General features: G+C 42.6%; 3 long non-coding RNA genes across 6 annotated transcripts; 1 reads left to right on the plus strand and 2 right to left on the minus strand.

Moving 5' to 3' along the window:
• Positions 1-1,291: 1,291 nt before the first annotated feature.
• On the plus strand, positions 1,292-43,441 carry LOC310763039. Of its 4 annotated transcripts, none has more exons than XR_014548413.1 (7): positions 1,292-1,489; positions 2,456-2,556; positions 6,357-6,385; positions 40,082-40,460; positions 40,890-40,977; positions 42,617-42,860; positions 43,334-43,441. It is a non-coding gene; the product is annotated as an uncharacterized lncRNA (long non-coding RNA). The 4 variants fall into 4 exon arrangements; XR_014548414.1 differs by having other exon boundaries at positions 42,651-42,860; XR_014548415.1 differs by lacking the exon at positions 42,617-42,860.
• On the minus strand, positions 42,586-52,182 carry LOC310763064. Its single transcript, XR_014548445.1, has 2 exons — positions 51,299-52,182; positions 42,586-42,736 (listed from the first exon to the last, which is right to left on the minus strand). It is a non-coding gene; the product is annotated as an uncharacterized lncRNA (long non-coding RNA).
• A 430-nt stretch (positions 52,183-52,612) lies between these two features.
• LOC310763032 lies at positions 52,613-56,783 on the minus strand. Its single transcript, XR_014548401.1, has 2 exons — positions 54,877-56,783; positions 52,613-54,213 (listed from the first exon to the last, which is right to left on the minus strand). It is a non-coding gene; the product is annotated as an uncharacterized lncRNA (long non-coding RNA).
• Between the last annotated feature and the right edge of the window lie 4,165 nt (positions 56,784-60,948).

The raw sequence follows: 60,948 nt of genomic DNA on the forward strand, positions 1-60,948 counted from the left end.
AAGCAGTTTCATTTCAGCTCTATATTTTACCATCGAATGCTCAGCTACCGTCTTTGGCTCATTCTTGCCTATTTATACACAGATCAGGCTTGCAATACGCCAGGCCTAATCACTGTATATATGCTGTTCGACATTTTGCCTGTCCCAATAAAATGTGCCCAATTTTTCAATGCATAATAGCCTAGGGGGGTTGTGAAAAAAAGCTCTGAAGTTATTTTCCAGGTTATGATGTTCTTTGATGTTACGGTAACACTTCTGAATAAGTAAATATTTGCACGAGAACCAAGTTACAGTGAAAACCTCACTCTCCAAAAGATAAATCCAGAGTTGGTTTCAAGGCAGCCAGTATCGCTGCCATCATTTATCCATCAAAATTAAATCCACGTGTGGGTGAAAAACCAAGCTTTACGGGAAAGATTTTACCTCCTCCAGATACATTTTATGGATATGCTAAATGTTCAATGTAGCTCGTATACCCCGGACGTAGCCTCGCGGAATGATCTTAATTCCACATGGCAGATGACTCTGCTCTACAGTTTCATAGGCCCCTTTGGAGACTTCTAACAAACCATCAAGTACCTTTCTAGACCTCTGCCTGATAGAAGCCACATCCATATTACTCAAAGTGGATGATGCAACAGAAGCAATGGAAGCACTGGCTTTGTGCAGCCACCCAGAACAAGAAGAGGGCTCCTACAGAAGCAGTCAGAGGAGCTACCTTCCCAGAGGTGGGTTGCTGTTGCTTACTGGGCGGTAGCAAGGAGGTTGGTGAGTTGCAAATGCACCAACAGGAGTGCTAAATAAGCTCTGCCAATGCATTCCCAGTGCACTGAACTCCCTGCCACCAACCTCTCCACTTCCAGGTAAGCAACAGTGACCCACCTGCTGGGAAGCTAATGGAGCAGGTCATTACCCAGCCAGCCTCTTCTAGAAGTGATAGTACTGCTGCCCAGTCAGTTCTTACCATTGTTCCCAGTTACTGTCTTGGCAAATGCCAAGAGAAATGGAACCAGAATGGGGCCGCAAAGGAAGAGATGCTCCTGCGCCCTTGGGGAATCCTGTAGTAAAAACAGTGTTGGAAAAAAACCCCTATGTTATGACCTTCCCCCTGAATCAGGCTCCTCCAACTCCCTCATCTCTTCCCACCTTCTCATCTGACCACCCACTACATTCCATCTCCATGGGACTCATGTGGAGCCTCTGTGCTCTGTGACATCACTTCAGATCAGCCAATCAGTGCCAGATTCTTCAGCAAGTGCAGAGTGTGATACAGATTGCCTTTCAGCTTATATCACAGGGACCCAACACCTCCCCCCGAGAGTAGTAGCTCTTCAGCCCCCTTACTGTGAAACCAGTTGAGAAGCTCCACTTTCCTTAGATCTATCAGGATTTTGTAACTGGCAATTCACAGGTGTCCTGTGCTTTTGGGGCTGCCACCGGGAGAGGAGAAGGATTTGGTACAACCCACTTGTTTATGTCTCTCCTAAAGGTAAAGGTAAAGGGACCCCTGACCATTAGGTCCAGTCGTGACCGACTCTGGGGTTGTGGCGCTCATCTTGCTTTATCGGCCGAGGGAGCCGGTGTACAGCTTCCGGGTCATTTGGCCAGCACGACTAAGCCGCTTCTGGCGAACCAGAGCAGTGCACGGAAATGCCGTTCACCTTCCCACTGGAGCGGTACCTATTGATCTACTTGCACTTTGACATGCTTTCGAACTGCTAGGTTGGCAGGAGCTGGGACCAAGCAACGGGAGCTCACCCCGCTGCGGGGATTCAAACTGCCGACCTTCTGATCGGCAAGTCCTAGACTCTGTGGTTTAACCCACAGCGCCACCCACGTCCCTTGCTATGTCTCTCCTAAGGTCACATCTATTTCCAGACACATCCTTTGTTCCGGGATTAATGATTTTTTTTCTTTAAAAATATTTTTATACAGTCGTACCTTGGATCCCGAACTCCTTGGTACTCAGACGTTTTGGCTCCCGAACGCTGCATACCCGGAAGTGATTGTTCCAGCTTGTGAACGTTTTTTGGAAGCTGCACATCTGACGGGGCTTTTGTGGCTTCTGATTGGCTGCAGGAGCTTCCTGCACCCAATCAGAAGCTGCTCTTTGGTTTCCCAATGTTTTGGAAGTCAAATGGACTTCTGGAGCGGATTCCGTTTGACTTCCAACGTACAACTGTATACTGCTATTCATTTAAAAAGTCAAAATGGTTTATGATAGCACATAAAACTATACAATTCAAACCATATAAGAAGTTAAAAAGAGAGACCAGTGAACTATTGTGAAATATGTATTCTTAATTGCCTGCATAGGCCTGAAGGAAGAGAGAAGTTTTCAACAAGCATTTAAAAGCTGAAACAGAAAGCACCTGCTGAATCTCTATTGGCAGAGTGTCCCACGATATTGGACAAATGAAACTAAAGTCTCTGCTTTGCTTCCTGTTGTTATCAGATGAGTCTCGCCAGGTTGGGGAATGACCAGTGCTACTCCTGCAGATGTTATCAGTGATTGAGCTGGGATGTAAGGCTTCAGGTCGCTAGGGCAGCTTGGACGTAAGTTGTTCAGGGCTTTGTAAATTAACCCTATAAGATGTAATTCACTAGCACTTGAATGGTGACAGGTTCCTTGTCCATCATTTAGAAAGCATCAACGTTTCCCATTGCTTCAGCATCAAAGAACCTGGACAGTTGTAGTTCTCCAATGAAGTTAAGGTTCTCAAATGGACCATTTTTAGAGACCCCCTGCCCTACCCACCTGCCCCATACACCGAAGAGTCCCAGAGTTAGTTATGGGAAGCATTACGCAAACCCAGTTTAAAATTTGTACTGTAGGTGTTTCAAAGGGGATTAATAAGAAATAAAAAAAACTTGCCAGCAACAGCTCGCAAAAGATTTACAATGGAAATTGAAGCACCTGAATCCTTGACCCCTGGATTATTTATATTACTATGTTCTCTATGATCAAGACCTGCTGATTATTGCTATCTATATCAAAATGACATCATAAAACCTTTTCTGATTCAAATGAGATTTGGGTGGATTTAAATCAAAGCTCCTCACTTCAAACCCTTCTCAAGTGCAAAAAGGAGTTATTGATTCCCATAAACCAGGGCATCACTTCTACATCCCTTAAATTCTGGTGGCATAGGGAGACTGTGCGCGGGCTGCTTCTCCAGTCTGAGTCACTGCCAGGAAATCTTTGAAATAACACTGTTTTCGCAAAGGGGGAAATCTATTTCAAAATAATAGCAAGACAAAATATTAGTGATCCACTCCTTGGAGTTTTGGAGATTAGAAAACCTCTTGCCCTTTAAATTCCAGCTTTCAAAGAACACTATGGAGAATTGCTTGAGCTCTTAGCTCCTCTATCTGTTTGGCTTTGCTCTAGTGGCGAGAGCATCGAGTGCGCGGCTGAGTGCCAGGCTGAATGCCTTTAAATAGAAGAAGCCAGACAGACATTTTGGGCTGGCTCCAAGATTTTGAAGGCCCACAAGCAAGACCCAACAGCAAGTGGGCAGGACGTGTTAAGCAAAGGACTGCTTTTATGACTGTCCACTGTCTCCTTCTCCCGCTCTCCCTCATACATTCAGTCCCTGCACCCTTCCCTAGGAATGGGCAGATCCTCAAGGTACAGCCTGGAGACAGCAGCTATTTCTGATACTGGGTTACTGATTAAATGTTGAACGTTACAGATAGGTAGCCGTGTTGGTCTGCCATAGTCAAAACAAAAAAAATTTTTTTCTTTCCAGTAGCACCTTAAAGACCAACTAAGTTAGTTCTTGGTATGAGCTTTCGTGTGCATGCACACTTCTGCACACGTATCTGACGAAGTGTGCATGCACACGAAAGCTCATACCAAGAACTAACTTAGTTGGTCTTTAAGGTGCTACTGGAAAGAAAAAAATTTTTTTTGTTTTAAATGTTGAACAAAATGGTTCCTTTGGTGGTAACAGCTAGAAGCTGAATGTTACCAGAATGTTTGCTTTAACTTCTTTCATGCTACTCCTCTTCTAAGATGTTGAGTAGTTTCCCCTGGGGAAGAACAGAAAATGTATTCAGAATGTGTCAGTAAATCTGACAACTTTGTAAACAAATCCTCTTGCAGAAATTGGTTTGGCCATTTGTTTGTTTTTCTTCCACGTGGTACAGCCCTCCTTCTGTGTGCACCAAAACACAATAGACACAAGCCCATCTCAAGTTAGCACACACAAAAATGCCAGGCTGCCTTAATAGCATTGCTTCCACAAACCCTTTCAGTTCACATATGTATGCTAAATGGGGCTGGGTGAATTTAATGATAGAAAGTGCTGCCCAGAACAGGACAGGAACATATGGAACTGCCTTCTGATAGGCTAATTCATTGGCCCACCCACCCAAGAATTGTCTATAATTGGCATTTGGTCTCCATTTTTTGTGTGCAGGAATCTCTTAACTGGAGAGGTCAGGTGGGTGAGCCTGGGATCTTATGTATGCAAATAATGTGCTCTGCTCCTGAGCTATGGTCCCCTTTCCTTCTTGAACATGGGGAATGTTCTTCTGATGTTCAGGAAGAGGAAAGGACAGACCCTATAACCTGACTTATAGGGTGACATAGAGGGTGAAACTTCTAGCAAAGGGTTTAGTCTTGAACGTGGGGTGGATGAACTGGAAACAACAGCTGATTGGGATGTGGGGAGTGCGGTCCATATAAAGGCATTGTTGCCCCATCCAACAGAGGTAAATGCTAATACAACAGGTGATCTATACATGTCCCAAGAGCTGAAAAGCCTTGAGCCTGGATATAATAATGCCTCAATAGCTCAGTTGGTTAGAGTGTGGCACTGATAATACCAAGATTGTAGGTTCAATCCCCATATGGGACAGCTACATATTCCTGCATTGCTGGGGGTTGGACAGATGATCCTCAGGATCCCTTGCAACTCCACAATTCTATGATTCTATGAGCCAAGGCTAGACTAGACTTCTGAGTCCATGACACAGATACACAGCATGTGTGTACCTATTTGCACATGTATTTATTTGTATTGGGTTGGAGCCCATGTTTGTGGTTAGAAGGCTTCTGAGTGACTTATCAAGCTACCATGTGAGATGATTGGCTAGACATCACGCACTAGGGAACCAAAAGTTCTAAGAAGGAATTATTCAGGGAGCCAAGACACATGGGCCATTCTAGACTACTGAGCCCCAAACTACATATTACATTTATTCATTCGTGGTTATATTTCCTTAGAAGAAAAAGCACCTGTGGGACCTCAATCCAGATCAAGGCCCACACCAGCTTTCTGCCAACCCTTTCTCCACCATCCTGAAGGCATGCATTAATGCAGACAGCAACTTCAGATTCAAACAGCAGACAGGGAAGAAGTGATTTTCAGCAGTAAATTGGTGCAGGGCCCTGATCCATATTGGAAACCCATTCTGGATTAGGACCCAGCCCATATGCCGGCCAGGGTGGATGGGAGTTGTGGTCCAAAACATCTGGAGGGGACAAGTTTGGCAAAAACTGATAGCGAATCAAACTTTAAAAGGTGGGTTCTGTTCCAGTTCAGGTTCATGAGTATATAACTCTCCAGTCTGGTTCTGGTTTAGACATATGTACCAGCTTTAAGAAACTGGACTTGTGTGGATGGTGTCTTTATGTAACTTAGTTGCTAGGTGGCATTGGACTTATTTTATCTGGCTGGAGGCACAAGATTTCTATTCCATTCCATTCTGCTAAGGGAAACGAAGAAATTTCCATCTAGCTTCCTGACTAGTGTGTCCTCTAAGCCTTCCGTGACAAATTTGGAACCAATTTGAACTGTAAATAGAATCATTAAATAAATAAAAACTTTTCCAGTCACAGTATAACTCCTAGAAAATGAATGCATGGTAAATATTTAATTTGAGAAATAGAGTGGTACCTCAGGTTAAGAACTTAATTTGTTCTGGAGGTCCGTTCTTAGCCTGAAAATGTTCTTAACCTGAGGTACCACTTTAGCTAATGGGGCCTCCTGCTGCCTTCGCTGTACCGCTGCCACGCAATTTCTGTTCTCATCCTGAAGCAAAGTTCCTAACCCGAGGTACTCTTTCTGAGTTAGCGGAGTTTGTAACCTGAAGCATCTGTAACCTGAAGCGTCTGTAACCCGAGGTACCACTGTAGGTATTTTTATTTTTATTTACCTGCAATTTACATGCACTACTGTTATATCCTCCTGAACTTTCTCAGTTGTATTTGACAACTTAGTAGATTGAATGAATTTCAGTCCCAAATTGTTCCTTTCTATATCAACTAGCAACATAGTTTTAGCTCATAAATGCCATTATATAAATCTGTGCAGGCAATTCTTATGTTCTTATTTTCACTTTTACAGACATGAAGCTCATTGATAAAGTAATCCAGGTAAGGACCAATACATTTATGGGCCTCTCTTTGTTATTCTCAGCCCGCTGGGGATTAGTTTGAAGTAGTAATCTGAAAAATCAATCGCACCCCATACATCATTTGAAATATAAGCTTCGAGAATTTTCAAACTATTGTTTCGTTAGATTAGCTTATTCTTTGTCTTCAGCTGAGCAAAGCAATTTGTATTTGGGATCAAAGTAAATGCCGGAGTCATGAAAATTACCAAGCTCTCTGGCTCCTGTCTGACTCTGCTGCTGCAATGATTACCTATGAAATGCAGCATCTTTGGCCTGCCTTTCTACAACTGAAGTATTTGGGGGGAGGGGACAAGCTCCTTCTACTCACGCTTAAAAGAATCTCTTGGATTTCTTCTCAGAGAAAGTGGTTATATTGTTTGATATTTATGGGTGCAGATCAGTTTCAAGGCAGTCAAGAAATTTTACAACTGGGTTTGTCCTGTTTTGATGATTTTGGTCAAGTCCCCTCCCCCACCCCAATTCCCCAAAAATTGTGAAATTTCTGAAAATTGGGGACAGGCAGGAGAAATTTGGTGAAATGTTCAGGAATATATTGGCAGCTTACATCACATTCAGAACAGCAAAATTCATTGCAGTACCTTTGAAAAAGCTCTCAACATTGAATGGATCTAGGTAAGGGTGTTCATATCCAGCTAGGGATGTTCATTCTGCACCATCTGAGCTTGAGCAGGTGTAAACCAGACTGATGCATCCTCTATATTTTACTTATTCTTATTATCTGAATTAATGCTTCATGTGGAACTAAATTGTTACAGCTGGGGTGGCCAATATGGTGCCCTCCAGTGGTACTACATTGCTGGATTACAACTCCCATCATTCTTGATCTTTGCTGGAGCTGATGAGAGTTGGAATCCAACATCCAACTGGGCAGGGTGGGGACAATACATGGGCTACGCTTGAGGTAGAGAACTTCCTTCACTGAAATTGCATACCACAAAATAGTCCCACTTAAAAAAAATTAATCTGTTTGGCTACTTCAGTTTTACTGTGCCAGGATGGAGGTCTGACCTTTTTAACTAGTTTTTGGATTTCCCAACCCAACCCACCCCAACCCACAGATTTGATCAGCACAAGACAGGAAGTTGTCTTCAACAGCCTCTGTTACACAGCATCCTGAATGGTTAGATTTTACAGTGATTCTCAACCTGTGGGTCTCCAGATGTTGTTGGACTACAACTCCCACTATCCCTGAGCTCTGGCCTTCCTAGCTAGGGGTGATGGAAGTTGTTCAACAACATCTGGGGACCCACAGGTTGAGAAAGGCTGGGTTAGAAGTACTAACGGAAGAGCTAAACTAGCAGGATTCAATCCGTTCTTGTGAGTTTTGCTGTAATTTTATTGCAGTTTTGAAAGTGTTAGCAGCCTTGAGTTTGCTTTCAGAACAAAAGGTGGGTTGTAAATTGAATGAATAAATAATGAAAACTAAGCAAGGCAGACATCACGTCGTCTCAAATATATCAGTAAATAATCATCACCTTAAACATTGCACCAGACCTTATTCTCAAAAGAAAGCTGAACTAAATATCTAGGCCACTTGACAAGGTGGTGCCTGAGTTTCAGGTCAACAAAACTGTACCTCAACCAGGAATAAAGAGTAAGGGCATAGGTACTGGGTTAACTGAGGGCCACAACTTTTATTTTTATTTTTTATTTACTTTTATGAAAGTTGTGTAGCAACAGGATAGTCTTTCTACCTCCTTGCAACCAGAATATTCTGGATAAGGCATCCTGACCCAAACACAAGCTCTTGCCCTGACATCATTGCATTTACTAGATTGTTTTTGTTTAGTCGTTTAGTCGTGTCCGACTCTTCATGACCCCAAGGACCAGAGCACGCCAGGCACTCCTGTCTTCCACTGCCTCCCAGAGTTTCATCAAATTTATGTTGGTCGCTTCTATAACACTGTCCAACCATCTTGTCCTCTGTCATTCCCTTCTCCTTGTGCCCTCAATCTTTCCCAACACCAGAGGTTTTTTTCCAGAGAGTCTTCTCTTCTCATTAGGTGGCCAAACTATTTGAGCCTCAGCTTCAGGGTCTGTCTTTCCAGTGAGCACTCAGGGCTGATTTCCTTCAGAATGGATAGGTTTGGTCTTTTTGCAGTCCATGTCGACAAGGTGATGTTTCTGCTTTCTGAGATGCTGTCTAGGTTTATCATCGCTTTTCTCCCAAGAAGCAGGAGTCTTTTAATTTTGTGACTGCTGTCACCATCTGCCGTGATCATGGAGCCCAGGAAGGTAAAATATGTTTACTAGATAGGGAAAGGGTATTTGTGCAAGATATCAGCACCCCTTTTTGATGTAATGTCATTGGCTAGAGTAACCAACCAGTCAGCACTTTGCTGGTCTATCCAACAGGTTTGGAGAACTGGATCCTTATTCTTCTCTCATCCTCCCTTCCTGAACCATGTTTGACATGGGTGGGCAGCCACCTGTCAATCACTTGACATCACAATGATGCCATTGTTGCCCATGCAGTTTGAAATCAAGTTGTGTAAGTAATGGCACAGCACTTTGCAAGCCCTGATGATCAGCTGATAGTCACTGCTTACAAAGCACCCTGCAGAGGGCTTTTTGGGTGCTGGTGATTGGCAGCGCCATAAACCACCTTTCGGCCCAGCCATTTTTACCTGCCCTACATCTGATGCCATATATGATGTTTGGTGTAGGGCAGATTGGCCCAAACAGCCTCATGGGACAAATGGAGAGGCTGGCAGGCCTAATTAGTACTCTAGCATAGCTAAGATTGTGTTCTAACATATATCCACAATTGAGATCTGAAAAACCAGTAAGCTCAATCTTCTGACAAACCAGATTCATCTGGCTCCCCTGACCTGCCAGATCCCCTCTGGTTCTGGCAGGTTCTGACATGGATTCAGTGCCCTGGACTCTACTTCCTTGTTCCTCCTGGCAGGAGGAGGTACGTTTTGAAATCACAAGTTGACAAATGTTTAAAAATGCCTTATGAATTTGTAATCTACCACGGCATGATGTGACTTCACTCATGAACTGATTCCTCTGTGGAAGTCAGTTGCCTCCAAACTGTCACACAGACTTCATGTAAAGGATATAAAAAGGAAGTTACTGTCCTAGCCTTCTGCACAATAGCCGCACTCAGCAGAATTAGAGCACATTAAGGTTTCATTAATAACATGGCTTGCTGAAGTCAAGAAGCTGGCTGCATTAAAGAAATATAATTAGCTCTAAAAGCATAATAGCGTAAAAGTCATCAGTAGGCTCCTTGGCCCTCAGTGTACAAACAAATGTGTTGTTTTCTTAAAGAGCTATTTAAGAGGCTATTGGCTCTACAAATGATACCATTAGTTGGGAGTGTCTGCAAGATGCCAAACCAAAACACAACTGCAAGAACAGCCAGAAAAGTTATTTATCGTTCTTTGGTTACTTAGTGGAAACATGGTCTTGCATACAAAGAGCTGCATTAAAAGCTCATTGGGGGGTCCCAACAAAAGTGCTGAAAGCTGGCCTCAGTTCTTCCCTCATGATGTACCTCCATGGCCTTCTCTTGCAGTGTTGAGGAAAAGGATCCATGCCACAAGACATGTGTGGCCCCAGTCTTGTGACCCTACATTAGAACAAAGATGACTACCATGATTGTAACAACTATTGTGGAATCTCCTTGCTGACTACAGTGGGGAAAATCTTTGCCTGTGTATATCTCAAAAGATTACAGTTCCTCATTAGCAGAATCTCTCCCAAGCTTTAGAGCTCAGAGGTCAACATGACATGATTTTCTTTCATATGATATTTTGTTTGCCACTCCCTCCCGGCTTGCTGGTAGCTCTTCCCTGGCCTGTGGTTCAAGTGGAGGTGGCCAACCTCTATATATCTGGTATCATTATGGAACATGTGCCACATTTGTTCTCTTTTGAAAGAGGGAGAAAACTCAGCAACTGTGGCAGGAAGTGGGCTATATGTTAAAGCAATAATAATAAGCCAGGGGTAATGTTCTGGAACTCAGTTCACTGAAGGATAAATGAAACTTTGGAGACACCAGAGAAAGCTTTGGGGCTTTTGAGCAAAAATGAAGTCTTCTAATGTTCTCCATGGTATTTCTGGGTGGTAAAACGGTGCAGGGTGAAGGTGGGATGATGTAAAATCCACTATAATTGTTCCTCAGAAATGTCTCCACTGATGAAATTTCGGCTCATTTGATGTTGAATGGAACTCAATTATTCAGCGGAGGAAGGAAGCTACGGGCTAAGAGAGAAGAACTGGGTTGGGAAGGAGCCAAGCTTCCTTCAACAACACTGAAATAAAATCCAAATAATATTAGAATTGGATCCACAGTTGCATCCGAAACATATAGATGGTGAAACTGGGGTGGCTATTTTGCTGAATATTCTTCAGGAATGACTCAAGATCTCCAAGAGTTCGGGAACAGCTCAAAAGAGAGCTATTTTTCCGCTATTGTTCAGACTGGTGGTTACACATGGGGACTAGTGGTATGCTATGCCTGCATCTTGTCTTGCATGCCACCTATGTTCTTGTGGCACACAGGCCCTGTGGGTTTTGGTTGGAGCATGCCTCCAATGTGTCCAAAAAGGTGGATTCAAGAGTGACAAAAGTTGAGAGTAAGGAAGGGTCCTGTAATAGGATCTCTATTGAGGTTTAGCTGATGTTGAAATCAGCTCCAGTGGAAGCTAATGTTATCTAAGCAGGTTATCTATCAGTAAAAGAAGCACCTAGCAGAACCATCAGAAGCTCGGGCATTCGGAACCATCAGAAGGGGGGCAGCACAGACCCATAAATCCATTGGGTGAAAATCATCATAAATAAAACTTCCACTGCTTCCATTGTTGTGGGTAGGAGGAGGTGGGTTTGGTGGAGTGGAAGCTAACCCTCTAAGCTTCTGTAATGACAGCTTTCTGCCTCCAGCCACACCTTTCCATTTTTGAATTGGTCCAAAATTCTTCACAGTGTAACATTTAAAAAGCAATAATAATCGTATCATCAGAGAATGTTTTTGATTATTATTATATTTTGCCAAGCCTGGACAAAAGAAATGGTAGTTTAAGTAGACAGTAAAAACACAGTATGCTCTTGCAGAAGTGACAAAAATATCATAAAGGCAATTTATTCCTCTTCTACAGTTTTACAAAGAATGCCAAAGGTAATTAGCAGTAGAATTCAGATAAAGTATTCAAACTTTGGGATCCAAACAGCCTAATCTCTGGGCCCCAACTATGTTGAATAGCTCATTCAGATCTCTATCTGTTCCATATAAGACACACGTCTCCTCTTACCTTGTAAATACCTCCCTGAAAACTTTGCTCAGGCATTCGGGACAGCAGGTGATCTCCAATACATGCTGTTCATCTGAAGCGGGAATCTATTCCCTTTATGTGCTATCTCAAGAGAGGCAAATGAGAAAGCCCACTGGAAAAGTATTCTCACTAATAAAATGTTATCTCAAAAAGCACCGTCAAATAATGCAGACAGAGCATTAATGCATAAACAAAGCTGTCACCCTTGGTGGATCGGCTATGATTTAGCATTGCAAAAACAGAACAATCACAGCTGAGTGATGGGGTGGGGAGGGAGGAAATGAATTTGTATTTTATCACAGCAATTTCCTACAGATATTATCAAGCCAATTCAGCAAAAGGAGTGAATAGGTAGATATTGCTGGATTAGGGGAGCTCATTTGCAAACCTTCTGATCAAATCAACAGCTGTGGAAAAGTTTGTTAAAAGTCAATATGCTATACACCATAGAAATGTTACACACCATAGTTTAGGCCATGAATGGCCACTTAACAGCTTGGGGTCCAAATCAATACCCTAAAACAATATGGCGTCCCTTCAGGAACCTCCCCTGTTTTAAGGGAGGTGTGGTCAAACTCCCCCCCACACATACAATTAGGACATCTTTCCAAAAGTTTGTTACTGCTTCAGCCCATCTCTGATGATGACCTCATACCACTTGAGCATATCACCAGGACATTTTCTGAAGATGTTAAACCAATTGTGTAAAGGACCATGCAGATTTTAAATTTTATTTTCCCTAAAGGGGGGAGACAACTGGTGGAATCTGCCCTTTAAAAAAGCAATAGAAAAATTGTTGAGCAGATCTGTTACAGATCTGAAATTCGGGAAGATGGCAATATAGCTTCACTGGAAGTCCTCCAGAATAGATTTTCAAATGAAAATTCTAACACTATGCACCAGGATTTCTGCTAAGATCAGAAACAAGCCTGTCTACTACTGAAAGGATGGGGAATCTGTATCCCTCAAGATGTTGTTAGATTCCAACTCGCATCAGTCCCAGCAAGCATGACCTGTGGTTAGGTATGGTCGGAGCTGCAATTCAACAACCTAACAGAGGGGTGCAGATTCACACACCCCTTGCTCTGCTGAATCCATTTTAACAGTGTCAACACAAGCAGATGAGCTGATGAAACACTGGTCACACATCACATCTGTGCAACAGCAAAGGCTATGCTTGGGCACAGCAGTTTTCCTGAAAAACCAAATTCAATTTTGAATAGACAGGCTTCTAGCCCACACTGCTGCCAGCTCAATACAACTTGAAAACATGAATGAAATGTGTTTTCAGCGATCAAAATTCAAAGGAGAGAGAGCCCCCCCCCCATTTTTCCAAGATCAGTCAGTGATCAGCTTTCCTGTACTAGGCACTGACCTTGATATCATTCAGACAATATAATATTTCAATCACACAGATCGCAATAAAACGAGAGAGAGAGAAATTCAGTACAATTAATCTCCAGTTTAGACTAAACTAAGATCTATTATCTGCTTAGGAGTCCCCTACATTAACTATCCTGATTTTTTTTTTCTATTTCCTTCACCCTGAGTTTTCTTACAGCTAAAGCATAGTGTGCTGTTCTATAGGTCAGGGTGTTTCCAAGACAGCCGCTGAATGAATAACTGAAACCTAACAAATCAATTAAATCCCTCAAACTGATGTCACATTAATTCAATATTTGAGAAGGAATCAACTTCCAGAATTAAATAATATATGCCTCTGTGAGTAAATACTGGGTGGGGGGGGGGTCACATTAATTTCTCAGTCTCAGCAGTAAATACGGTTACTGCAGAATACAATTTATGACTTATTCATGTAGCTAGCAATATTTTATAGACTGAATTCCTTTTGCTCTTAAAAGTTCAAGTCAATATGTCTGCAGACGCTGCTGTGATTTACATATTGTTGTAAACGTGCTCCTTGAGAATGAAGGATTGCATTTTCCTCTAGGGATTTTCTTTAGCCTAGCACTTGATGGAGGATGATAGGAAGGTCCTCATTTGTGATGTCTGAGGGTACATCAACTGCTGGACATTGTGTTCTCCCTCACCTGCTTGGATGGGGGTGGGTGGGAGCTGAACCATTTTTGGTTGTCTGACATCTGTCAACATTTAATATGAGTTTTGAGCTTGCTGCAGTGGCTGGATGCATCTGTAAGCCACTACACCATGTGACTTAATCTTGTTTATGCATGTATGTATAGTGGTACCTCAGGTTAAGTATTTAATTCATTCCGGAGGTCTGTTCTTAACCTGAAACTGTTCTTAACCTGAAGTACCACTTTAGCTAATGGGGCCTACTGCTGCTACTGTGCCGCTGGAGCACGATTTCTGTTCTCATCCTGAAGCAAAGTTCTTAACCTGAAGCACTACTTCTGGGTTAGCAGAGTCTGTAACCTGAAGCGTATGTAACCCAAGGTAACACTGTTGTGGCCTAGGAAGCTGATGGGCACCCAGAGTGGTAAGCATTATGTGCACCTGGGGGCGGGCCGATCTGCCCAGGGGCGGGTCAGTCAGCCCACTGGGGTGCGCTGATCTTCCCGGGGCTGCCATCGGCATCTTGCTGATCTGCCCACGGGGGTGCGCCAAATGTCATCCCCTTCGCTGGGATGACACCTGTCCTTTCCCCTGCCTGTCTCCTCTAGCCAGGAGTATGGGCGGCGGGGTTAACCACACGCCCCCCTGCCCATGACTCCCAAGCCTGCAGCTACAGTGAGCTGGGAGAAGTGGTGCAGCATCGGCTTTGCCGGTGGCCCCAACGGACCGCCGGGGGCACCGCTCACTGTAGCCTTGGGAGTCACGGGGGGCATGCCAAATGTCACCCCCCTTCAGGATCACACCCAGGGCGTGCCGCACCCCCCTTCCTACACTCCTCCATGTATGGCATATCTGATTTTAAAATAGTTTACTATTTCAGAACAGTTTCCTCTCCAGGCCTGAAACAGAGTGAATACGTGTATCTAGTATTTGCCCTGCACACATCTGATCAAGTAGACTTTCACCTACAAGAATACAGGCCTCAATAAAGTTGTTAGGTTGAAAGGTGCAAGCTTTTGCATTCCTATTCTTATTTGGATGCTTTGGGGGCTGTGACTTAACACTCCCTTGAAGTACCCCTCCCTTCCTTTGTAATGTTAACAAGAGAAATCTGCCTGAAAGAATCCACCAATCACATTGCTATTTAAATCTTTGAGAACTAATCTCAGTAAATTAGCTTATTACTTACAATATGTAGTTATATGGGCTTTAGGTTTCATTTTTTAAAAAAAATAATCACTCCCCTTCAGCACCCCTCACTGATAAGAGTATTTTGATACAGAAAAACCCACATATCTGAAACGTTGCAGAAGTTACTGTCCCTGTGAGGATACCAATAAACTACCACTCTAAGCACCCCTGACCGTCTGTGGTGTGACCTTCTCCACCACACTTTACTTTTAAAACAAAAAGGTCCCAAGATTTATTTTACAATCAGCTTCTTTCAGGTCACACAATAGACGGGATCGTTCAGTTACTACCACCCAGGCTAGCTGCTAGCTGGAGACGACAAGATGAATATCTGTAAGATTGCATTACCAGTTCTTGGAACCATTGTGCAGCTCATCTGAATGGTGCTATCAAATGATGCCCTAGATAAACTCTCTTCATTGCATATTAAATTGGACACATAGAGAGAATGATTTCCCCTATTATTGCTTGCCAAGCCATTTTACTTAACACAACATTAGTCCTATCCATGCATTTCCTTAATAAACTGATTACTCTTAGCATTAGAGGGAATAAGGTTATTTCCCCCTTTATTTTTATAGCTTGATTCCACTCCTACACAGAACAATGCTTTCCCTCCCCCCCCCCCTCTCTCACACACACATTTGGGATTACTAAAATCTCTGATAGACAGATTAACCTCTTGTGCTCATCTATCTCATCCTTATTCAATGATACATGACTACAATGACTTTTGCAGAAGAGAGTGTTACTATTAAAGTGTCCCAGACTGCTAGTATAATTCTAAAGCAGAAGACACATACCGCATTCTAGAAGCCTCTGTCTCCATAATGTCATTCTGGGCTGGGTATCCTGTGGCCCTGCAGATGTTGCGGAATTATAATTCCCATCAACCTCAGTCAGCAAGGCCAATAGTCAGGAAAGATGGGAGTTATCTCAACATCTGGAAGACATTGTTTACTGCCTGCTTCAGAGGTTCTGCTGTTGAGATTTGTTCAGGATGTCATGGGGAATTTGGACCGGGATCTTACTAGTGTTTCTTAAGCTTCTTGTTGCTAAAGTATTCCAGAGGTTAAAAACTGGTTTCTTGTACCTGTCACACCGATGGGGGCATGTCACTTTTTTATATCAAGTTATCTGCAGTTGAATTTCTCTTATAATTCATGGTGCAGAGTTATAGTATTTGGGGGAAACTACAGACAAGTCTATGTATTTGAAAACGCTTCTGCAGATATCGACATTTTTGATACTGTATAAATATAATAGTTTGTGTTGAATGGATAATGGATTTTCTTTTTGATTCAACTCAGTGTGCAGTGGCTGCGAAATAAGGCAAATTCCATGCCTTAAAATGTAAAAGTTTCATTTAACAAAAAAGTGCAGAGATGTTATTAAGCTGGTCAATGTGAAGCACCTGCATGTATCTTTTTAAACAGTGCATGCAAGACTACGCACCCTATGACTGCACTTCAATATTGGAAGGCAAGAGCAAGAGACAAACCCCCCATCCCCACTCAAAAATTGCTCCATAGTTCTCACATCAACCTCTTCTTTCATCAGGTGGTTTCTTTCTGCCCGTCACCCACCCCCACCCCCCAAAAATGTTGAAAATATTGGCACAGCTGTCAGAAAGACGCTGCTTCCCTGGGAAATATGTGACTCCAGCCTCAGAAACATAAAGCGATGTCTCGCATCAACAGCAGGCCTCCACTGAAAGATTTGGGAAGGAACCCTGAATAGCAGAACAGCTGGAACTATCTGACTTTGGATGTGCCGCTGGGACAATTTTAGAGATGTCTGAGAGTTTGCTCTGACATGTCGCCAGCCCAAGACTTAAAGCTGCCCTCCAAAGTCTTCAGAAGCAGTAGCACCTGGAAGGCTCGGCAGGGTGAGGAGACATGACTTGCCTGGCTTCCTAACATGGTTGCTGTCACTGATCGAGAGGAGGAGGGGCAAGGCTGCAGGGCAGTTGGCACAGAATGGGCAGAGCAGTGGGAGAGTAAGATGTTGTGCCCACACTACACTGACCTCTCCACTGCCTCGTCCTTCCCCCTTTCAGTTATTGGCAGAAACCTTCATGTTGGAAAGTCAGGTGAGCAACACTTCCCCACCTCATTCTGCCCTGCTGGCCACTAAACCAAGATTCAAAACTGGTTTTTCTCAATAAACCACGGGTAAAATTAACCACAGTTCCACTGGTAAGAATAACGTGGCTAATTGAAAGCAGTGTGGCAGCGTCTGATGGGGAAAGAGAGTGCATGGACCCTAGGTTCATTAATGTAATGCTAAACCATAGTCAATCACAACACTTCAACACAGCCATTGTAAATCATTTGGTTTCCCGTGATGACAAAATGCCAAACTTCATTTTTTTAAAAATGAAATTTCAGTAGCATTCTAGTCTCCATTTAAAAGGGAGAGATATGTTTGGAGAGCAGATACAGCCCATCATAATTTTCCACCAGTTTTAACAATGTCCTACTGCAATTGTAGCTATCAAATTGTCATCATAGATTTGTAGTGATGCTAAAGTTTGGGATTTTGGCATTTGTAATGGCAAACGTAAGGATCCCCTCCTGCCCCTGAGATCATTGTGAGCCAGAGCCCATATACAACAAAGTTCCCAGCACCCCAAACAACCCCCTTCTCTTTTCAAAGAAAAAAAAGGGAAACAATAATGTCCACAAAACTCCCCTCCCCCAAGTTTAGTTCTATTTCCCCCCCCCCTTTGGGGACAGGGAGAGATGAATAATTCTAGCTTTCAGATAGCGTTTGTGTGTTGTTTTGTTTTAGTTGTTGAGCAGATAGAACATCGATTCTTACTTTCATAAGCTCTTAACATTTCTTGAATTATCCACTGCAATTGCTCACCTGGGAAACCAATAAAAGGGAGGTAATACCATTTTAATTGCCTTTTAATACTATTTATCCCTTTGGTTAGAAAGGCGCAAAGTACCACATCACCCCAGAGCTCACTTTGCCAGAAGCAAGTGCTAGTTCATGGATCAATGTCAGACAGGGAAGAGATAAAGAGTGGTGCTCCACTCCAGTGATGCTCAACATCCTCATAAATGATGTGGATCGTTGATGTGTCCATCAAAATGTGCGGATGATACAGATTTTGAAAGAAATGCATGGATTCTGGAGATGAAATGCCAGTGTTAATCTGGAGCACTGAACGGTAGCCAAATTATATCTAACAAATATAAATTAGAATATATGCGGAAAAGAATCTAAAGAACAGGTTCCAGGGTTTCCAGGTTATAATCTGAATATGAAACAGCAATATGACTTTGCTTCACAAAAAGAGTATGCAAACTTGTGTCTTGCTGGGTATGTTGAAATTTCCTTCTTATCCCCTTTACTCAAATGCTTGTATCGGGCACATTCTCTGTTTTCTTGTACCTGCTAATTTATTGGCTCTATTTTGTATTTTGGAGGGATTGGGGATTTAAAAATAAAATAAAATATGCCACTAGTCTAAACTGGTGGAGTTGCTAGTCTTCGGGATTCTAATCTCCCTGAGAAATCTCCAGAACCTCAATCTCTACATTGGATCCATTTTGATTCTAGTGTGTATATGTATGTAAATGTGTGCTCATGAACACAAAAACCCAGAAATGAATGAATAAATCCACTCCCTTGGTTTTAGAGACTAGCTGATCGCTGGAGGCAGTTACTCCCCAAAGATGACTAGGTGAGTGCTTAGAATCATAGAATCAAAGAATTGCAGAGCTGGAAGGGACCCCAACAGTCCAAACCCCTGCAATACAAGAATCTGAACTAAAAATTGCAAGACGGTTGTTGTGCTTAATTGCAAACCGATTGCTGTAGTTTTCAAAATGGAGCTCAAGTTGCTTCAGAAGCCTATGGAAGACAAGCCACTGGAGAATAAATACATATAGATTACATCCTGTGCATAGCTCAGTTGGTAGAGCATGAGACTCTTAGTCTCAGAGTCATGGGTTCAAGCCCCATGTTGAGCAAAAGATTTCTGCATGGCTGGGAGTTGGACTAGATCAGGCTTCCTCAACCTCGGCCCTCCAGATGTTTTGGTACTACAATTCCCATTTAATGCACACAGTGACATGCAATCTTGATCACACACAGTCTGTAGTCCGCTGGCAGGAGGAGTAAAATATGGGCATGTCTTTAAGTTAACATCTTACATTAAAAGCCTGGCAGTACCAAACTATCGAAGGCTTTTCACCAAAGCCAGTCTAAACGTCTTTCCTTCTGCAGTGTTGGATAGCAGGTTGAGAGGAGTTCCCTACCAGGACAGACTTTGCTCGTGTGCTCAAGACATCGATTCCATAAAACATATTTTGTTGCCCTGTGCAAAATATGAGCAAGCCAGGGCTGAACTGATACTACCCTTGCTGGTACCTTTCCCAGGAAAATCAGAGGCTCACTATGTCAGGTTCCTATTGGAAGACCAGACAAATGCTAGAACATTAGCAGTGGCAAAGTTTTTATCGGTGGTTGCAAGAACCAATGATCCCTATATTCTGAACAAAATGCTTGTTTAACCTGAAGGTAGGCTGTATGAATTGTGTATTGCTTTGTAACAATTTATTGGGTCTCTGGGCCGTAATAAAGATTGATGATGATGATGATGGCGGCAATTCCCATCATCCCTGACCACTGGTCCTGCTAGCTAGGGATCATGGGAGTTGTAGGCCAAAAACATCTGGACGACCGAGTTTGAGGAAGCCTGGACTAGATGATCCTCAGGGTTCCTTTCAACTCTACAATTCAATTATTTTATTATCTGTGAATGTAATGTCTAATCATGGAATATGTGGCTTGAGTAGTGATCGTTGGCATGGCAGTCCAGTGTATTAGCAGTCCACAAGAGCGTCCCATTTTGGCTGCTGTTGTTTCTTGCTGCTGATGATGTTATGTTACTTTTATGCATTGATTACAAAAAACAAATAGCATAAGACATGCATTTTATACTTATATTTGTGAACCATTCTGTGATATGTAAACAGAAATAATAAATAATATTTTCATGTTTGACATTTGAAGGGCATGTTAGCTGAAATAGATTTACTAGAAGCGAGCCCCATCAATTTCAATGGGAGCTTAATCTCAAGAAAGCATTCTTAGGCTCACAACCCAATTTTGCTTCATTCCCCTTTCCAAAACATTGTACCTCTAAAAGTAATTTATGAAATGCCTAGCGATCTCTTCACTGGGATGACCTAGGAAAGGTGTCCTATTTCACAGTCTAATAGAATTCATTTAAGGTACCGGGTGAGTTACTGTTAGTGCTCCTTCCACTTCTAATACCTTGTGAGAGTGAATTCCCCACTTATCAGAGACTTCTATCTTGACTTTTATGCAATGGCTTTCTATAGGAGCTGACAGAACGGTGCGCTGAGCTGTGTGCTTTTCCTTTTTTAATTAGATTAAAATTTATGTTTTATTGTTTGGAAGTTCTCTGTCCCAGTTATGTAAAGAAGAAGGGGGGGAATAAATGTGCCAATAATATATGTACATAGCTTCAAATCACACTTCCTGTTGGTTAAGGAAGTGTGGTCTATTATGACAACAACAATTTGAAGGAGTTCTTTCCAGAAATGCTGGCAATATCTCTAGGACTCAGGTGAAAATGGTGGTGGTGCTGGGACTCCTAATGCTTGCTCAAACAAGCAAGCATTAGCAACCCTGAATTCAGATTAGAATATAAGCCATTGAATAATAGGGTTTTTTTTATTAATTGAAAAATCATGGCTCTAAATCGCACTGGAGCCACTCTAATTTGCCTTTCAACTCACAGAGCGCTCCCAACAAGGGTGTGATGGCCTGGGACTCGGGCTCAGACTCGGAACCAGAGGAGACTCGGTCTGCACCAGATCCTTTGCCTCAGGCATCATCTGAACCAAGTCTGGGGCCTGATCCTGAAGAGTCCCAGTCTGCACAGGTTCCCCCGCAACAAACACCAGCTGGGCCGAGTCAGGGGCCTAAACCTGCCCTGGCTCCAGATGCAGGGATTACCTCGTTGCCTTCAGCTGGGCCATCACTTACAGCTGCTCCACTACCGGTTGGGTCAGGGGAGGCTGAGGAGGCCCCTGGGTCTAGTAACCCACCGATGTCTCCCGAGCTGCAGAGACTAAGATCTGAGAGAAGGAGAGACCTGAATACTCGCAGGAGGAGTGCTCGCCTTCGGGCAAAACAGGGAGGTGAGTCACTAGGGGATCAGGACTGGCCACTACCCCGACAAAGATAAAAGGCTGTTGGACCCCGCCCCAGGTTGCAGGAGCAACACTGCTGTATGCTAGAACCTGCCTGAGATCCTGTACCTGTCCTTGCCTGGTTTCCTGCCTTGGCCCTGTTGGACTGACTCCTAGCAGAACCTTCAGATTCTGGACCGCTCCTGGACTGCATTTCACGGGTTACCCCTGGGCCCAGCACAAAGGGGAAGATGGCACATTTGGCTGGGAGCAGGGCTTGCCAACATGCCCCACTTTCTCTCATATGATTTTTCATGTTGCAATTTTCCTAAAGGCAGGAGAATCGTAGACCAATCAAATTTAGCTCTATTTGCTGGGGAAATAAAATGATACTTTTATTGGGGGTGCGCCAGGAAAACTCACGTTTAAATTTTTTAATTATGCCTTAATAGCAAAGTTGTGAATCAAAGAAACCTCAAAAACATCCAGGAAGATGACATTTCACTGGTGAGACATTACATGTAGTGTAATGCTGTGCTGTCACCTTAAAAGATGTACACTCCTCTTTCAGAATTACATTGGTATAGGAGCCTAGAAATTATAGGAAACTAAACTCACCCACTGCTTCCAAACTGTGCAATTTTTGAGGCTAATACTATTTTAAAGACCCTGGATGCCACGTTTGATTCCCCCCGCCAACCTCACCTGATATCAGCCAAGTATATTTTAAATTGTTCCTGGGTACCATACTCAATACTTCAAAGCAGATTCTTATGACTGGCTAATATATAAACCCTGCCTTCCATCTGCTTGTGCACACTAAACACACACACACACAAACCCACAAAAGAGATTCAAAATTGAGTTCTTTGCATGATCTACTACAACACAAATGATTGCATTTGCTTTGATCAAAGATGATTTTGACAAGAGTTATATTGCATTTGTTAACCAGCAAAATGCTCTTAACATGTTATTAAAACAAGGTTATTGAATCTGATGGAGGAAGACTGATTTCTCTTTACTTAAAAAGCCAAACAACCAATCCGACATGGTCAAATGCAGCTTTTGGAAAGAGCATGTCATCTCCATGTGTTCTTTTGTTTTGTTCATGGCATGCCCTTTCAGGAATACACAAGTTAGCCCTACTTCCACCACCTCACAGGAAGAAACTTCAGACCTCCATGCACAGAGATCTGTCTTAGTCAGGCTCCCTGTTGCAGGGAAGATTCTAAGCATTGTCAGCTGAACGTTCTTAGAATCCTACTTCAGCCCTTCAAAGGAACCTGTGAACATCAGAACTGGAGCATTGGGCACAGGGTACAAATATCCACCCTCTCCTCCCCAGTTTGCCCTCACAGTTCTATGAAATGCCTGAATAAGGCTTGAATATCCTCCCGTTTTGATCTTTCAAAGTAGTGCTTTCAGACAGAAATACTTCCTGAAACCCTGTTAATTTTTAAAAGCCAATTAACGGTGAGGAGGTTTCATCTTTTTACAATCCTGCTCACTACCGTTATTTCATCTGTCTTCAGCTGCAGGGATGCCCCCCCCTTTTAATTCCTGATTTTGCCACATTCTGAATTATCTAAATTGCTGAAATCACACATGTCACTATCACATAGTGAATATGATTGATTGATTGATTGATTGATTGAAGGATTGAATGAATGAATTTGTATACTGCCCTACCCCCGCAGGTCATAGGATATGACAAAATGTCATATATAGCCATATTTGGCTATGTGATTATATCATTAAAGGCAAATGAAGTCAATTAAGAGTGAGGACAATACAAACACTTTCCGAACAATCATTGAAAAGTCGCCAAAAGAAAGTTGATGTTTGAGTCTGCCCAAAGTGATCATTAAACACACACACACACACACACACACACAGAGAGAGAGAGAGAGAGAGAGAGAGAGAGAGAGAGAATATACTACCATGTTTGCCCAAGTTTTATTCCATTTATAAATTTGAAACCTGTGGTTATCACAAAAGAGATATAATGTGTCTTACAGGGGTTAATTCAATGGCTGGATACAAATGTTTCTCAAATTTTCCAAGCTTCACTGACATATAGAGCAACACTGTGTGTCAGAAACATATCCTTATTCAGTCAGTAGCAGTAACGCCTGGTTACATCCCGTCAAGAACTGGCATGCGAAGTTTTCTCTGGAAACTTCACAGTGCGCAATTACCTACTTATAAACCCTTTGTAAACATCCCTTTCAAGTAAGCCTATGGCTGCATACACACTATACTTTGAAAGCACATTATTTCCTTCAAAGAATTCTGGGCAGTGTAGTTTATCCCTTCCAGATTTACAATCCCCGGCAACCCTTAAACTACAGTGCCCAGGATTCTTTGAGGGGGAAATGTTTGTTCTTTGAGTGAGCTTTAAAGGTACAGTGTCTATGCAGCCAAAGATATTGTCTAAAAGGCCAGTGGAGCAAAATGTAATAGCAAAACAGAGCAGCTTTCTGAACATGATGTGCAATTTTAGAAAACAAAGACAGTACCACAACACCCTCAGTATCTCCTTTCTTGTAATTTGAATCCACTGGTTCAAGTCCTCGCCTCCAGAGTGGGAGGAAACAAGCTTGCTACATCTTCCATGTGACAGCCCATTAGATATCTGAAGATGGGTATCATATCTTCTCTCAGTCTCCTCTTATCCAAGATAAGAGAATGGGAAAGCAATAAATGGAGTGGCTTGAAAAGAGTCATAAAGAGCCATGCCAACTATCTTGTGGTCCCTGTGGCAAAACTATGCCATTCTCGATTCAAACATCAGTTTTATTTCTAACCATACTAACCCTGATATACCATACCCAACATTTCACTGCAATCAAATCATGCAAGCAGCAATTCCACAACGTGCTGTCAAGCAAAACAGTCTGCAAACCCACAGGATAATTTGTTTTAATGAGCAGACCCTTAACATTCAAATGCAAATTGCTAATCAAAACAAACTTGCCAAAGGAAGGCAGGGGTAAATTCGCACAACAAGAAACCTAACGCTAAGCTCTCTAGCAGGTGTTGGGAACTTGTAGTCCTCTAATTGTGGATGAACTACAACTGCCATCATCCCCGGCCACTGGCCATTCTTGCTGGAGCTGATGGGACTTGCAATTCAACAACATCTGGAAGGCCAACATCTGTAGTATGACTGGTAACAATAAAATCTCATCACTCACTAAGAGAAAATAAAATGCTAAATAATAATAAAATAATACTTATTATTATCCAAAAAAAGCTCAACAAATCTGGGCAATCCTCCCCCCCCCAAAAAAAGCTTCACAACTTTGGCAATCCTCCCCCCAAAAATCTCAACAACTCTGGGCCATCTCCCCCCCCCCCTCCAAGTTTCTTAAATTGGAGTCTCCAAAAGTAGGGGGCGTCTTATACACTGAAAAATACGGTAATTCATTGATCAACAGAAATTTCTTTCATTAAATTATGGGTAAAAGAATTTTGTGAAAATAGGAGCATGGGGCGGGATTGTTGTTGGTCATAGGTAGTAAGAATTTCTATACATTATATCTGTGTCTTTCTAATAATATCCAGAAGAAAACTCCCAGTGATGTTTTTCAATCTCAAGCTGATTTACAAATGTAAAGAACTGAATTTAAGATTGGTAAAAACTGAGAAACCGAGAGGAACCAAAATTTACAGACTCACTCACACCTAGTCTTGACAATGACTTCAAAGTACAACAGCCCTGGTTATGCATTTGTTGTCTACAGCAATATTTGAAGGGATAATAGGAAAGCATTGCATCACACCCAAGAGTTTGGACCAATTAGATCAATCCGAAATAGCACTAGACAAGCAGTTTAGCTACATTTAATGGGTTGGAGACACTTGAATTCTTTCAAAGGGTTGTTTTGGCCCTGAAGCAATCAGAGAAAGGCGCAGAAAGACTCTGGCTGTTCCAATCTGTATGATACTAACTGACAACAGCATACAACCAAAATAGCTGAAAGCAAGGCAGAAAGAAGCCTTTAATAATTCCAAGAGTTTGGAACCAGTTGCTGCTGCTTTTAATGGCAAAAGCTCTCTGGTTAGAACAGCTGCACGGTGGGTTGAAATTGAACAGGTGCTGCTTTCATCGGGTAAGAAGATGCTCACTGTGAGCATTGCACCTGCTGAATCCCTACCACCAACTGCAATGTATGTGTTAAAAACACAGAGCCACTGTCCAAAAAGAAAGGACTGCAAGTCTAATAATCATATCCTTTTCAGGCTAAGGGGATGAGGTGGAAATCACCATTTACTTGTGCTGTATTGATTTTTCTATTACAATGGGAAGTGTGACCATAAATCGAACAGGGGATCTTTGACAAGCAGGGTCTTTCTTTATAGGCTCCAGAAAGTAACCAATTCTGGTTGCCCAAGTAGGTGGCATTATTGTCGCTGGTCTGAAATAATTCACACCCTGAAGCGATCAGCTTCATTTAATGGGCTTTAATCTAAGGCAGGATTGCCAGCTTCCACATTCTTGGGGGAGAATCCTCCTCCAACCAGTGGTCCCTGAGCCAAAAATGTGTTTTGCCACTGAAACTGACCTCATTGTTGGTCAAGTCCCATAGCATGCGTGGTCAAATGCTATATAACCTGAAAGATCATCTCACCCTCTATATACTCATCAATCCCTTGCTCTGCAGGTGAGCCTCTACTACAGAAACCATCTGATGAGAAAGTCCATTCTGCACAATGTAGCAATCAGCCCTTTAGCACTGTGGCACCTCTCTATATAATTGCCTCTCTTAAAATATTAGACAGGCATCACCTCTGTTGTCTTTTTACAGTGGTACCTCTGGTTAAGAACTTAATTTGTTCCGGAGGTCCATTCTTAACCTGAAACTGTTCTTAACCTGAGGTACCACTTTAGCTAATGGGGCCTCCCACTGCCGCCATGCCGCCGCTGCACGATTTCTCTTCTCATCCTAAAGCAAAGTTCTTAACACGAGGTACTATTCCTGGGTTGGTGGAGTCTGTAACCTGAAGCGTCTGTAACCCAAGGTACCACTGTACTGCCTACTGAAAACCTCCGTCTTCCAACAAGTTGAGATTCTTCCCAGTTTGCATTGGTACTGGAACTGTTTCTAAGAATTTTTTATTTCTTTATCACTTGTTGCATGCTGCCCTGGGCTTATTTGAGGGGAAGGGTGGGATATAATTTATTATTATTATTAAAAGAAGGATGCTGAACCTGTGGCCATCCAGGCGATTGACTCACCAATGACCACTGGTCATTCTGCCTAGGCCTGAAGGCTGTTGAACAACATATGGACAGCCATCTAGAGAACATGCTCTATAGTAAAGTTGGTGATGCCATTCAGGACTTTGGAATTATGAAGTAGCTCATGTTGTGTCTTTCCATAGAAAAACTAAATAGTGATATCCAGCCAAGCCATATAGCAGGCCCATTCAAACCAATGGATTTAAATATCCCAAGTCCATTTATTTCAGTAGATCAACTCTGAATATGATTAGTGTTGAATATCACCCAAAGAGAAACATTGCATTGTGTGTGTCGGACTTGCTCCTCTCTCACAACCTGCAGGTTCTTGTAGAATTACAACACAGGCTACAGTTTAGGCATAAGTAAACATATATACAAGAATAAACTATTATTTCCCATAATGCTGATGATTTATAACAAATTAAATACCTGATGAACATTAGTTGATGCATGTGCATCGCTACGCCAGTAATCAATTCCAAAAAATGCCAATTTTCATTAAAGAGATTACACTTTTGTCTCCCTTCCTTAGACATGATGAAGGGTGTTCATTTAATCATAATGGCACATTGCTGCATTCTTGTCTCCCATTCTTCAAGTGTGGGAGTTCAATAGTCCCTCTAATGTTTAACAAAAAGAACTCTAACTGCAGTGATCACACAGCCTGTTATTTATAGGTTTAGTACAAAATTATTTTTGTATAAAGAGGGTTTTCTTCCAGTAGTTATTTCTGATAGCTTTCTTAATATTTCGCCTTTGCGTATAGACAAATTACCATCGATAAAACAAAACAACAATCCCAGGTGCATGTATTCTTCCAGCTATGCTCTATTGTTCTTCTGCCATTCTGACATCCCTTGGGGGATATCCCTTGTATGTTTTCTGGCAGGAGCTGCCGGTTTTTAAATGAAGGTAAGGAATTACATGCAACAACCCCCCACCATGTTTCTTCAAACAAATTTATGGCTTTCCTTGGATCTTACTACAGAAGCTCATTTGTGATCCTGCAGGAGAATAAAATAAAATATCCAAATCCAAGGGATCGGAACTTCAAGCAGAATATTGTGGGAGGAGTGATTTAAAATGGCAGCATTCTTTTGAATTTAAATGCTCTCTAGAAGCAGCCATTTCCTCACCAAGAGCTGCAGCACGTTCATCCTTTTAATAAAAGAAACATAATTTTCCTTCTTTAATTGCTGATATTCAAGTCTTTAATCTAAAATGTTGTTATTATTTTTTCTCCAAATAGGTGACTTTCTCTTTCCTTGATGTCTGTATTTTTCCTTTGATTGCCAACACACTAGATTTTAATTGCTTATATATTTAATTCTCATGTGCATAATTGCACTCCCGCAGTTGGCTGTTGTTGTTTTAATTCAAACAGATTGGGGGGGGGATCGAGCAGAGTAATCTTAATTCACCATTAAGGCATTAAGATGAGAGGAAAGTCAGTAAGCAGAGTGACTGCTGCACTGTGTCCTCCCATTTTGCAATAGCCATAGTAGGTGGGTGGGAGAGAGGGAGCAAAATACCTACTTCAGCCCCAGGGATGGTATATTGTCAGGTTGGTTCTTTGAGCATATGGGGGGAATGCCAAGAGCTTTGGATCTGGCAGATACACATTCACCCCAACACTCACTCTCTGGAGCCAACTGATGATTCCCAGGTAAGATTGAATTGTAATTGAAATTGAAATTGAAATACTTTATTGTCACTTGTACAACTTGTATACAGTGAGATTACACGAGCACCCCCCACTCGGCTCTCTTAGTCTTAATTCCCCTCGTTTACTGAAGCACACCCACCAAACCCGAAAATCAGTTGCCCTGTTGTTATCTTTTCTTTCAGCAGCCTAACAGCCCACGGATAGAAGCTGTTCTTTACCCTATTGGTGCGACTAATCATGCTTCTATATCTTCTGCCTGAGGGCAGGAGATCAAGGAAAGTGCCAGCCAGGGTGTGAATCATCCCTGAGAATTTTCCTCACTCTCCTGAGGCAATGTTCTTCCGCTATTTCATCCAGCAGATTCACGGGACAGCCCATAATATCTTGTGCTGTATTCACCACCCTCTTTAGGCACTTCCTATCAGTTGATGTCAAACCAGCGTACTGCACTGTGATGCAGTATGAAAGGACACTTTCTATTGTGGAACAGTAAAAGGAGATCCACCCTCTATTGTGTGGGCAGGGCCTACCTCGTCCAATCCCCTGGCAAAGCCTTCCCAGGTGGGATTGGGCAATTGGCTGAGGTAGGCGGAGACCTCCAGGTATCCAGCCTGGGGAGGGCAAAGCCAGACTGGAGCAGCATAGGGTCTGGGGGGCTGTGAACAACCATGCAAAAGACACCCCCCATTTGATGTGGGGAGTGGTCATTCACCTCAACCAGTGCCCAAACACTAGCCAGAGGGAAAAATATATATTTTATGCTTACAGGGGCCACGAGAACATTAATTGCCAAAAACTGGAAAAAAGAAATAACACCAACAAAAAAAGAATGGCAAGATAAATTGTTGGATTATATTGAATTGGCCAGATTGACAGAAGCTATCAGAAGCCAAACAAAAATTTCAAAAAGACTGGGGGAAATATAGAGAATATCTTTAAAAGCAGTGCCCTCAAATTAATACTTGGACTTGTTTTGATTAACTTCCGCAAAATAAATGAAGGTATGTAAGTCAAAAACAGAAAGAAAGAGAGGTAGTAAGGAATTATGAAGGAAACAGTTTATCAAAAATGAAAAGAGAACCGTGTTGAGGGTGAAGAAAGTCAATTGGAAAAAAAGAAAAAATGAAGTATGATATATATATTGATGTTCATTTGTTTGCATAAATGTTTTAGCTGTATTTCTCTGTTTTTTTGTTTTTGTTTTTTGTAAGTTTTAGTGTTGATTATGTGTTGTTATTATTATTATTATTATGTTTAATGTGTGTATGTGTGTCATAAAATAAATTGGGGGGGGAGAGAGAGAAGAAGAAGAAGAAACAACAAACACTACCTGAGGCCTCCAGCTGGCCAACTCTGACATAAATGGAAACTAAAAATTACACACAGATCAAAATCTGTGTTGGTTCGGGGGGAGAAATCCAAAAGCCACAATTACTTCCAAAGTTCAGGGTTATTTTTCTTGGCTTTTGTGGTTCTAAACTAGACCTTTCCTATTAGGTACATAATGTTGACTTACAGCTGCAACACTCAATAATAATCTGCTTGTATGTCAGTCAGTGCAATAATAGATTTTTAGCTACCTTTGTTACTTTCCGGTATGTTTCTGAATGACAAATCCATTTGTCGCTGTCAAATAAATCCAGTATTCCTATTGAAGTATTTAAAGCCACTCAACGAGGAAGGCGAAGAAATCACATGCAATTGTGGTTTTTTAAATTACATTTTAGGGGAATTATGCTAACAACCCCAAAATCCATCAGCTAATGGTATGATATTATAGGGCTATAAGGAGCTTCTTCATAGTGTCTTTCCACCTTCTGCCACTTTTAGAACTAGGCATCTTCTATTGGTGTAGATGGCCAGTTGAAACAATAGTTTATACTATGATGCAATGAGTGAGGGTGGTGGTGATGATAAAGCCCCTGTAAATGTTTGGTTAAGCTCCCCTGCTGAGGTGAGCCATCCATAGAAATTCTATTTTAATAAGGTGATGGAATTTTATTTGCAGAGGATGGAATAGCTCATCTCTGTTGTGAACAATTTTTGTTTGAAGTGAATGTTTGATTATGCATTTGGATTCATTGTAAAGTGTTTCTCTAAGATGCTGAAGTTTGGTCAACAAACAAATGTTTGCTTTGGCATATCAGAAAAAAATTAATGATAAAAACTGTTTTCTTGATGGGAAGACTTAATTGGAAACTGGTAATTGATGGTTGAGTGATAGGGGAAAACCTCATTTTGTCTAGAATTGCTGCTTTGTGTCAAGTGTGTGTGTGTGTGTGTGTGTGTGTGTGTGTATTCCTCTCAACATCAGTTTTGTAATGTTTATTTTTTGCCACTGCTGCTGGCTTTTGTCATGCAAATACTAATCTTGTAGGGAAATGTCAGCCTATGCATCTTTTATACAGGCTTGATTTATTTCATGTAATAGAGAGTAACGTGTCATTCTGTTAAAAATTAAATGTGTTTTTAAGGCAATGCTCAGGCTTATGCAATATTCTTAAAGGAACACATTCCCAATGCAATCCTTTATGCGTCTACTCTACTCAGAAGTCAGCCCAAGCCATTGAACTAATTAGAATTTCTTCTCATGAAATTGTATACAAGATTTCACAATCACTTTTATTAGATATCTTTCTCCCGCAATGCATTTTTCCAAAGCCAAGTCCTGTTCTGCACCCCTTAATATGTAAGACTCCAGGTCAAACTGGATAAAGCTCTTGAGAGACTTCTGAGAAAATAACCTCCATCAACGAATGCTGAATGGGCGTGAATAGGATAACAGAGACACACCCCATTCATTATTCTTTGTTTTTCTTTTGTAACCAGTCTCAATCGTTGATTCAAATTTTCATTTCTTTCTCATTACCAAAACAAAATACTTATTTATATTGTGAAATTGAAAAAACAGAAAAGGTGAAATGGTCTGGCAATTTTCTCCACCAAAAAAAGAGGAAACCTCTTTAGTCTCCATCTCAGTCCTCTAGGGGAGTGTGTATTAATCAATAAATAACCATGTGCGCAAGGTGAATTACATGTGACTTCCCCATCCAATCAGCATCACCCATCCCTTGGGAGGGTGCTGATTAGGCAAGAATGACCCAGGTGATTTGCCTTACCTATAGGATTAATTCATGCACAATTCCCAAAAGCTCGACCATGAGGAAGGGGTCCCATGTCAGTGTGTGGAGGGAAAGGCAATGGGGTCTTCATAGAGTTCCTTGTGGAATGATATTATGGTAAAAATGTGCTAACTTGTATTTAGTAAGCCTCAAGTTTTCATAACTCATGTACGTCCACTCTTATGAACCTACTTTTATGTGGAAGTCTAGCCACAAGGTCACTTCCTGGTGGAAAATTCTCCGTTAGTTCATCTTTAATAGTAGCCAGATGGGTGTGAATCTTTCCTGTTTCGTCTTGCAGCGCTACATACTGCTGGGCAGAGTAAAATAATGAGTATGAAAAATTATTCACCTTCGTGAGTGAATAAGGATTCCTGTTCAGGTGCCATATATTCACTTTCAGCCGCGTACCATGGACACATATGATCTTGTGCAAGGTTGTTGAGAATAAGCATTTCCTTGCATTTCAAAAACCTGGTCAAGCAATCAGCACAGCAGCAAGGCTCACTTTCCAGAATCCAGATTTAACCCTCTCCACCGGAGAGATCCATTCCTCACCCACACCTCAATTGCTGTGCACCTTCTGTAGCTGTTCACGCCAAGAGGTGCTGAACTGCAAATAAGGCTTCTAATTCTTCAGAATCAAAGGCTGCCTCGGTAATGACAAAGCAAACACAGGGTAATTTTAGTGGCTGCCAGTCTTGTTAGATGATTTTATACATCACTTGAAGCCCCTGCATTAGTCTGTTTAGAATGACATGGCAACTTGTGATTAGATAGTAAATTTACTGTTTGAATAGGACGAGCGTCAGGAGGGGAAAAGGGGGAAAAAAGAAAAAAAGGAAAGAGGCCAACAGCCGAGTTCCAATTTCCAATATAGTCTGGCACGCTCCATTGCTCCTGAACATCTCTGAAGCAAAGCACTATAGTTAAGCTCTTGCCTGGTATGAAGGGCTAAAATTCACAAGAAGAATTGGAAGCGAATTATCACCAGAGGCCCAACTATTCACATTATTTTCAGCTTTGTCCCTTGATGACAAAATATGCTTTTGGTACTTCCTGATAATGGAAGGAAACGCAGAAATAGAGAAACAATTATTCCTACCTCCTAACTGTAAAAATATTTACATTTCCAAGAATGTGTGGGTTTTTTTAAAAAAATGTGAATTTTTCAATTTATGTGTTACCTTGTTAGTTTTATCCTGCAGCAGGCTTGATGTCTGATGGCAACATGCTTGATGTCTATCCCCAGACTCCTGTTTATCTCACACAAAACTCAAGAGAGATGGTGATTTGCTCAAAGTCAACCAGTCAGATTTATGGCTAACCTGTGGGTTAAACCACTGAGCCTAGGGCTTGCCGATCAGAAGATCAGAAGGCCGAGCTCCCATTGCTCGGTCCCTGCTCCTGCCCACCTAGCAGTTCGAAAGCACGTCAAAGTGCAAGTAGATAAATAGGTACCACTCCGGCGGGAAGGTAAACGGTGTTTCCGTGCTCTGCTCTGGTTCACCAGAAGCAGCTTAGTCATGCTGGCCACATGACCCGGAAGCTGTACATCGGCTCCCTTGAACAATAAAGCAAGATGAGCACCACAACCCCAGAGTCGGTCACGACTGGACCTAATGCTCAGGGGTCCCTTTACCTTTTTACCATTTTAACCTTGTTCTCCCCAATTCAAGTCCAACATTCTTGTCGCTGTGCTACTCTGGCTCTTTAATACTTAGGACCAGATTCAACCAGCTGGTACCTTAGCAGAAGCCAGTGCAAGGACTCCCATTAGCACAACAGGGCTTCCCCTCTGGAAGGGAAAGAGTTTGGGTAGATTTGAGGGGTTATTTGATAGGTTATTTGGAGTGTGTGAGGAGAGGGGAGTGTGGCCTTTTCATTTCAATGGGACAGGATGGAATGGGAAGGCAGAATCTTGATTGGAAAGTTGCTTTTATTTTATATTTTACATAACACATTTATTTTTAAGCTGTCAGCATTAGGGGGTGTAAGAAAGTGGTAGGAGAAGCCAAAGAGAAGGAAAGGATAATTGTTTGTGTTGTTTTAATATTATTCTATGCTACTTTGCAAAATAAGCATCAAGGCAGCTTATGCAATAAAAGAATAGAACAAATTTCATAACAGAAAACATTAGCAACTCTAAAAACAATAAAAATAAAAGAGGAGATTAAAAGCTAGCAGCAATGAGTTTAAACATTTAAAAAGCCTGGAAGAATAAATGGTTTTCAGCTGTCACTGAATGTAGGTAGTAATGTAGGTGTCAGGTGAGAATTTCATAAGCAGGGACCACCACAGAGATGAACCTGTTCCCTTTATTCACCAGCCATGTTACCACCCACCCTGTTCAACAGAGATGTAGCTTGGGCTTTATTTTCAACCTCTGTCTCCTGTGTTCCTCACAACCAACCTTTCAACAAGCAATGTTGCATCTTCCTCCAAAGCATTGAAAATAATATGGCCTTGCATCTCTGCCCCATCAGCAAGAGCTCCGCTCTCATTTAGTCTACTGCAAGTTTCTCCTCCCTTGACTTCTATTCTCTTGCCTTGCTTCCCTTTTGATTATCCAGCCCTCTCATGCTAAAATCATCCCACTGGCCCTGAATAAATCCCTGCACTGGTTTCCTGACTGCTTCTGGATCCAAGTACAACAGAAATCACCAATGAGGTCCTCTAGATATTGTGGACTATGACTCCCATAATTCCTGCCCATAGACCATGCTGGCTGGGGCTCATGGGAGTTTGTAATACAACAGCTGGGAGGCACCATGCTGGCTATCCCTGTGGTACAGTGTTTTCTAAACATGGGTCTCCTGCTGTGTTTGGACTACAACTCCCATCATCCCTAGCTAGCAGGACCAGTTGCCAGGGATTATGGGAACAGTAGTTCAAAAACAGCTGGAGACCCAAGTTTGAGAAATGCTGCTATCGTACAAGCTGCTTGTCCTTGCTTTCAAAGTCTTCCATACCCTTGTCCCTCATCTCCCCAGTCTTATTCTCAATACACCCCTGCCTCTGACCTTCACTCCTTGATCTCTACCACCACCAGTTGCTAAAAGGTCTCCTGCTTCTTCAAAAGACTCTGTTATTTCTCCCTACTACCATCCCACCCTTCAAAATGATGGGCGTTTTACTAGCAAATGTAAAAATACCACCCCGACCGGGGTGTCTCTCTCCCCCCACCCCCACATTTTTGTAGACATTTTTCTTCTGTGTTATTTTTGATGATTGGAAATAGCAGTAAGCCCCTGCTACCCTTTCTCTGCCACAAAGGAGGTCAGGAAGTCTCGGAGAATTCATTGCCTTGCTATTTCTGCTACAGGAAGCTGCCAGGCTGGCCCATTGTTTTGTAGTTTTTAACCTAGGTTCTGCATTGAGCTGAGCATTTTTACAACCCAAGCCTTCACTTAGGCTCATGAGCAGGGTAGCCTCTCTTCAGTAGCCCAGTCATAAATGAGCCAGAAGCTATAGGAAAGGAAAGGTACACAGAAGTTTTTACCCATATAATTAGGAAATCACTAATGAGAGTATGGGAGAGATACAAAGACTTATTGAAACAAAAGACTCCTTGGTGGCTTTCACCACATGAAGTGTTACTGCTCAAACTACTTGGAAAGAAAGGAAAATGGCTTACATATGCTGACTTGTTATAGGACCAAGATGGAAAATGGAAATAAAGAGATTATGATGAGATAAAATATCATTTTCAGAGTTGGTTGCACTATCGACAATTACATGAAACAAACAAAGAAGACAGTAAGAAAGGATTCAGTTATACGATATCCAAGTTTCAAAGGGAAGTGGTAGAAGGGAAAGTTAAATTATTGCGTATAGCATCCAGCTAGAATGGGAGACGAAAGACGAAGAGGTGAAATCAGTTATGATTAAATGGAAAGGTTATGGAAAACTGACTTAAAATTTACAGATTGCTCCTTGTTGAAAGAAAATTATATGAAGGTGATGTATAGATGGTATATAACACCAGTGCAGCTAGGAAGAATGTATAAAACCAGTTCAAATGTGTGTTGGAAGTGTAAAGAAAAGGAAGGGACCTTTTACCATATGTGGTAGGATTGTAATGAAATTAAAAAGTTTTGGGAAATGATATACAATGAATTGAAGAAAATGTTGCATCTAACATTTATTTAAAAACCTGAAGCATTTCTGTTAGGGACTGTAGGAAAAGACCTGCCAAGGAAATTGAAAAATATCTTCATGTATGCGACAACGGTGGCAAGAGTCTTAATTGCACAAAGATGGAAGAACGAGGAAATCCCGACAAAAGAACTATGGCAAGAAAAACTGATGGACTAAGCAGAATTGGCAAAATTGACACACAAACTACGGGACAAGGATAACTGTGACTTTAAAGATGAATGGGAACCTTTTACAAAGTACTTAAAGAAACAACAAAATGAACTGGAATCCTTGGCAGGTTTTGAATAAACACTCACAAACATTTTTTGACAATAGCTAATTGGATAAATTAAGGATCTATACAATTTTGTAACATGCAGAGAATAACATTTGTTGATAAACCAGAGAGAGGAGCTGAGGGAAGTCTGGGGGGGAGTGGAGGGGGGTTACTTTATGGGGAGGGGGGAAAACAGGGGAGATTAAGGATGATATGTTTTTTTGATAAAATGTCTTGACAGTAGGGCTTCCAGAGGTCCCACAATGCCTGACAACATCAAATGTACATATTTGCTAGCTGTTCAGAAGCACTGCTTTGCCTCTATGCACAGTTTGTCTTCTTTGTGTGATCTCAGCCAATAAGGGAACACATTGTGAACAAAGCCCTCTCTTTGAATAAGAGGGGATAAGAGGGAACATATTCATCTATTGCTGAAACCACCTGGCTGAAGTGCCTGTATTTCTGCAGTGGTTACAAGGAGTACCAGCCTTGTTTTATTTGGCAGTGAGCCAATGCATTTCCTTCCCTTCCACCACGAACAATTTTGCATACTGTTCCACGCTCCCTCCCAGAAGGAAGGCGCAAAAGGGAGCACCTTTTCAGAGGTCATGCTAACTTTTGCAAAGTTGAGTTCTCCTTTGCATTAGCAGTTTTTCCCAAAAAGGAAACTATCATGGGGGCTACACAAGCACTGCCATAAACCTTGGTTGTTCTATTAAGGTGCCACTAAAATATCAAAGGGACAGCTTTGAAGTCATGGCATCTGTGGCCCATGTCATGGCCCACGTTATCTCACTTGCTCTGTTACAAAGGAATTACGAAGCTCCTAGACAAGGTATGAGAAACCTGGGGCCCTTTAGATGTGATTGGACTCCAACTTGCATCAGCCCCAGCTAGTATACCCAATGGCCTGGGATGATGGGAGTTTTAGTCCAGCAGTGTCTGTAGAGCCACAGATTCTGCACCCTTTTCCTAAGCAAACCAGGCCCACTCATTAAATAGAGTGCAATTTTCCTGAGAAATCCTTCCCTGGCTTAGAATGGAAACCAAATTCTAAACATGTGCAAAGAGCTCTGGAAGATGTTTTCCTGGGTACCTAAGTTTTTAAATAGGGATATTAGGCATCCTGGAAGTGCATGTTCCTGGAAACCTTGCATCCAGGACACTTATGAGCATGCTTAGCAGTATTCCATACACACAGAGTCTTCGGATGTATCGTTCCCAGGGTGTCTTAGATTCTTTCTACTCAGATGTCCTGGAAAACTGCATGACCTGGGATCTCCAGCACCTAGCACCCTGCCGTTTCATTTAACCAGGGACCAAAGGGAAAGAGAAGTCTCACAGGGATGCCTCCTGGTTGCCTTCACTGCTAGGCATGTTTTGGGTGAAGGGAAGGTGGCACTGTGAGGACAGAGGCTCAATGGGGTTGACAGACACATAAAGGACTGCCAGTGTTTTAAGACCATGTAAAATGACATTTGCCTAGCACCAGCTTCATATAATGTAGGCAGGTGGTTAAAAAACTATCCTATTTTCTTGGGTTTTAATCAACACACTGTGGATGGTTTTTTGAGCTGCTTTGGAACTGCTATCATTATACTGTGTATAGCTATGTGTTGTATTCTCTGCTTTATTGAATGTGTACGTAGTCATTTTACAGCATTTATAATTAAGAATGAAAACAAAAGAGAGACACATAAAGGTCCCCTCATGCTACCAATAATTTTGTTGAGAACGCAATAGAGTTTCTGGATTTTGGAATTGTGCTTGGGGAGGAAACCAGAAACATTTTTCTGGAAGAAAAAACAACTTGCATTGCTAAACAATCCCTATACTTGTTCGCTTGGATAACTGTCCCATTGAGCTCAATGCAGTTTGCTGCCTAGTAAGTGCACTCCAGATCAGAGCACCCTTCACACATGAGGGGAAGACCACATGATGAAGGGAAAACAGAGCCACACCACTGCTCCTGCCACTCAAATCATACAGCTTCCCTGGTCCTGCCTCCAGTGTCCGTGTATTGTGAATGTCTGCAGGAGTGAAGATTACACTAGAGGGCCCCACCTCATGTGGAAAGTCTATGAGCACAGGCTTCACCACTGTTCAATGTGTGTCCAAAGGAGCTGCATGACATTGTGTGCCCTTGGAGGCAGGGGCAGTGGTGCAGCCCAGATGCCCAATAATCACTTGAAGCCGCCTTTGCATATTTAACATGTAAAAAGAGCTTTAGCTGAGCCCAATTCCGAATCAAGCTGAGAGTTTGGCCTTCTGTGCCCATTTCAGCTGCAGCCTGATAGTGAAGAGCGAGTGACAACATAGTCCGGGCAATTTCTTTTCTTTCTTTGCGCAAACTGGTTTGCTTAGCTGTGGCAGAGGCTTAATGTGTGCAAAATGCCTGGAAGACACAGGCTGTGATTGTCACAGCCATCTTTGGAAATCTCATCTTGCAAGGATCACATCCCTGCTAAGTGCATGATTATTTTTCACCCGCTCGAGAAATCAAGAAATGCTTTAGGCAAAATGACCTTTCATGGGAAACAGAGCTTGCTGGCGTGTATGTGTAGACAGAGAGGTAAAAGCATAGCTATGGATATTTCCACCTATGTGGTTTTCACAGTGCAGTGATCAAAACGATTGTTGCAGTTTGTATAAGCATCATTATCTGCAGCTGGCTTAATGGCTCATCATCATGCTCCCCTTTCACAAGCACAGACGCTTCCCGCCTAAGAGCTAACACAAATGAGTGGAAGACCCGTGGATTGTATTTGTTGCCGGGCTGGGCTATTTCTTATACTCAGACCATATTAGTATGAAGAAGAAAAACCAGACAAATACCTTTTCCTCTCAAAGGGAAAAACAGAGATATCTGTCAATTGACTTTACCGTAAGTAAGATGCTCCCTCCACACCCTAAACTAAGAAGGAAAAGCGTCTCAGGCTACAATCCTATACATTTGACTCAAAGTAGTATACCATGACAATCAGCGTTATTGTTCTTCATTCAAAAGCACACATCCATCCTTTGGGAGATCAAGCATTACTGGGAAGCATGATCCTGATGGTGTACATCAGGTGTGTATGGGGTGTTAGGGGAGAGGTGGTACCTCTGATGGGGGACATGTCCTCCTTCTGAGGAAGTTTGTCCACTTTTGGTCTCTACCCTGCATTTAGCTCTTACCTGTGGCTTCCAGAAGCTGTCAGCGTGCAACAGCAGCCACAGTCCAGGAATGGCTTTGGCTGGCTAAACCAGGTGAGGGTAGCCAATGGTCTCAAACCCTTGGTGAGTCAGGGACTTCTCTGCATGTGAAGACAGGCTCTGATGGATTGAGTGGACAAGGCCAATAGTGGGTCCAATGGTCAAGAAGGCAGTTTCTGCACATGATACAGAGGGTAGTGGGAAGCAGATGGGACCCGTCAACATGGGAAGGTAGCCCACCTTGGAGAAGGAATACTCTGCTCCTAAACCTCCGCTGTCTTGTGGGATATCTTCTGGAGAAGAAAATGCTAAGGAGTAAACCCTACACAAATCTGGAGTAGCGTGCCTCTGTTGATGATGCCTTGTACACCTACTTCCAGCAACTCCTGCGGCCAAGCTGGTGCTAAACTACACGAGCAAGATTGAGAACAGAGTCTTGTCATCTAGGCAGCCCAGGACCTCCATAAACACTGCGTGGGCTTCTGCCCTAGGGAAGTCATTTCACTGCTGCAAACACAGGAGTTTTGACTTCACTCCCAGGGTTGCAGTCCATTGTTTCTCAAGACAGATGAATGGTCGCAACGACGACAACAACAATATCCAACCACCACCACTGGTTATTTACAGCATCTCTGTGCCTAGCAATAAGAATGTTCAGTACTTCTGCTGACTATCTGTAGGGACATCTACAAACCTGGTGGGTGAGGACAGCAATAAGACAGTACGGTCCTAGTTCTGCAGCTCATCCTCAAAAGCAGAGGGCTAGCCCAATGCCCATGTGGCATGATTAGCTCTCTCCTTTCAATGGATAGAAGGGAATATATCCCCACTTGAAGAGAAAAATCTGTGGCAGCATAGATAGATTGCTGGCCAGGAAAGGAAACCAAGCAGGGAGATTTGCCTCCAGCCTGTCAGCTCCATTTTGCTGGATCTCATGCCCAGCAGATCTCCTCACCCAAAAGACATGGAGGAGCCCAAGCCCCTAGGACAGGGAAGCGACTGCAGGGCAAGGCTGATCTGGAGGGACGGTAGAAACCATGTACTAACTTTTTCATGATAAATGTTACCCGCACCTATTTTTTCTAAGTCAACCTAATTTACTGAGCCTCTGTGCCATAGCCCCTTCCTCGCTCCTAAAGGAAAAGGGGGGGCTGATCTAGGCATTTATTACACACACCTCTGTATGTTGTAACAGGACATTACATCATAAGATCTGAAAAGTAGACGATGGAACTGCCATCATTTTACATAATCTGATCAAGATATATTGTGGGCACTCTGTTTTTCTATTTCTTCCTCTCTCTTTCACATGCAGACACACAGGCAATGGTGAGGCCGACTACTTTTACAGGAACAAGATAATGCCACTATCGTGTAGGAGATTCTCTGGAGCAAGGAGTACCCAAGAGGGCAGGAGATAACAGAGTCATCCAGTGTAACTCTACAGATGCTATTTTGTGTGGAGCATAGATTTCAATCTCACAGAACATATTTGTTGTCCCACAGATACCTCCTGCACAATTCATGTTGGTCTCTGAGGTTTGCTATCAGTTTGTGCCACACCATCAATGGAATCCTGTTGCTTAATCAGATAGGAGCATCGCTCTACCATCCTCTAATGTTAAGATTTCTGAAGGTGTGTACACTTTCCATCCATTCACATTAACTACCCATTTAGCATACATGCAGAGTAGGTAAGAAGAGTACTCTCCCCACTTTCAATCTATTAACAAAGAAATCCTCTAGTGTTGCATCAAGTGAAGAGATGGTTGCCTTTTGGATCACTTGCTTTCTCCCTAGGGAATACTGATAGTGTTTCTAGAGCTGACTGAAGATGCTTTCTCAACAGCACTTGATGGTTAGGAGATGTTTATTTACAAAGCAAGCCACCTCTGGCCAGGGAATTGTGGGTGGAAGCTGCCATACAAAGCTATCAGGTGACTGGTCCATCTAGGCTAGTACCTGGAGATTGAACCTAGAAGTCTTTGCATGCAAAACAGATGCTCTACCATTGAGTTTCAACCCTACAACCAGGGTACCCCTACTGCAAGAAATGTGTGCGCATAGCCCCTCAGCATCACCCCACAATTTAATGGGGTTTTTTCTTCTTTTGACTTGTTCAGATCTGTAGAGGCATGAGGCTCACAGTGAACGCAGGCACTTTCCCTGTCAAGCATTCAGTACCTTGGACAGCTCCTGTGAAACTCCCTGGTAAGTTATCTCTGCAAGGAATTAAGAGACAGTGGAAGTCTTACGCTGATCAGACCTGGACTGTGGTAGAGTGTGATTCCTTTTCAAAGCTTAACAACAACCCCACATAACTTGATGGGCACTATAACTATGTAATACAGTTCATAAGTCTGTTTACATCAGTAGCTAATACCAATTCTGCAGCATTTCAGCTGTCATAAGCCACATTTGCACCACACATATAAAGCTCTCATCAGAGGTGGATTTAGGGGAGCACAACCGGTTCAGTCGCCCTGGGCACAGAGAGTTGGGGGCACCGCAACTATGTGCAGAAGCAAAGGCGGGGGGAGAGACCAAATTTTGGTGTTGCACAGGGTGCTGCTGAAATTTGAGACCCCAAGGTCTGCCACTGCTCTCATATACCACTTTAACAGTTGCTGCTTCCTTAAAGGAATCCTGGGAATTTTAGTTTGTGGGGTTTTTTTAAAAAAAAAATGAGAATATTTCAATTGAACAAACTAAAAGTGAAAGTGAATAAACAAAACAAAACCCTGTAATTTGTTGAGTGCCAAGTGTTGGTAGGAGACCCCTGTGCCCCTCACTGAGCTAGTTTCCAGAGTGGTTTAATAACCAGTCCCACTTCATGGGGAACTCTACAAGGTGCATATGTGGTCCTAGAGTCCCACAAAGAAAGAAGCAAACGGAAATTTAAGCATGCTGAGAATCCTCTGTTGGATATCCTTAACCCACCCCTGAACTACAATTCCCAGAGTTCACTGGGGGGAGAGAATTACTAGTAAACCAGCTTTTATGCAGATACAGTTCCAGAATTTCAGTGGACCCATCGATGAACCCCAAGCTCAAATCCATACCTGCTTTGGGAATCAGAAAGAAATGCTGGGGTGAGGGCTTGTTTTTGATAGTAAAGAAAACATTGCACGTACTGCAGCCAAGTACAAAAACTGTGATCTCTATAAAAAAAAAGTTAATCATGGAAAATCCAGGCATAATTCATGTTTGTAAAAGGAGGGGGCAAAACCCGAGAGCTAATGAGAAGCAAATTGGCCAGAGCAAGTTTAGCAGTGGCATTCCCTTTTAATGTTCCAGCTGCCATCCTTTCTTAAAGCCATGCAGCTGTATCAAATAATGACCTGCAATTTGTAATATGGGTGTTTATTATTATTTTTTTCTTTCTATGTTTCCCCCCACCCTTAAATTAATAAGGTATCTCTTGTAATAAAACTGGTCTGCTGGGAAGGTTAGCTCAATTGCACCACCCACTGGGACAAAAGCACACAGCGTTATAAACCTCAATGCAATCAGGAAGACATTCATTCTGTGTTAGAATGTCTCTCTTTACACTGCCTGTGCAGTTTGCTGCCGTCATTCCTCTCTCCTTATCCCCACTTTGCATAAGACGCACCGCACAAAGGAAAATGTCTCAAGCCACCGCCATCTGTATTCTTCTATAGCTGCAAAAGGCAGGTTAAGACACAGCGTGAGAGGCTGCCTCCTGGATGTATTTGGATTGAGGAATGAAAAAGGAGAGCATTTCTGCTTTTATGGGAGGGTATATACCCTCCCCCCTTTTCTTCCTCACATTACAATGAAGGGCTTAAGTGATCTAACTGCAGATCATTTTTTATTTATTGGCGAGAAGGCTTCCCTTTCTGGCTTCTGTCATCTCCGATTAGTAAACACCAACGGCTCCAGGAATATGTTGTCTGTTCCGTCACCGCAACCCACAGAATCGAGCCATTTGAGAGACAGAGCGAGTGAGCTGTGGCATGGAGGGAGCAGAAGAGAGGAAGGGAAGCAGACACGGAAGTTTACCCTGTCAAACTTGGAAAACTGAAAGGACCACAAGGCATGCCTAATGAAAAAATCCTGCTCACTCTACACAGGTGGGGTGCTTTCATGTCAAAAGAGCTTGCCCCTCCCAATATGTCTTGCTTCTGGACCATTTTAACACATGTAGCATGCAGCTGTAATATTACCCTCTCCCCCCCCCCCAAAAAAAAACCAAGCAATGAAAGGCAAGATTTCAAGGTCACAAAGCAGGGAAGAGAAGTGAGCTTTGAAATTAAATCCTACAGTAAGGGGAATGGTTAAAGGGCTCCTTTTTATCATCCATGTGTTGCTCTCTGGGTTAGGGATAGGGGATTCAGTTTGCATTTAAATGCAAATTGATCTAATATGTAGACCCAAACACAGCTGCCCTTCAAAAATCATGCTTCTCCGCATTTGGCAATGCAGTTCTCCCATGAAGTACAAAATGTGTTATAAAGGCAATAGCCCGTTTTCATGGAGTTTGTGTCAAAGCATGCATTGGCCAAGTGTGCATAAGCCCATCCTGCCCCATTTCTCCCTCTTCCAGGTCCAAAAGGAGCCACACATTGGCAGTTGGATGTCAATCGGACACACCTAAAATGATTGCCACTCGTATTGCGTGACGAGGCCGACAGCTCGAACTCCCAGGGAACATAGGAAATAAAGACTCTGGCAACATTATGGAATTAAAATTAGGCCACAAATTTATTAAACTTCCGAATGTAGGAAGACCTTGGCTTAGGTCTTGGGCTTGTATCCCTCCCAGCCCCCAAGCCGGGGGGAACTGGGGCTCATAGGGTAAATGGGATAGGGGGGTGCTCTGTGAGATGTAATTGTAAGCAGGCAGCCCAGCCCATATCCCTGCATGCAGGGTAATTCACTCACAACCTTTCAGTCTATGGCCAGTGACACCTATTTATGTAACCCCTTTAAGAGGGGGACCCTGGAATCGCCGCCGCAGGGGGGTGAGTCACCACTTCAACCCCCACCCCCATTATAGGGAAGAAAAGAATAAAGGATTCCACCCATCTCAGATACATCACAATAGAAGCCCACTCATCTTCTCAAGAGCTGCATGCACAAGCCCCAGCTAATTTTTTGTACTTTTCTTTTTATATATCTTTTGCTTGGGAGGGACCATGAGAAGCACTGGATCTTCCTCTCTGAGCTTTGAGAGGCAGACCTAATGTTGGGTGCTGCATCTCGGCCACTGCAAAAAATATCTGTGGACCCTGCCCTGCTAATGTCAGAGCTCTGATGTCAGTAAGGCAGAAAAGGGGACATGTTCGGGGCTGGCTAGGGAAAAATATTGGATCCTAAACTAGGGCCCAAACTATGCCAGTTTGAGCTGGCATAGTTTATATCCTTCCCATTGAGAACAATAAGAATTATAAAAAATATATATAGAATATGGAAAAAGAGAAAGGGACACACAAGTGCTCCTGTGCTCCTACTTCTACGAAAGCCTAGCAGAGTGTTGGGTGAGGTGGCTCAATGGCTTTGGTTTCCTCCACCATGCCCTTTAGGATTGCATCCATACTCACTATTATGAAAAACAAGTTGCAGTACAGGAGGGGAGCATAACACTGACCAAGCAAACATCAACAGGTCAACATACCACCTACAGTGATACAATGAAGCTGCCTTTCAAATCAGGCTCTAAATAATAGTGAGAGTTTTCCAAAATGACTTGTCAATTGTTATTTTTAAAGGATTTCACCTTCTGGGGGTGGGATTGTCTTTTATGACCGCTGGGTGATGACCCCACTGGGCATGATAACCCAGTCGGGGGGGGAGAGGCAGACTATGTTTAGGGCAGCTTTTCTAGCACCTCCCCCTTTTGGGGGTGAGCAGCGTGGATCCTAAATAGGGCTGCTCAGTCGTGGATACCAAGACCCATCTTTCAAGAGAATGAATTATTTAGGATAAGCACCAAATCAACACAGTCATCGATCCTGATCTTAATTCGCAAAGATGGCAATCAGAGAAGCCATGTTTGGTGGCAGATTTCATGTGCTCTCCTCAATCCCGTGTAGGGGCGTGTTGAAGCTAATCTGTAACTAACAGAATCTATGGAAGGTATGAAATGAATACAGTTAGGCCCAGGCACAATCATCACCCTGCTGTAAGCCAGCAAGATCACCAGTGTATGTCATGGGATGCAAGCCTTTGAAAAGTCTGTATTTTTTAAATTATTTCGTGTTCGATTGCGTCTTACCCATCAATCTCATGAGCCCTGCAGAACAATCTGGGGTAGGGAGTGTGGCAAAAATGGTATACCTGCGGCTTGGAAGCTCAGACTACCTGAAAGAACAGGGAACAATGTTTTCCACAATGCCGAGAGAGTCACATGTATACAATGGAATTCATAGAATCTGAATAGCCTGCACAATGCACATTGGGTGTTGGTTTGTCCAGCCAGCTAGCACTGAAATGCTATGCATGCCAACTCAGAAGTAAACCCATTGTGTCTGATGGGTAGGTGTGTACAGGTTTGCAACCTAAATGATCTGAGGGTAAGGGAAAGCCAGATATAGGACCTAACTGACCATCAGTGCCTACAAGCAGCCACAGACTGGTGTGCAAATTAATCTCAGATGATTGCTGCTGTCCCATTTTATACATTGGATGTATTCTTACGGGTTTGAATATAATCCCTCCCTGATTCCCTGGGGAGTGTGGGGAGCAGGAAACTAGAGTAATCTCTAAGGAGAAGGATGCTCTTTCTTCAATTAATACAGCAAGCCATTTCTACAGAACTTTGGCAAACTCCTGCCGTGCTGTTGCTCTGATCATAAACACTGAGTGACCTAATGGGGACAGGAAGTCTCAGGAAATGCTGCGCAAGTCACAGATTTTAGGAGCTTATGCTGATCTCCTGGATTCTAGTATCTGGAAAAAAAATTGCAGCGGAGTATTTCTTTTTCTTTTTCGAGTGGTTCAGAACACTCTCAAATGAGCCAAAGAGCATTCTTCCCTGATCTGATCATATCCTGCCCCTCACACCCCATTTTTCTCCCACCCAAATAAACAATCCATAGTATTAAATAAATATAAAAAAGGTTGCTAATCTTCTGGCAGCAGAAACACTGAAATACCAATGGAATTGCAAAAGCGATTCTTTCTGTACAAATCCCAACTTGAGCGATTATTAAATTCTGCTTACCTATCATTCCTCCTTTAGCTTCAAGGGGAAAACATTATGTTTTTAAATTCTTGGCCTGAAATCTGTTGTGTGGCATTATGGATGCTGAAGCTTACATGTTCAGCATTCTAAGTAGGAAGACAAGTCACTCACAAGCTAGTGTTAAAAACAGAAGTTGCTAGCCTTTTCTTCCCCCTCCTGTTTTGTGCAACACTTTTATCCCAAAATACATTACAGAGCCTGTGTTCTTGTTGGGGGGGAGTAAACACTCATAGGGTCCTGCTTTAAACATTGCATGTCTAGGCTGTTCACACACATTGCCTCTTTTGTGTTCCAAGTGGTGTGTTGTAATGCTGGAGTTAAGCTACAACTACCATCATCTCTGGGTTAAACCACAGAGCCTAGGACTTGCTGATCGGAAGGTCAGCAGTTTGAATCCCTGCAATGGGATGAGCTCCCATTGCTCAGTCCCTGCTCCTGCCAACCTAGCAGTTCGAAAGCACGTCAAAGTGCAAGTAGATAAATAGGTACCGCTCCAGCAGGAAGGTAAACGGCGTTTCCATGCGCTGCTCTGGTTTGCCAGTAGTGGCTTAGTCATGCTGGCCACATGACCCGGAAGCTGTATGCCAGCTCCCTCGGCCAATAAAGCGAGATGAGCACCGCAACCCCAGAGTCGGTCACAACTGGACCTAACGGTCAGGGGTCACTTTACCTTTACCTTTACCATCATCTCTGCCCATTGGTCATGATGGCTGGGGCTGATGAGAGTTGGAATCCAAAAACATCCAGGGGACACAACTCCTGCTTCAACATTTAAAGGTCATTTCTAGCTGCCATAGAAAATTTGTGCCAGTGCCAGTGTTCTTCTGGGCCACCTCGCCTAGAATGTTTTGCTCTGAGGGAAGACCCTTTCAGAATATCATTATCAGTGGAGGCAAAACTCTTTAAAAGTAAGCAGGAGCAGCAATGGGGTGGTGGCAGTACCATGTATTGCGCCCATTCTGCTCTTTTCAATGCCGGCCGGCCCAGAGAAAGCCCACCTTCCTGACATCAAAGACCATTTTCTTTTTGCCTGGCCTTTCAAACCTGACCTGTTTTCAGCCTTGTCTTCTCCATTTGTTTTCAAGCTGCATTATTTTTTATTGCTACCTTTTATTTTATTGCTAATCATTCTTAATTCGCCTTATTATGGTGTTATAAGCTGCCCAGATAACTTTTTTAATTATATGACAGGAGCAAATAAATAGAGGAAAATCCCTAAACAAAACCCACCTTTTCCATGAAAAGTCTGACTTAACGATTAGTCCTCACCCCCATGGTGCAATCCTCTGCATGTTTACTCATAAGTAAATCCAAGTGGCTTCAGTTGGCTTGCTCCCAAGCATTGTGCAACTGTATTCATTTGTATTCCCCCCCCCCCTTGTCCTCCCTTTTCATGAAAACTCCTCAGGGCAGGGACTTCTTCCCCACCCATGAAAACCACACTAATATATTTCAGTGCAGAGTCCAAATACCCATTGCTCCATTGTAAGGTCTATACTAGTCATTTGCAAACTGTCTGACTTTGGGAAATCTTTTGTATCTCAACTTATCTGCTGTAGAATACCTGCCAGGAACCCCCTGCTTGTTGCAGAGGACTCTGGGGAACGTTCTAGTAGCATGGTTCATACAGCGAGCATTGCCCAAACCCATGCTACAGTGAACAACGGCAAGGGAAGATTGACAGCGGTGGCCCACCTATCCTTGCCTACCATTCTGATCTTCTCATTGAGGAAGCCTATGGAACACAGATTGAAAGCCGTTCCTCTGTGTATTACATGCTTTGATTCCAAGGTTTTACCAGCAACCAAGTCTAGGATAATTTACTGCTTAGCAATGTTTTCATGGTGTACCTCCACAATTTCCCAACTCACTAACCACAAAATTAACCAGAGGTCTGTTGAGCATTATTAGTCTATAGGTATCATTCTGAATGATTACTCATATTGAATGGGTGCTTAGCCAGGTGTAAGAAACAAAATCTAAGGGGCTGCAGCATGCTAAAGCAGAGAACTGCCACTTTTTATATTAATTCAACACCAGGGATTTTATACACACACCATTTCCCATCTGTATTAAACACTAACATTATCCGCTAGGTTATACATTTCTAACCACCCCCACCCCCACCCCAGTTAATTTTAAGAATATGAGATACCATTTTCAGCTCAGTTCTCTGGGAATACATTTTCCTGTTCACTACAGGAAAACAATTAATGAGATTCAAGGAATTTATCTATGCACTCACAGAGAAGCCAAATTAACTGTATCTCTAATAATTCATTCTGCTTTTTTTTTTTAATTGACTGAAGCTGTATCAACAGACTAGGCCACTTTTTTGCCAATACTCATATAAGCAGCACTAAAGCAGAGAATTACATCTGATTTACAGCCTCATGCTAGGCATATCTCCAAGGTGGCAAGTTCTGGAGCGATTCACCACTGGTAAGCATGCAAAGAGGCGGTGTGATTTGTACTAGATGCTATAACGGGTTTCATGTCATGCTTCTAACACATGAAATCTTATACCTGTTTCCAAAGAAATATCTTTCTGGAGATGTAACACTGCCAATTGCTTAACATGGTTCAACAATGATCTTTCCAATCCCTCTCGCAGAGCATAAATTCTCTGCAGTAGATCATTATGTCAGCACTTAGTTAGAACTAAACTGGGTTACTACTTAGTCAAGGTTTGAAACCATATTCAAATTTATGAGATTTCATATTCCAGGAGGGATGGCATAATCCCATGACCCATGTTCTGGTTTAGGAACATAGGAACCAAGTCAGAGCACTTGTCAATTTAGTTTGATCTTCTATACCAGTGAAGGCCAAACTTGGCCCTCCAGCTGTTTTGGGACTACAACTCCCACCATCCCTTGCTAACAGGACCAGTGGTCAGGGGTGATGGGAACTATAGTGTCAAAACAGCTGGAGGGCCAAGTTTGGCAATCAATGTTCTACACCAACTGACACTTCCCAGAGTTTCAGCTAGAAGACTTTCCCATCCCTACCTGACAATGCCAGGAATCAAACCACATAATGCATAGTCTCTACCACTGAGCTACAACCCCTCCTGTTAGCAGTGATTAAGCAATAAGAGTTGAATTTTCACCATCTCCTGTGTCCTGAACCCCTGGCCTACCTGGCAGCAAGTCAGTATGTTAAGTCCCCAGTCCAGGATCAATCCATGTGTCCAAAGTCCATACAGAAACAGAGTCTCACAAGCTGAGGGCCATCAACATGGGCAGTTCAACAGAAACAGAACCTTCACTCTGCTGCCCTTCTGTACTTTGGATGCCTGTTACAGCATCTGGGCCTGATGAGACATGTGACCCTCACCTGTTCTAAGCCTACTCCACCTGAGTTATCACACACCTCCTCCCAGAGCTAGCGAGCCCCACCTGGCCAGTTAGGGAGCTGGGCTGTGGGCCCTTGCTTGCCTCAGACTCCTAGAGTACCCCACCCTCTGCTCCCTAAACCGCAGAGCCCACAAGTAAAGTAGGAGGTAGTAGTTGCTAGCATTCTATTTATTTATGTGAGGTTTCTTTTTTTCCCATTCATGTTAATCAAGCTTGAGGATTCTGATCTTGAAAGCTTTCTATGCAAGTACAACTTTCTCAATTCCATCGTCATTTTATTCTTTCTGGTTAGTTATCACTGCAATATTTTATCTATTTTTGATGGCAAATTACCGTTTGGGGTGAATATGCTTTCTTACAAACAGCCCAGAGAAATTTAAAAATATACCAATAATGGGATTGGTTAACAAGACCTCCAAGCAACATGAATCAATCTCTGCTTGGAACTGATGAGCCTTGTCAATTTTTTTTTTTAAAAAGGATTTTGCACCAAAATTACCATTTTTAATGTAATTGTCTAATTGCAATAAATCATGATTTTTAGTGGTAAATGGTTCAATGTTCTTTATCCTTCAGGCTTGTGAGTCTGAATTAATTAAGCAAAACCGTAAATGCCGATTAATCCCTTCATGGCTGACAGAAATATCAGACCAGGCTTGGGAACCTCAGACCCACAGGTCAGATGTGGCCCTCCAGGCCTCTTTCTCTGTGGCTTTTGGGACTCTCTGCAGGCCAAATTTCTTCCTCAGCCTCTCCCCCTCTTTTCAGGCCACACCTAGCTCCTTAGCAGTGGTCATTGAGGAAACAGCCATCAAAAACCAAGCACCTTCAGCTAAGTCTGGAAAGAATCAGATGACCATCCATGCTCATTAGTAAGCAACTGACTTGAACAGAAGACAGCTGTCTTTTCACTTGACGCCACAAGATAGCATTTATGTTACAATAGGTGATCAGAGTAGCATTAGACCAGATTGTGCATGAGCTCAAATGGCACGAAGGTTACATCTGATTTAGTCCACAGAGGTTGAGGTCAATAACTGCCTATGTTCCACTGCGAGACTTTTCACTTCATGGGAAACCTAAGGTGGAAGCAGTTTATTCCTTCCTAATGAAGACTCATTTCCCAAAAAGGGGTTTTAATCTCTTTTGTGATGTTTAGACATAAGGAAAGCAAGGAACACCCCAGGCACATTTTCATAGAACTCAATTAAAATCAAGTTCATTTGTGCAAGAGGAGTCCCTGCAACTTAATCATTAATAAAACCCAAGATCCCACATGTATTAGACCTGTGTTTCGCTTGGGTCTGAGGGATTGCTACTGACTAAAATGTTTGATGCGATATGGATTTGCAAGTATCATATATGCCTTTGTGCTGTATATCAATGCCATGATATTGATAATAAGGGATTTGCTGGCTATTTACCACTGACATTTTCAGAAGCTGCTTTGTAATCCACAATGATCTCCCCCTGTATTACATTCCTTTTTGTAAACTAGGCTTCCAGGGTTTTACAAAGAAAGGCACTGTATTGTACAACCTGACATTTGGATGCTTTCTCAAGAGATATTAAGAACTTAACATCTTTATTCCACACATCTGCCAGAGTAGATTAAAAACTATAGAAGGACATTTTTTATTAGAGTCTAGTTAATCTCCAAAAGTTCATGAGTTCATTTATTCACAAAACCATACAGATGCTTCTTGGAAACTTCTCCAAAAACTACAAGCCTCTTGAATCTAGCAAAATTGCTATAAAGACCTACAGAAGAAGCAGGTATTCAGCTGACATTTTCTGCTTTTACCGTTTCTTGTTCGGTCATAAATGCATCTTGAACAACACAACCAAAAGTGTTTGATTGAACTTGAGCAAATTCAATGGATGGCATCCCACAGCTGCAGAGTTTTCAAATTGAAAATAGAGATTTCACTGGGGTAGAAAATGACTAAATTACGTAAAAACTCACCTACTTTTCATCCAGATCATTGTCACTGTTTCCTATGGCTAGTGCTATGACACCATTTCTCCCTGGCTGCTGTTGATGCTTTGTCCTTCCTGACTCTGTCACATGAACCCATATTCCAATCAGGATTCACATAGTGAATGTGATGACCTCATGGTGAACTGTATCCAGTCAGATTTGGGCTACATTATGATGTCATTGAGAGCAACAGGGTGGCAACTGAGAGACAATATTGTTTTTTTAATCAGTCACATAGGCAAGTCCAATTAGCTAAAAAAAGGGGGGGTGAAAAATTAAAGCATTTCTTGATAATGGCAATAATTTTCATGAGCAACTTCATCCAAGCCCTGCTTGTATTGAATCAGTGCAGCCTAATTTAAATTTTCCATGCTTCCTCTCATGGTTTTCTTTTGCTCATGAAATGTTAAAATGGAATGGAGGGAGAGAATGGTGTGGGAATTAAAACTTAAAGAGAGAGTTTGATTTGAAGGATACATGAATATAATATTCTTGGCCCGATCTCATTTTTATTGCTAACACACTTCTACCTGTCTATTAGCCCATTAGCAATATTAAAAGCTTACAAAAAACCCTATTCAATGCAACATTTAAATGGCCTTGGAAGACATCGAGAATGTGTTGAATTTAGATGTTTGAAGAGAACCAGAGCATCTTAGGAGATGGATTTAATTCATAAGAGCATCGGTGCTGGATCAAACCAAAGTTTCATCCAGTCCGACAAGATTCCCTGTGTATTGGCAGTGCAGTTTTAACACCAGAACTAGACTGTACACAAAGGTGATTTGAAAATTATCGTATTGGCCATTGCCCTGTTTGCATCGCTATGACGGCCTTATAGTGTTCAATGCACAATCACATACCACCACCATAAGTATATGGGGTGGGCAGTACAATTCAGATGAGAACATGGAACTATATCTCTCCAACTTCAGATTACACACACTTAAGAGCTCATAAGGGAGAAATTTAATGACAGGAAACAAGGAGAAAGGGCACTTTGCACAAAGCAGTATGTCTCCACAACAGCATTGGGAATCTAAACACATTGCTAGCACTTCTCTGCCCAGAACAGGAGTGGGGAACCTCTTTCAGTCTGAGGGAGACATTCCCTCCTGGCCAACCTTCTGAGGGCCACATACCATTGATGGCTGAGGCCAGAGGTAAAAGTGGATGGAGCAATGAATATGAATTTTGTCTTTGTGCAGTAGGCTAGTTTCTTGACACTCAGACATTTTTCCCCCTCCTCCATTCAGGCAAGAAGCATCAGCTGTCAGGAACCGGGTCAGCAATAAACCATTTGGTGTCAGTGAAGTTAACTCTTTATTCAAAGAAGCCAAAAACAACACAGGCCTAGTACTCACAGCGACTTTCCCAGTAGGTCCTGCCCCAATGAGGCAGTTTCAAGGACTGAAGTCCCCTGCCTTCCCACCACTCTCTAAGGCTCCTCCGCTGATTCCTTCCCCATCAGCCTAAGGCTTTGTCATCTTGTCTCTCCTTGCTTCACCCTCTTCATTCCTCTCTGTGTTTTGTGAGACCAGGGTAGAGGGGAGCTGGTGAAAGCAGGACCAGGAGATTCTGTGGCTTCTTCAGCAGCCAGCCTCCTCTCTGCCTCTTGCCCCCCCCCACCCTGCTCTCCAGCCTCTGCCTCTGTTTCTGCATCTGGACTGCTCTCTACCACAGCCTCTTCCTGCTCACTCACCCCTGTTGCCTTTTCAGCACCTGACACCTCCTCCTCCCAGTCTGCTCCCTCTTCTGCTTCTGATCACTCATTGTCATCCCACCACCAATCCCCTAGCTCTGAGCCTTCCTCCCCTGGGGGTTCCCTTGGGGCTTCCCTAGCTGGTGCCTCCCACCACTCCTCTGCATCCAGCCAGTCCATAATATCATCTGAGTTCAGGGACACGTTCCAGCCAGTCAAAAGAACTCAAGGAAGATGCAAAGCAGGACAGGTGAATGGTGCGGCCTGTGGAGAGTCGTGAGGATCAGATATTTGGTCTCCAGGCCTGAGGTTCCCCATCCCTGGCCTAGAACCTTAACAGGAAGTCCAACCGCACTGCTACCATCTGAAGACAAGTATGCAAAGGTTCTTCTGCTCCCAGGCTTGGAAGTGTGGGCTTCATACTGAAACAGAGAAAATGGCATTAATCCAGACTGAAGCTTCACTTGCATTAAAGTTCCATCGATTCACTGTTGATATAAAATGAAACATGCAGGAAATTGATTTCTTAAAAAAAATATAAAAGACAATGCAAGTGATCATCAATTACAAAAGAGAGAGAGAAAAGAATGAAGTGAAAAGTTCCTCAGGCAGGCAGGCAAAGACAGTATTACATTTACAAACTGTATATTAGCCAGCAGGCAAGTTTCTCCTTTATTGTTGTGAACGTCTTTCATTATTAATAGATTGGGAGAGAGGGATAGAAAGTATGTCTCTTAATTCATCTGTAAATCGTAACCTACAGATCATGCAGCCAAGCCTTTCCAATCCACCTTGACTGTCTCCTTGATGGCTAGAATATTTTTAGGCTATTAGACTCTCAACAAGTTCTGCAAACTGCAGGCTTATGCCCTCAAGTACTGGACCAAATATATATTCCACATCTCCATCAGCTTGAAAAAGTCCCCCCCCCAAATCAAATCATAGTTAAATACATACATTTTTAAATATTTTTAAAAAATTGAATCACATCATTAAACTGCATTACAACCATCACTACAATATGAAATCCCGGTCTGCAGGCCAAAAACCTTTCTTGACAAATGTGTTTTTCTGCCTTTCCTAAAAACAGCAGGAAAGGCTCTATTTTTTGCTGGTGGTGATATCCAGATTAAGGCCTTTGCCAAAGAGTGCTGTAGCAGAGGATAATTAATGGTGGGGGTCCAAGACATCTTGGTGCCTGTAACAGAGGCCTCTCCTCATTAAAACATATTTTGATGCAATTCAGACATACATGCCAGCCTTCATATTTTCCTTCACCTTTGTTTTGCCATCCAAAACAAATCACCTCAACATGGTATGGCTAACCCTGATGTCTATAAAGATGAAGGGCCACAGCCTTGTGATAGGGCACACACTTTGCATGTCCAGGAACCTTTGAGAGCTGCCACCTATTAGTGTCAACGATACTGAGATGGACCAATAGTTTGACATGGTATAAAGTAGTTTCCTGTGTTCCTAAGTAGCTCTTTCAATCCCAGCTGAAATATGGAGCTATATGACCACACCCTATAGCACGAGTCACCAATGCAGTGCTTGCAGGCACCAGTGTGCCCCCCACCAGTACCTCGTATAGCACCCATGAAAATAAATAGGCTAAATATCCAGAATGCATGAGAGACTGTTTCTTCCTTCCTGCTCATTTCATGTGAACATTTGCTCAGCTTCTCATATGTACCCCAGAGCATCCATTTTGTATTACACCACACCTCCACGGAAGCCATTTTGTGACTGTTGCCCAAGGCAGCTTTTCAAAAATCCAGATGTGCCCACTGGCCTCAAATTTTTGGAAACCCCTGTCCAACTCTACAAAATATATTAGTCCAGTAAACTTGTGACCCACCAAGCCAAATGTGCAGCTCACCATCTATGTATGGAGACCACCAGGAGAGTAATTAACTTCCTGTTCTTCTGCCGTCCTGGATCTGTAAGAAAAAGAAAGGAAAAAAGAAGCACAGACTATACAATGTGTGGCTGATGGTCTATGTTTGGCAATTACACACACACACACACACACACACACCCCAGGCATTTCAAAGCAGTCATGACCTCCAAACATAGTGTAATGTGTATGAGTACACAGATACTAATTTATTATTATGTTTCATCTGCAAACCAATAATGTAGTTTGTCTAGCCATACTCTGTCAGCTGATATTATTACAGGGAACCCCAGGGAGAAATTAATTTTGCATACTGCAAATGTGTGTGAGTGATCACACACACCACCAATTAAAGTTTCCCAATGAGTACAGTGACCAACAAGAAAAGAACTTGCTCCAGGAATTGTGGCCTTTTATATGGATCTGCCATATATTACAATGTGATGGAAACAGACTTGTGCTCCTGTCTTGTTCCTATTCCTCTGTGTGTGTTTGTGCAAATGGTACAACTAGACTACACCATAAGGAACCCCAAAAAGTGGGGTTACATGTACAGAACCTACACATGTACAGTTCTTATTACCAGATCTCAAACCATTGAGGAAGCATGTCTTGGAAGTTTTCACAGGGGTCAGGGAATATCACATGGCCTACTCTGGCTTAATGATGCAAGGAGGTCTCTTGAACTATAGCAGATGGTCCCTTTGCAGTTTTCTACAGGGCTTGGTAATGGCACCCGTGCTGAAACCTCACTGGACATCTGTTAAATCGATGACTTGATTCCCCACTCTGGGCTGAAATTCTGACACTCTTGTTGGCATCACTGCAGCCTACACCCATTTAGTTAGTCACTGTGGTCTAAACCACCGAGCATCTTGGGCTTGCTGATCAGAAGGTCGGCAGTTCGAATTCATGCAACTGGGTGAGCTCCCATTGCTCTGCCCCAGCTTCTGCCAGTCTAGCAGTTTGAAAGCATACCAGTGCAAGTAGATAAATAGGTACCACTGCAGCAGGGAGGTAAACAGCATCTCTATGCGCTCTGACACTCATCACGGTGTTGTGTCGTGCCAGAAGTGGTTTAGTCATGCTGGCCGCATGCCCTGGAAAGTTTTCTGTGGACAAACACCAGCTCCCTCAGCCTGAAGTGAGATGAGCGCTGCACCCATAGTCACCTTTGATTGGACTTAACTGTCCAAGGGTCCTTTACCTTTACCTTTTTTACCTACACCCATTTAAATAGCATACAAGTAGCTCAAGGGCAGGTTAAGTCTCACGCAGAAAAAGTCCTATGTAGGGTCTTCATGATAGCAACACCACAGCTCTGGAATGTGTTGTTCCCTGAGATTAGATAATCACAGACACCAGGTGGGTTCCAACAGTGGGTGATAACCATTCTTTTAATCCAGGCCTTCGCCTAACAACGCTGGTTTATTTAATTTGAATTGGATATGTTGTTTGTATTTTGTCATTTTATTATTTTAACTGAGTGTGTAACCCATTCTGAGATCATATGGGATATAAATTTTTCTAGTACTTTTCCCCCTCAAAGAATTCTGGGCACTGTAGTTTGTTAAGGCTTGCTGGGAGTGCTAAATCTGTGAAGGATAAACTACACTGCCCAGAAATCTTTGGAGGGAGGGATGTGGTTCAAAGGTATAGTGTGTACATGGGACAAAAGAATGCCAAGCTTTTGCAGTCCTGGGAACAACAGGTACCAGCCCATAAATGATATCCATGAATACATTCCTATTAAAAAAAGAGAGAGAGGAAGAAAGAGATCATTCTTTGAAAATTAAAGAGAGGCACTTTTCACCTTAACACAAAGCTGTGATGCAACAGAATATAAAATCTTAGGAGAGAAGGATTTATTAGGTGAGACTTAAAGCCACAATGATATATAGGGATTCCATTAGAATGTATTACTCTATAAAGGCCTGTGTTTGTATAACAGAAACCATTATCTATAGACACTCACTTGATTCAAGCTGAGGTAATTTCAGCTATAAGTTAAGGAAGTGTAAGCGAATTTACATAAATTGTGAATGCATCCTTTTATCTTTTTTCTTTGGCTCCATGGCTTTGCTGTTGTGGCTCTATTGTCTCTGTTTCCCAGTTCTATTGTCTCCATTTCCCAGTTCTAATCTGGGACGTGGACTTTGTCCATGTGGTGTTTGTCCACACGGAGGCTGTTATTTTCCTGTCAACCAGGCTGCCATCACCCAAGCCCTAATGCAGAGGTCGCTGCTGTGGAGTGCTTCAGATGTTGGACTTCAACTCCCATCTGCCCCATTCAGCATAGCGGAAAGTGAGCGATTATGAGAGTTGTAGTCCATAATATTTGGAGAGCACCACATTGGCTACCCCTGCTCTAGTGTGTTGTTTTCTTATTCATTCAATATATCAATCAATCAATCTTTCATTAATTAATTTAAAATTAGGTGGATCTAAGGCTGATTATCTAAAACTTCCAATGACCCCCCACATGAGTCTCTGTCAGTAGAAGCCAGTCTGTGGAACTCAGTGAAAGACACTGAGAATTGAGTTGGCTCCTTTCCATACCCTCCAAAAATTTCTCTGATGAAAATAAGAATGTCCTAAGGAAAAACGGGACATTCCAGAAGCAAATCAGAAACTGGGATGACTTCTGTAAATCCAGGACTGTCCTTGGAAGATAAGGACACTTGGAGGGTCTGCCTTTCTAAATAGCTCTGCACTCAGTTCTGATTCTGGGTTGTACTAGATCAGAGTAAGGAACCTCTGGCCTGTAGACCTCATTGCCAGGCCTCCCCAATTGGACCACTATGCCATTTTCTCCAAGCCATGCCTACCTGCCAATATGTGGGCAGATAAAAAGGCAGCTAGGCCGGGCCAGGAGGAGCTTTTGGAGTGCTGCCAATCTTCAAGAGCCCCGTGTACGATGCTTCTGAAGTTCTGGTGATCAGCTGGTTGGCAGGACTTTAAAGTGTCATGCCAGCTTACATGTAATGTTAAGGATGAGCAGCCCCACCCATCTGTCAAATTTGGCCTGTGGGAGGTAGGGAAAATAAGATGCCAGAACTGACTTTTATATAGGCTGGTTAGTTGATGAAGCTGAATAGCTATTGATCATCCACCCCCCCCCCAAAAAAAAAGTGATTTACGTAAGTGCAGAGCTTCTCCTCACTCCCTTGCCCAAGTAGGTATTGCCCCACAGATACAAAAGATGCCATAAACATGGATGAGCTGCTAACCATCATCTGCTGTAACCCTAGTAAAGAATACTGTATTTTTTGCTCTATAAGACTCACTTTTTCCCTCCTAAAAAGTAAGGGGAAATGTGTGTGCATCTTATGGAGCGAATGCAGGCTGCGCAGCTATCCCAGAAGCCAGAACAGCAAGAGGGACTGCTGCTTTCACTGTGCAGCGATCCCTCTTGCTGTTCTGGCTTCTGAGATTCAGGAAAAAAAATTTCTTGTTTTCCTCCTCCAAAAACTAGGTGCGCCTTGTGGTCTGGTGTGTCTTATAGAATGAAAAATACTTCTTCTTGTTGTATTTATATGCTGCCCATCTGAATGCGTTGCCTCCATCCACTCTGGGTGGCTCCCAACAAAATATTGAAAACACATCTCAATAGTGTACATGTCAGTGGTGCAACCCTGGTTTTTATATTTACGAGCTTCCTATTACACACATAAGATTGGAAGTGGATGGTCCATGCCTATAAGAATTAACAAATTTCCCTTTATGACTGGGGTCTGTTTTCCTGCAAAAAAAAAACAACTACATAAAGTGTCTAGTTATAATTTCCCAGAGATCTCAGTGACAAGATATTTTGGCAGGGAGGCGCCTAATGGAAATCCACAGAATGCAAAGCCCCTTGAATGCAATGCTAACTATAGCTGGGGTAGTAAATTATGAACATGGATGCGTTGGCCATTGCTGTAATATCGTAAACCCAGACAATGAAGGAAATGGAACATCTATTAATAGGTAGGCACATAATTCAATGCAAGGGTGTGGAATTTATGCAAGGATCCCTCCTGAACTGCAGCTGATTCTTTCAGGGCCCTGGTGATGAACTCTAACTTCTGTGTTTGAAAAACTAAACTTCTGACATCTCTGACCCGTTGAGGTTCTATTCAAATTTGTGGCGAACAGCACAAAGCAAATCCATGGAGTGCAACCACACTAGGGCAACTGGGTAACTTTCCCATGTAATCTTCAAAAGCCTTCCACCCCAGACAGAAAGTAGAACTAGCAGTTATACTCACCAATATGATAGAGGAGTGCGGAAGTGGCTTTCTTTCTGGCTGGGGATAAAGGTTGCCAGTAGAGTATACAACTGGGACCAGCGACAAAATGTTGCTTTGTATCTTTGCCCTCCTGTTCAGGACTGCTTTCAGCTATGTCCTCCTCCAGAAGCCGTAAGCTGTAAGGTTCTCAAGCAGACTAATTATTGATAAAAGTGCTGTGGGCGCCACTACAAAATGGCTGCCAATGGCAGAGAAAGAAAGAAAGAAAGAAAGAAAGAAAGAAAGAAAGAAAGAAAGAAAGAAAGGTATTCCGCACAGGTGAGTACCATCACAAAAAGCTGTGTGCATTTCTTTCTCTCTCTCTCTCTCTCTCTCTCTCTGTGTGTGTGTGTGTGTGTATGTGTATATATATATATATATATATATATATATATATATATATAATCACAGAGAGACATATCACAAAGTCTCTGGTAAACTCAGGTAAAACTTTGCAAAATCATTTTCCTCCCTGTTTACCTCCTACACACTGTTTAGCTTTTAAGGGCTTGTTTGTTTTCTCAGATTCAACAATACACACATATAATCTTAGTAAAATGCAACCCCCTTCTAATTTGCTCCCCAACCCACCCCCAGAGTATTAGCAGTGGCTCTACATCTTTTCCAAGTAAGGTTTCTGCTGTTTTAAATTCTTCCCTGCTATGATCTCTTTTTGTTTCCTTTGAAATTTATCTTCGGTTAAGTTCCACTTTATTATATGGCTGCTGTTTCTGGTTATATATTGTCGAGGTTTTCCTTTCTGGTACTCTATGAGTTGGCTGACTGTTTTTCATTAATTCTTTGGGACTCTGGAAAAAAAAGCAATTCCTTTATTTGAGAATCCTGACATTTATTAGCATAATAAAACTCTCAAGATGAAATTGCAGTTTTCCAGCCGGTAATTTCATTTGCCAGAGAACTTACAAGGAATTTATTTTAAAGCCAGGTAAAACCTAAAATATGAGGCATGCATGAAATGCAGACTGGGGGGAAAATGAAAATGGATTACCAAATGAAAAATCACACTGCTGTCCCATATATGTTCATTAGGAAATGGCAAGGAAGATGGGATGGAGACCAAACTTTCTGCAAGCTGTTCTCTGTTTGGGGGTTACTCTTGACCTCTGCTCTGATCATGGCACGTCAACAAGCATCTGTTGGTAGAGATGCCTTTCACTGCCTTCAGTTGAGTGATCATCAGTGCCCTCTCCTGAAGGAGAACAGTCCGGTCACTGTCATGCATCCTTTGGTTTCTTCCTGCTGGAAGTGTTCTACATGAAACCATCTCTGAAGAGCATCCAGAATGCAGAAGGTGCCTAATTATTAACCAGGATTGGCTGCAGGAAGCCTGGAACATCAAGTCTGAAGGAGATCCTCTGCCATCCAGTTGGTTTCTTAGCCCAATGCCAATTGCTCTGGTGTTGACCATCAAATTTCTAAATCAGGTGAGCAACCTTTGATTCTCCCGGACTACAACTCCCATTATCTCTTATCATTGGCCATGCTGGTTGGGGCTGAGAGGAATTCATATGCAACAACTTGATTCCCATTCATGTTCTTGCCTTTCCCCCTTCAATACTTCCCTTCCCATGTACCCACGCCATCTTATGAGGGAGTGCTCTGAACATCTCAGCCTTCAGAAAGGACACTCGTGCTCAAGGAGGTTTCTTCAGCTGTGGCTTAAGGTGGTCAAAGTCTTTTATTGGGGGGTTGATCTTGGGAGTAGCAGAAGTTTGATTTGTCCACTTTTCATTATGCTTTT

This window comes from Podarcis filfolensis, assembly GCF_964270895.1.
Source record: "Podarcis filfolensis genome assembly, chromosome: 5".
NCBI lineage: Eukaryota > Metazoa > Chordata > Lepidosauria > Squamata > Lacertidae > Podarcis > Podarcis filfolensis.